Source organism: Pelmatolapia mariae, linkage group LG4 (genome assembly GCF_036321145.2).
Source record: "Pelmatolapia mariae isolate MD_Pm_ZW linkage group LG4, Pm_UMD_F_2, whole genome shotgun sequence".
Lineage (NCBI taxonomy): Eukaryota > Metazoa > Chordata > Actinopteri > Cichliformes > Cichlidae > Pelmatolapia > Pelmatolapia mariae.
The window spans coordinates 3,844,364-3,916,452 of NC_086230.1; the positions used below are offsets into that span (position 1 = coordinate 3,844,364).

Consider the following 72,089-nt stretch of genomic DNA (forward strand, 5'->3'; position numbering starts at 1 on the left):
AATTTCCCTTGTCACTGCAGTTTACCTGCAGTACCTTTGCAGCCTGGGAATCATAGAGGTTGCTTTTGGATTTGAAAGTAAAAACCCTTAAAACACTTAGAAACTCTTTATAATGGTGAGCTGTGTTGTAAATTGGCATAAACATTAGATTACCTCTGTACAGAAGTCTCTGTTCAAAGGCTCCAAGTCTCTGATCCTTGGGGTATAACCACAATAGGTTAACAGAAACTGATTTAAGCCAGTGATGGGGGGATTCGCCCAGCACTCACTACTAAATGCCCTCAGTCTGCTAGATGATGGGGACAGACAGATAGTCACATAGCCCTGCTTACAGGACTTTTTGAGTAGATTCACTCACTGAATTCCATCATTATACTCCTTTTGTACTGTCTAAGTGCTGGAAATCAGCCATGATAGCTTGTGTAATATTTGGTTATTTCTTGATGAATTCAGGTGGCTAAATCCGCAAAGAACAACAGCAGAGGCCAGATAATTACAGTCTCTACTGGAGATCACAGAAAATATCACAACTTATTTCTAGGTATTTCTTTAACTGCTCTTAACACTCTGACTACGCTCGTATTCTTGTTTAGGTGTGAAGTTAGGTGAAAAATCATACTGACCCAACTGTGTCTACCCTGGGCTGGATTACCAGTCCAATCCAGACCTCTGATGATTCTTCATAACATGATTCTTCATTCTTCATAACAAATTTCCCACGTGTGGGACTAATAAAGGTCATCTTATCTTATATTATCTCAACAAGCTGTTTTACCTGCTTCTGCTGCCCCCAAGAGGCCAGAAGAAAAAAAAAGCAAAGATATACATGTAGCCTCATAAATCGTCAGTTTTAACAATTTGTGATATTCTTTTTCTTTCTTTCTTTTTTTTTTTTTTTTTTTTAGAAATATGTGCATCTGAGTTTAAATTAATTTCTGTTGTCCCATCATGTCGATTACAATGTAATATCCTTGAGTTCTTTGCTTAATTATATTTATGAAATGTAATTAAAGTCTTAATGTAACAGATTGACGTTTTTAAACAGAGAACACGCACAGACGAGCACATTGTTGTGTCAGTGATCTGTTCTAATTCATTATGATTCAATAACAAATGGTGAATGATATAAAATGATAATTAATTTTAACCACAGGATTTTTCAAACCAAAAATGTATTCATAAAGCACAACAATAATTACAACAGTGTCACTTCTTAGCAGTCCAAACAAATGATTGTATAACTGCATTTCTATCCAAGACCGTTAAAATTATTTTTCAACCCTTTCCCAAGACAGGGTAAATTGCAGGTAAATTGTTTAGGTAAACAAGTAAATAATTTGATTCAAATAATAATAATGATAATAATAATAATAATAATAATTATAATAACTAATTAAAAACTGGACTTACAAAAGAAGAAACACTGGGAAACTAAGGTAAACGGTGTTTTTAAAACACGCGAGACTAATAAGTATAACATCACTTTGTGATTCAATTCTATCGTAGACACAACGTAAACACCAAATGTGTTTGGTGAATTTTCCCGACTGTCCTTGAACGCAGCGCGTCTCGTCACCCTGACCCGGAGGAACTTCTGTTCAGCTTTATTACCCACAATTCCTTTCTCCGCCTTCCTCTTTCCGTGCTGCAGCAATGTCTAAGAGAGGTATGAGACTTGCTTTATAAAATCCACCTCCATCTGCTCTTTATAAGACGAGCTACAGCTTATATAGTTGCTTATGTGTGATAGAGAAGCTGAATCAATGTTTTTGTGGGACTAGTTTTGAAATTATGACAAAAGTTAGCGATTTTATAAAGATCGCGGTTGAGATGGGAATTGAAGGAAGCCATGTTTTTCGTTCAGCGCCATGTATTACTGAAGCGAGAAATGCTAGAGGCGGAAAATGTGTACGTGCTAGTCGCATTTTCTTCCACACACTTTAGCCTTCTGTGTGGTGATAAGGTCTTTGTTTTTAAGTGAGTTACAACGATGCTTCCTGACCTGAAAGTGTACCAATGAAGTTAATTTATTTGTGGTGATCAGGGCTAGCCGGGAAAGCTAAGCAGAGCCGGTACACACCAAGCGTGAATTATGGATAAACTGGAGCTGCCACATTTGAAACAAACTTATTGAGTAAAAGGGAAAATGCATGGGGTACAATGTAGTTTTAGCTCTTGGTTACTACTTGTCATTACTCTTAACCCAGTGAATGGAAAATAGGTTTACAGTGTTCACGTGTTTTGTAGCTCCGAAATTAAACAGAATTGTAAAAAGTGTATTTGTCGTGTGGCTTGTGCTAAATTGGTTAAAACGAGCTTAAGCTACTTGTGACTGTGAAAACCAGTGTCGATGACTGCATACATGCAATATCCTTAAGGTTAGAAGTTCCTTTAGATCGGGCTTCTCTGAATTTTAACCATCATTGTGTCCTGATCAAAGGTCATATTCATGCTGCGTTATAAGCTTCAGTAAAGCATGCTGTAGCTTGCTGCTTATGTATTGCAGTGGGTGTGTAGATTTCTCAAATGTGGCATTCGCTCCTAAAATGGACCTATGTGATGATTAAAGCCTTATCTGAGTCAGGGATTTCAGTGTCACTAAGTACACAAGGGCACTCAGGGTAAATACTTACATTTGAAATATCTTTCCTCTGAGTTTAAATCACAAATGCCCAATTTGTCAGGTAGAAATGATTCTTACTCGGGCATGTTTCTTTTCCTGCAGGACGTGGTGGTTCCTCTGGAGCCAAGTTCCGCATCTCCCTGGGTCTCCCAGTAGGAGCAGTTATCAACTGCGCGGACAACACAGGTAGGTCTGTGGTAACTCGTTGCTGTGTCAGGTTGACTCCTGTTGACTTTTCCTTTTGCTTCTCTTGTTCACCCTTTCTATACAAAAAGGCCTTAAACTCTTAAGTGATTGAAGGGAATTTAAGATCCAGCCTAAAACTTACTGTTTTTGATGTTGAGCTGTTATCTTTTCACTAAGACCGACCACACCATTCTTCCCTGTATGTGAACTAGTTTATTTGGTGCGCTCCTTCTAGTGTTTGTGATTTTGTTGTTGTAAATAGTTCAAGTTAAAAGTATCACAAAAGGACAAAGTTAATAAATCTCAGGGGGGGTTTTTTTGGGGTTTTTTTTTTTCAAATTTTGGAAGTTATGTGAAACTGCTTAATTTTTAACTTGGCTATGGAGCATCATGTGCTGCTCAATGATGAATGTACTGGAAACCTGGATTAATTTCTCTTACTCCTTGGAATGGCGAGAAACCTCCCACTTCCTTGGTATTGCCCTGTCTAGAGAAGAAACCCCTTACTCGTTATTCCCTGTAACTTCATAGTGGTTTTTTTTTTTTTTTTTCTTAAAGCAGTTGTTTGCAGAGTAATGATCACCAAAGGCTAATAAAACACATTAGCAAATATAATCATTGTAGCTTTTCTGTAGATATTGTTTTAATCCTTGTTGCTTATACCTGCTGATGTTTGCACTGAATAAGTCTGCATTTTGTTGTCCTGGAAGCAGCTTTATCATTAAATATAAGTGACGACTTGGAAAACATGGGTACATGGTATCTACCATACTGACTAATGCACATAAATGGATTATTTGAGATTTTTTATTTAACCTCTGTGTGAAAATTAACATGTAAAGCATCAGTTTGTCAGTTCTAAGGAGAGAGGTTTTCTGAAAACTAAGATCTCACCCAACATGGTTCTTTTGTTTCCACTTTTTCTAGACAGAATACTTTTGACCACAAGTTTGATTGTACCTGAAGGCTCACCTGACTTAAAATCTATACTCAAAAACATGTTGTTGAAGTTGAACTTGGATTAATATGTAGATTAATGGGCACAATTGGTAGCAGTGTCTAATTAATTTACCTTGGGGGGGTAAAGTAATTAGACACTGAAGGTATGTTGTTTTTCTAGAACCACTTTAAAAAGTACTTAGCAGAAAAAGAAACTGTTTCAGAACTTTGAGTACCTGCATCTCACATTATGTGAACCTGGGCATAAACATAGCACTGTTGTTTAAAAGTGAAACTACAGTGACAGGTAGGGCTTTGCGATATGACCAAAATCTCATATCCCGATATAAGACATCTATCGTCCTGATAACGATACAAATCACAAAAATTTTACATTTTCTGTAAATTCTGTGAATCTCGGGCAGCTCGACTTGTGTTGAAGTGTTTCCAGCTGGGCGTCGTGTACCTGGAGTCGAGTGTTTTAACCGATGCATGAAACGATACATTTTTAGACATAAGTTGTAACGGCCGCCCTTTTTCTTTGTGAGTATTTATTACACGGCGTGCTGCGGGGAAAAGCCTGTTCTAACGTTTGAGTCTAAGGTTTATTTTTTTAGCACCTGACGGCTCTTTTTTGCTTCTCATCTGTAAATACTCTGCATACTCTTTCACGTGATTCAGTTTATTGTGAAAAGTCTCAACAGGATCTTGAGTTTTATTGTGAAAGGTTTATGTAGAAAATAAACAAGCGGACACGCGATAGTTTTACCGTCGTTGTTGCTAACGACAACGCATAAAAACAGGCGCTTGTCTGTCTGTAGTGTGGTTATATTAAATATAAGAGAAAGAGAGAACTTTAAGAAATTAATATAGCCACTACAGCGACCATCAAAACGATGAAAAAATACTGCCGTAAACAGTTTATTTTGCGATGCCACAAAACAAACGATAGCGTAAAATGAAACAATAGGTGTTTTTATATCGTCATCCGATATATATCGTTATATCGAACAGCCCTAGTGACAGGATTGAAGCACTGGGACAATGGCTACTAGTTGGTTTCTTCTGTCCGCCCCTTCCAAAAGCACTTGCTTTGTCTGCTCAGTGGCTCGGTGAGTTGTCGTAGAAGGGAATATTGATTTCATCACTGTGGGTGAGACGGCAGCGACCCCACTGTGGCTGACTGATCTCAATCAGGGATGAGACAAGCTGACAAAGTGAATTTATCATAAACCGGAGTATGTCTTATTTTCTTCCACCGTGTCCTCTGTTCTCATTATGGTGTTTCTTACTGTGTTTTTCAGGTGCCAAGAACCTGTACATCATCTCTGTGAAAGGCATCAAGGGGCGTCTGAACCGTCTTCCTGCTGCTGGAGTTGGTGACATGGTCATGGCCACAGTCAAGAAAGGCAAGCCAGAGCTCAGGAAGAAGGGTAAGTGGGAAACTGGTTGTCATACAGTCTTCACCAGGCATGTAGGTTCTGTTTGCAGCGTTGCACACACTTTCATAAACTAATTATTAAATCTCATTTAAGCTGCTTTCCTGCAGATACTGTCATTTCTCAATGATAGATAACTAAACAATAAGGAGCGGTGGATCCATTAACAATGAAGCTGGTGACTGTATTCCTCTTTGCCTGTTTAGCGAAACGTGTTTACAGGTTCTAGTTGGAGTAGCCTTCCAGCTGGAATATCCCTAGAGCAGAGCAGGAACTACAGTCGCCATCTGCAGTCTTTAAATGTCTAAATATAAGTTGCCAGTCTCAGTTGCAGAAAGGTGTTTAAATACGGTTTTTAGTTTTACATTTTGAGCTCAAATGAACCTTGTTCCCCTCTCCACAGTGCATCCTGCGGTGGTGATACGGCAGCGGAAGTCGTATAGACGAAAAGATGGCGTGTTTCTCTATTTTGAAGACAACGCGGGTGTCATAGTAAACAACAAAGGAGAAATGAAAGGTGGGTTTTTGAAACGTGGTGTGGCATTCATCCTGCGCGCTGTACAGGGAGGTGATTGGTGTGTGGTCATGACAGGAGCATATTTGCCCTTCCAAAAGCACTTGCTTTGTCTGCTCAGTGGCTCGGTGAGTTGTCGTAGAAGGGAATATTGATTTCATCACTGTGGGTGAGACGGCAGCGACCCCACTGTGGCTGACTGAGCTCAATCAGGGATGAGACAATTTATAAATACTGAGTACAACTTTTTCTTTTAATGTATTGGTTAATGTGATGTTTGACCCACATGATGTGCTCCCAGTAACGAAAGTAACACCACCTTATAAATTTGCCTAACTTTCATGCCTCTCCATTGTAAAATCAGTTTATTTTTTAAGCTTTTAAAATAACACAAGTATCGGGACTTACGTACCTTCGTGTGTGTGTCTACAGGTTCTGCCATCACAGGCCCAGTGGCCAAAGAGTGTGCTGACCTGTGGCCCAGGATTGCCTCCAATGCTGGCAGCATAGCCTGAGCTGGACCCTGCACCTGTTCGTTTTCAATAAAAACTTGTTATTGAGATGTCTTGGTTGTTTCATTTACCTTTCGGTCCAAAATATTAAGACTATTACAGAAAAGGCTCTTATTGTTTTGATTTAATATTCATAAAGAGTCGAGTATATGCTCAGAACTTGTTTGGTAATATGAAGTTTATTTTTTATATTCAGTATGTACATGACTGAGAGCTGGTACTCCTTGCCGTTCACATTAGATACACTAGGGCCAACAAAGATATTGTTAACAAAAATGTCAAGACTACAGCTGGGGGAAAAAGTCAAAACTTTGAACCTGACTGGAGAACTTAAAACAAACTCGTGAGGGGTGATTTTTACAGCAGACATGAAGATGGGATAGAAACCACACAAAATAAAGAGGATTACACTTCAAAATGTGTTTTTACAGTGTAGCTGTCACCACCTAACTGAATGAAATCTTCCCCTAGTGGACTTCTTTATAGTAGTGTGGCATTAATAGAGTTTTGAATGTACAGTGGATGTGACCTGTGAATTGGCGTGTATGTGTACACCATCCTTTTCCAGTTACTGTATAAATGTGCTTTCCTGCTCGGCCATTTTCAGTTCTGTCTGCTGTACTTGGACATCCCTGGCACCTCACTGCTTGGCAGATGGAAGCCACACTACCATCTGCATAGAGCATGTTTCCTCTGTCATAGATCCCTTCATCATGCCCATGTTACAAAGTCAATCAGTCTGAGGTACAAAGAAAAGAAAAACATTGCATTTTCCTGCACTTCACTGTGACAACATGCCTGCATATAGTTTCAGTTGTCAAAAAGTGGCGCTTAACAAGGGTACAGACAATACTGTGTATGTGTAGGTGCACCTTCAGCTGTGGTCATGTAGCCTGTGTACCTGCAGGTTTAGTAAAAGAACTTGAAGTGTTAATGCAAGAGGTTAGTGACACAATGGACATAAAATGCGTGATGAATAAGCAGACAGTGCAAAGCTATCAAGCTGTAGAATGCACAGTTGTGGTCAGAAGTTTACATACACTTGATATTTTGAGCCTTAATAATTTCTTTGAATTGTTCTTTTCCCCTGGTATAATGATTGCAGGGCATACATCTTTAATGTTTTAAAAAATATTTAGTACACAACTTTGAATTTATTTTGTTTTTTTCTCTTATCCACACGGGGTCAAAATTATATATACAGGCTAAAATATATACACACATTCACTTTTATCTTTCAACTTCAAGGGCTATTCTCATTATCGATCATAATTGACTTTCTCTTTGCCAGCATAGAGGGAGTTATATGACAACAATCATTGAATTGACAAATATGCAGAACAACTGGAAAGTCTAAGAAAGGAGAATTACAGAGTTACACAACTTGGGAAGGTGTCTTGGAGCCATTTATAAACATCTGCAGGTTCAGTTTGAACAATTTTGTGTAGGTACAAGTTGATTGGATGTGTCATCACTGCCAAGTTCTAGAAGAAGACCCTAACCTGCACTCAGGTGAAGAAATTGGTTAGGATATTCAGGAACAACCAAGGCTCAAGTCTGCCTGAGTCTTGGAAACTGCTAGAATGTCAGTGTCACTGTACAGTAGGACAAGTTTTGGATCACTGTGGAGTTTGGAGGCTTTTAAACCTCTGAAAATATACCGACTATCGAGCATGGTGGTGGCAGTATGCTCTCAGGCTGTTTTGCTGGATACAACAGAATGTTCCAACAGGAGAGTAATGCTAAACATGGATCAAAACTGGTTTTGGACTGGATAAAGCAGACATAGCTTCTAGAATGGCTTTTCCAAAGCCACTGAAATTTTGGAACACCAGGTCAATACCAGGAAACCAAACAATTTAAATGAACTCCACCAATTCTGCCAAGAAGAGTGATCAAATATCACTAAATATGTTTTTGTTAACTGGTCTGTGTTCGAAAGTCCTAAAAATTGCTTTTGTGACCACCAGTTGTGTAGTATTGAGGTAGAATGGACATACATTACAGCAAAAGGCTTTATTTGCATGCAGTAGTATGTAGTAATCCATTAACATTTAACTAATAAACAACAATTCATCATTACTTTAAGATATGAAAGTCATTCAGTTTGGGAAACCTGAACTTTAAGAGATTCTTTCTGCTGCAAGGATGGGTTAGAGGAACCACAGCTCATCAAACAGCATTGCTCTGGAAATGCCCCTTTACGTCTAAATTAGTTTAAAATTGGGAGGTAGAACTTTTTTTGATCGTTATAAAGCCTTCAATTAAACCAATTAAACTATCAGCTACTTTAAGTTTACCTACTGGTTTATAAAATGGTTTTGATTGGATACTCATATGTCTTCTTTTTTTTTTTTAGGTAAAGGGCTTCTTAAGAGTTTTGTTCCCACATACTAGGGCAACACATAGGTTAGTACTGCTGCCACAGAGGTGTAGAAATAAGAAAAGTGTATTTTAATTTTTTTTATCCAATCTAATGTAAAAGGAAATTTCAATGCTATTTTTTCTTTTTCATAAACAACCAAATCTCAGCATACTTAAAATGTGTGGCACAGTCGGTCTACTCTGGACTGGTTTAGGATGGTGTCATTCTAGTACTACTACTGTGTGTCAGAAATGCTGTGTCATCCATGGCAACTCAAGTTTTTTTCAAGATATTTTCAGTGTCTTTTCAAGTTTTGCTAGATGGACATTATTCTCCATTAACACAGCACACAGTCTGCTCTGAACTTCCTGGACAATCATCTATTTTTCAAGAGAATGGCCCGTGCATCTGAGATGGCTTGAAATGAGTAGGAGCACAGAGTTTAAGAGAACGCAGCCACCAAAAGCATTTGTGGGAACTACTTAAAGATATTTGTAAAATCTGTAGGTCTTCATGACTTCTTAATAGTGAAATTTAACAGTTTGATGTCTTCAGCAGTGTTCAACAATACAGTAAGACAAGAAAATCCATTAAATGAGCATGTGTTTACAGTAGAATTTCTTTGGCTGTGCTGTAGATGTTCAAATAGGGCATGCGGTATCTCTAAAAAATTCCTGGTCTTTACATCTGAAAAAAAAAGCTTACATTTACTGTATTTGATCAAAAGGCTAGCGTGTCAATTCTTCAGTCATTTTATATGACTGCAGTTCAGTTTTGAATAAAGTAATGGACTGAGTAAGATAGGATATTAACCACTTCCTTGGGCATTTGTTTCAAGCTGTCTCAGAGTTGTGTATTCTATTCTCTTGTTTGGGTTTCTACTGTCAATATAACTTCTTTCCCAATAGTCTTGCCAACCAGCTCCATTTCCACACTTGACACTAAACATCTCTTTGATTATTTTACAGTTTCACTTTTATTCCACCAATACCAAACAGAGGGTTTTTTTGTTTTTAAATATACAGTAGAGCTTACTCAATGCTGTAGTGGAAAAAGAGTTTAAATTTCCAGGGAGCCACCTTCACTACAAGTCAGAATTTTGGCCAAGCTATGTGAAGTTCCCATTGTGTGGACTTAAAATGTGCCATTTCCCAGAAAGAAATGGGAACCAATTTTTTTTATTTCCCAACAAGTTAACTTTAGATCTTGAATTCAGGTAGAAGAACCGAAGCTGTTCTATTTGGATAATTAAGCTAGACTCTGAACAATACATTTTATGTGGTGCTCTAAAAGTTGAAGTTTAGTAGACTCATGAGTTGATTTGTACCTCAAGAGTGACTCTGCCTCTGATAAATTTATCTAACAAATTAAAATTCAAGGTATTACGTCCAGTCTGGGAATAAATGGCCTCCCTCCCTTCCCTTTACTGTCCTTGTCGCTGGGGGCCTCAGTGCGGGTGCTCTGTGTTGGGCTGGGCTGTGGGCGCTGTTCACAGGTGGCATAGGGGTGGGTGTGCCATGTCCCATCCCGGTAGGTGCAGTAGCATACTGTTCGCTCGTCAATGTTCACACGCTCCCCTGCTGGGATCACCCTGTTCCCAGCAAAACAGTTGGGACCTATAACGACAGTTAACATTTTATTCTGTCAGAGTCGATTCCGTCATCAAACAGTGAATGAGTTCATAGAAGAGCGTATCCTTCCTCTGTAATCGAGGTTATCGCTTGTGAAACATGCCGGCTGTCTTTCTAATGGGACCGCACCTTTAGTCTCATTGTTTTCAAGTAGGGTTTACTTTTAAAAAAAATCATAAACCTAAAGAATAAATAACTTCATTCTTGCATATTTTAAGTCTCAGATCTGTAATTACAGACAAATCTGGCTGTAGGTTAGGGCTTTAACCCCAATTTGATATGGGGGTCCAGTCCCAAGCTACAACCCACCAACCACCCACCTCAGCACTGTCAGTATTAGCTGTATGCTTGATGCTTTGTGAATTATTCAGTTAAAAAAATATTATCATGGCTTGCTAGTGTGCTCAAAACAAACAAGCACACACTGCACTTTTAAACCCAGTGAAATGTTTTTTTTCATTGCACCACAGGTCTAAATATAGTTGTTCTTTTACATAACAATGAAATTGTGAAAACAGAATAGATAAATAGAAACTTCCTGATTAGAAAGCCAACAATATGATACCAACTATAAAGCCTGTAGTTTCAATACAACATCACCTGAGCTCAAAACACCTTGACTGAACTGAAGTCTATTTGACACTTCTATGTGTTAAATAAAAACAAAGTTATTGTTGACACATTATTTATCTCTGCATTTTTCCAGCCACTTATTCATCTAGCCTATACTGAATAAGAATCTGTTTACACTGGACTTCCATAATCTGTTGAAATATTACCTGTTAAAATATTAATATTATTGTTTTTCCTGGTTCGTATAAATTATGTCAATTTTCTTGCATACGGCAGTTTTATTGTTGATTTACTATTTTAGTTTAAGAAGTCTCTCTTCCCAAAAGATACATGAATCTTGCCCTCTAACATCTCTCAGGTCTATATGATATTAAAGCAACAACAAAAACGCAGTTACAAATTGTGTGGGATAGTAGTTACTGGCTAAATAATGCAAACAGCCTGCCTTTGATTTGCATTCCTCATTCACAGATGGGGTTCCTTTATTTGGCGGCTACCTGAGAAACAATTACCAACCCCAACCAGCAGGAGCCCAGGAAGTACAGTTCATCTAATGCCAGATCTGATGGCATCCAATAAAGCACAGCTGACATAAGGGAATTTGGCACTAGTAAGGAAAAAAATAAATAAATTAAAAAAAACAGTGACGCAACAAACCGAACCATCTGTCCCGCTGTCTGTGCAGAACTGAAGCAGTAAAAATAGAAGGTTCAACTTAACTGCAACTGCCTTTAGACACCGAGAGCAAGGCAACAGCAAAGCATGTTTATGTGCATGTTCCTGTTGGGGTTTTTTACCTTTTAACTGCTTTCCATGTCCAAATTATTCTATAATTAAGGCAACATATAAAAGCAAAGTTAATATACCCGCTGCTACAAAAGAGCTCAAACTCTCTCTCTCTCACACACACACACACAGAGATGCACCAGTGTTTCAAAGCCACTTTAATGCCAGTAGCAATGAAAGTCTGAGTGACATAACAGGAGTGACTGTATAAGCTGCAGGGTTTGTGAGGTGACATAACCAGTGCAGCTTCTGAGAGCTCCAGGGTGAACACACTGACTGTCACAATGACCGCTCTTACTATAGTGCACACTGGGATCAACAGCTTAAGTGTGTGTGTGTGTGTGTGTGTGTGTGTGTGTGTGTGTGTGTGTGTGTGTGTGTGTGTGAATGAGGATAAAGTCAGTGAGATGGGATATAACAGCACAGAGGAGAGTGGATGTACACAAAGATGAAACAAATGACAGCTGGGAATGGGGAAAACATTCAGACAGCAACATTTTAAACAGAACTGTTATGAAAAAATGTCTTTCCAAAAACACTGATAAGCTGTATAAAAGCATGCACTGAGTCATTTAATGTCCATTTTTAATTAGAACTTCAATTCAATTTTATTTATATAGCGCCAAATCACAACAACAGTTGCCTCAAGGCGCTTTATATTGTAAGGTAGACCCTACAATAATACATACAGAGAAAAACCCAAGAAACTTGCAACTGTTCTTGCATTACCCAACCTCACCCCAACCCAGGGGATGATGATACCTCCACCCGACCTGATGTCCTGGGTCCCTCTTGCTGTAGCATTTATGTTGTACGTCATGAGTCTTGTGATAGTTGTGGTAGCAGTTGCTTCTTCCAGATGTTGGACTACTGAATACTGACTGGACTACTGTTGGACTAGTTGTTTCGATGTTAGTCTAGTTGTTGGGTGTAAAAGAATCCATATTTCTCGTCATGTAACTCCTTCTGCTGCTATTGCAGCATAGTGTAGTAGCATGCCAACAGCTCCCTATTCTCAATCCTCGTCTTCTTATGCTTTGTTGTTTCAGTAGCCCACTTCTCATCAGTGTGCCCTAGTTCCTCAACATCTGATACAGACTTTGTTAATGATTGTCTCTGGATCTTTGCACAGTCTGCGCCTGGGAACTTGCCTTGTGTGATAGACCCCACCCTCTATGGCTTTGTCCAGCCACTGGTAAGGTTTCTTGATGCGAGTCACTTCTTCTGTAGTAATCCTACAAGTACTAGGGTACAAGATCAAGGATATATGTAGATATAGATCCTTGTGGACAAGAAGGCTGGAAGCCAAAATCAGGATAACACAGAAGGATTTTTGTTTTTTAAACTGAGACATGATCCATGGCTACCTCTGAAGAAGCTAACAGCACTCCACAGATGATAGGAAGCACAAAGGAGGCGGCTAACAGCAGGTACTCATTTAGACTGGCCAACAAAGGGTAGAACAATCCTGATCATGAAGGATCCTCACAAGGGCACGCCATCATGAAATTACTGGCCAATTACCTGCCTCTCCCACACATGGCAGCTCCTCTCGACATTGTAGCTACCAAGCTGAGTAGGTGCATTAGTCAGTATGTAACCACAGTTCAGAAAGGCATTGGAAAAAACACCAGAGGGCCAAAGAACCAACTTCTTATTAATAGAGCAGTAGACCAGGACTCTAAGACCAGGCAGACAACCTGAGCAACCTGGATTGACTACAAGAACGCCTGAAACGAGGTCATTATGGACCATGCTTGCACACTGATATGCAGTCATGTTGGAACTATTCCTACATAGTTGGGAGCTTGAAACTGTCAAATACATCTTGGTATGATGAAGCATTAAAAGTTCCTTTTAATGGAAATAAGTAGTTGAGCCCAATTCCATAATACCCCTCCACCAAACTTTACACTTAGAATAATGCAGTCAGACAAGTACCATTCCCCTGGCAAAATCTCTACTCATCCATCAGCTTGCCAGTTGGAGACATGACAAATTTGAATGCAATAATAAATCAGGCAAATATCTGGCAAACCTACTTAAGCAAAATAAAGAAAAAGCAACAATTACAGTTATCAAAGACTTAGCAGGGAAACCATTTCATAATCTTAAAGATATAAATAATGTTTTTAGCACGTTTGACATGAATCTGTACACTTCTGACCATGACTGATATGAAAGATATTCAGAAATTTCTTAGCGCTATAGATCTGGCTCATTTAACACAAGACCAAGTTAGGATGTTGGATAAACCTATAGCTCTAGAAGAACTATTCTGTACTCTTAATCAAATCCCCAATAATAAGGCACCTGGCCCAGATGGATTCCCTGCTGGGTTCTACAAACATTTCTGGCCAGCCTTGTTCCCACTATTTATAAGAATGACAGATAAATTTATGATTACCTCTAGAATTCCTCCTACCATGAATACTGCAGTGATTACACTATTGTTAAAACCAAATAAAGATCTCACTCAGTCAACTAGTTATACACCACTTTCTCTGGTAAATAAAGACATTACAAATATAGGCAAGGTCCTAGCATCCTGCTTTGAGAAAGTAATTCCAGCACTTATCCATCCTGACCAGACAGGTTTCATCAAAGGCATTCATCTATAAACACTCATAAACTATTTAACTTAATGCTTTCACAGTGTCAAAAAAGTAACACTCTAATTGTATCACTCGATACAGAAAAAGTATTTGACAAAGTCAACTGTAAATTCCTGTTTGCAATATTTGAGAAATTTGGATTCAGAGAATCATTTCTCAATAGGATAAGAGCATTTTACACCTTGGTTGAATCCCTCTGATCAGGTCTGGGGGCAGCCCAGAACTCCATGGTCCCAACTCCAAAATGCTTCCGCAAAGGAAGGGCAGGGGTTCGGGATGTAGAGGGGGTCATCCAATAGCCGGACGTACCAATCATTCAAGACCCACCTTGCTTCTAGTCCCCCCAATACTTGTGTATGAATGTGAGCAGGTGGTCTGAGAATAATAATGACTTGAAAAGTGCCATTAAAAAAAAAGAGGAGAAGAAAGGAAGAAGGAAGATGGAAGGAGCGAAAGAAGAAGGGGGATGGATGACTATGAGTTATTTCTTATTCTGAATTCATCAATTTGGATGAGTGAGTGAATAGTTTTACTGACTCCTCACTCCATTGAGGGTCATTGATGCTCAGACTGGGGATTGGGGCACACCCCAGCTGTGTCATGGAGATCAGGCTCAAATTTTCAGATAATTTCCAGTCTGGAAAGTTTCCCATCCAGATGATGTGCAGTAATTGAGTTTTTCTTCTTTAAAATGAACAATAGAAAGTTCCTACCAGCTATTTGATACTATATAATACTGATATACGCTTTATGGGCAACAATATCTCAATAAATAATGCCATTTATTAAACCTGCTTGGCAGAATTGGGTACTTTTTAGTGTTAGGTCCCGTGGAATACCGAAATATATTACAACAGTACTAATCAAAGGAGAACATCATTACGAACAAAATGAATGACAAAGTCATAAAAATGTGGAATGATTAAAAAACCCCACCTATGATAAATGACAGCAAATATCCCTCTGGGGTCTGCATGGACCCAAGTCAGTAGGATGAGGGTTAAGAGAAGATCCTGTAACTGCAGTTTGAGGGGAAAATGTAAAGTTTAATAATTTATTTTATGAAATTTAAAAAGCATTAGCATTAAAAAAAAAGTTTAGTTTGTTTATATATGCTGTCAATTTCAGTTCTTTTAAGAAAAAAACCACTGGTCAATCGGCTAAGAAAACTGCAATCTATAACTGAGAACTCAGAGCATTAGAAATGGCTTTATACAACTCTTGCTATCGTTCATTCCTTAATAAAATTTTAGCTTAGTTTTAATGATTACATTTACTACAGAGAGTAAAAGAAGCAATCTGAAAAGTTTTGGTAAGTACTAGGGGAGCACCAATCCAATATTTGGATCAGATATCGACCTGATCCTGGCTCAAAAAAGTAAATCAGCTGTTGGTGACAATGGGCCAATCAATGGGGCTGTCTATTTGCACCAGCATCAGTGCTCTGGTTGGTATTGGGAGACCTAATGGAGGAAGCTTACAGCAAATTATCAGTTTTTGGATATCTGAAGATATTTCATAATCATTACACCAACAGCTTCTCTTTGTATTTACAAAGGTTTTCAATTTAACTGCAAACTGTGGTCAAGCTCAGATTACTCTTACCATTATGTTTGGTAAGAGAGATATTATATAAGGTAGAAGGCCAAAGGCTGCTGATTTTGTGTAACACTCGATGGGAAGCTTAAATTGCACTTATGGTAACATAACATTATGAACAAAATCTGCCCACTGAAACTAGTGTCTTTAAGAAAAACAACTGTGAAACTTGTGAATGCATTTTAGTATACGATCAATCACTTGCCAAACAGGAAGTCTTAGTGTGTTTTCTAAAGACTTTTTGAGTTACGAATAAATCCATATTTGTTTCTTTTTGATTGCAAGAAGGGGATTTAAATTTTCATGATATTCTCCCAGTTTACATGATTATGCAACATAATGTATGCAAAGCTGATACTGAAGTAGATCTTTGTAAGGCAAAGAGAAAGAAACACTTTGAACCTGAGTGACTCTCACCGGTCTTACATATGGGGCAGCAGTGGTTGGGTTCGTAGGTGGGGTTAACGCAGTGTGGGGCTGGGCACTCTGAAATGCTGCAGTACACCTCTCTGTTAGGCTCACAGCGACATCGCTCACACCTTGACAGCTGAAACACACAGGTAACGTGAACATCATTATTACATGTTAACATTTGGATAGTCTGCATGGTCTCAAGATAAAGATGCGTAACAATGGTAGGGTTAGAGTTGCTTTTTCTTTAACATTCTGGTGCCTTCAGAATGTTAAAGAAAGGCATCCTTTTTTTAAAGTGGTAGTGCTCTGGGCAACAAACCCATCCTGGACCCATCCTGCCCTCTATCAACAGTTTAATGCTTCTGTAATAGGGTGGTGTGTTAGTACGGGGGATCATTTCTTTGCACACTTTGGATTTCCCAGTACCAGCCCAGTATTATTTAAATGCCAGCACCTATCTGAATATTGTTCCTGACCAATGTCCATCACCTTGAGACTACAGTCTACACATCTCCCTACACATTACATGTCACAAAGCTCACACCACTCAAATGGTTTCTTGAACATTAAAAAAGGTTCAGTGTACTCAAATGGCTTCCACATTCACCAGCGCTCTGTCCAATAAAGCACATTTGTGGTGTGGTGGAACAGGAGATTGGCATCATGGATGTGCAGCTTTTAAATCTAGAGTAACAGTCTGATGTTATCATGTCAGTCTAGACCAAAACCTCTGAGGAATGTCACCTTGTTGAGTCAATGCCAAAAGTAGTTAAGGCAGCTCTGAAGGCCAAAGGGGATCAAACCCAATATTAGCAAGTAGTAACAATTGAGTGTATATCTAAAACGTGTTTATGGAATTTATTGTAGGTTACTTCATTAGCTTATTCGTGTAAGCCTCCAAACAATCATAAATTGGGCCAAACAACCTGCAACAGCAGGAAGGGTCTGGGTTTGAATTTGGTTATCTGAGGAGTTTACAGAAGTTAGAGATAATGAATCACTGCAACAAGGAAAATCTTTTTTCTAGACATTTACTCAATGACCTGAAAGTTAAGAATTTAACATTTCACCTTTCATCCCAAAGTTATTCAAGCATGTTGCAAACTTGCTGTTTTTTGTTTTGTTTTTTTCCCCTCTGGTTTTAGATGAGTTGGTAATTTCACATTACATGATTATGTATTACCAATGAAAAATGTATCAGTGAGATGACGACATACAGAATTACTGCATGCATTAAAACTATTCTGGCAAAAACAGCTGTGTTCTGTAAAATAAGGCAAATAACGGCTGTGTATCTAAAGTAGGCACATTCTGAACTAGTCTGAATAAGTGTTGTGAGACAACAAAACAAAACCAAAAATCCCCCCCAAACCCTGTAAACCTTTATTTTTTTCCTGTAAACGTGTTGCTTATTTCTTTGGAACACTTTTAGAAAACATCACAGTGACACAGCGAGGATGCTTTACAAAACATTCTATGCTTTACATGTGTCATGCAGCTGCAAGAAGACGAGAAAATACAATAGTTTACTGAGCGGCAAAAAAGCAAACAATAATTTATGATGTTTATTATAAGTAGGTGATGGAAAAACATCTGGATTGAGAGAGGATCCCTACTAGCATGGAACACATCAACAGGGTTGTAATATTATGAACTTGTGGCTGGGACATGGATTGGAGGAGTTATTCGGAAGTTTGGCTCTTTCTCACCCTGAACTCCTCCAGCAGTCTGTATGTTTTGCCCCCGTAGACACAGACTCTGGCCATAGCCTCGCACACCGGGCAGCACGCTTTATACCTGATCCGCGTGCACCGGGGGTGGATGCGAGGACACTTGGGTCGGACGCATACTGGGCCGTCGATGGTGCATGTGCACGGACACGACGTAGGGCTCGGGTAGTAAACCTCTCCGATGCTGTACACGAAGCCGTGGTCGTCGATGCACCACTTCCCCCTGTAGTCGCCGAACTCGTAGTCCAAGTCGGTTTTGGAGTATTCCGCAGCAACCGCCACGCACGCCGGACCGTGCGGCAGCGGAAGGAGTAGCAGGATCAGCACAAGCAGGACGGAGAGGTAGCGGTTTGCCATGGCGAACAGGTTACCTGACACTAAACCGTGTGTGCGATTACTGACGGGCTTCTCTAACTGAACTTCTCCTCCTACTATCAGGAGCGCCTGTGACGCTCATACATGCGCGTCAGCCTGGAGCGTCACTGAAATTACCCGAGGACAGCAGGCGGCTCCCCGAGCCTTTAATTTCTGCCAAATCCGGAGGTAACGTTAGGATATTAAAGCGCAGGGAAGGGCAAATATTTGATCATAGCTTAGTTTTATAATTACACATTTTTAGGGTCAAAATGTGATAAGAAAACAGGGAAAAAGGGAGGAAAGAGCAAAGCTGAACAAAAGTTATAGATGTGTGCAAGGTGTTATCTAGGGAAAAGTCAAGGGGGCGAGGTTGTTTTAATATTTTATGTTGTTTTTATTCATGTTTAAAGAATAATGAATGATTTTCAACTAAACAAAGTTGGAATTTAAACATATTACCTCTACATTTACATAAAAATGTTATTCTCTTTTTCTTTAAATTCATTATTTATACAACAGCCATAGTTTCATGTTTGCTCATTTGCTCTTGTCACCAAATAAGATTAAATGTCATTTTAACTTCCTAGGATTGCTTTTTACATTGCTCCAGAGATTCCAACTTTTACATGTCAGACAAATAAATGAATAATTAAATACTACTGGAATTTCTGAAAAGAAATCCTTCATTTTGTAACAGACAGCGGATGAAAATCATGAACAGAAACAGCTTTTGTATATGATAACAAAATCGTATTCCATCGCATTAACATCATTATTATTGTACGGCATTGAATGTAAATCTTTTATTTCAGTCCTTTGTTTATTTTTTCGGAATGAAATATTGCATAAAATGTGTAGATGTGAAACTGTTTTTAAGCTAAGTAATGTCATGGATTGTGCTGCTTTCATTACCTTTAGATGTAATGTCTGTTTAACATGTTACATTTAACCCAAAACTATGTGAAAAAGTACTCTTTGTGCCTGTCCCTAACCAAGTATAATCGGGATTACTCAAATCAAACGTTTAGTTGTTTATTTATTTTTTTGCTAAACTTAGTTTTTGTAACTTGTCTTAGCAAAATAGTTTCCATGCTTTAATAAAAACACAACAGCCAGCGATGTGTGGTGTCTGTGTTGCACTCAGCAGTGACGTAAGGTTGTCCGAGAGTGCTACCTGGTGGGGGAACCCATTGAGTGATTCTTAGGACAATCTGTCATCTCCCATGATCCACTCCACAGAAGATTTTCCACTGGACCATTTGATGGTCTAAAGATGCAAAGTCTGGGAATGGTTGTATAGCAAGGACATTTCCAAACAAACTGAAGTCAGTTATTCTACAGTGAGAAAGGTTATTCAGAAGTGGGAAAAAAAGTTGCCATTCTTCACAGGAGTGGACATTCCTGCAAAATCACTTCACAGTCCAACTGTGCAATGAACAGATAAAATGAAGAAGAAGAGAAGAAGAACTTTTATTGTGATTGTAGTTATACAACGAAATTTGTTTGGTAGCTCACAGAGGCCAGCAGCACTAAAACAAGAAGCAGCATAGTAATAAATAACCGTAGTAGAAGTATAAGATATAAAGTAAAAGGAAGGCGCTTATCACAGTAAATAACAAAGAAAATATAATAGTATTTACAATATGAGTTTGAGCGCAAACAGTATAAGATAATATAACAGTATTTACAATGTGGTAGTTGAGTGCAAACATGAATGTCCCATAAAGTGTCTAAGATAACAAGTGTAACAGTATTTACAGTGTGGTAATTTAGTGCAAACATTAAACATTAATGCCCAATAAATGACTTTGTACATTAGCAGCAGACATGATATGGGGTAAAGGAGAGATAGGGAGAGTTAGCTATTGTGTGTTGGGGGAGGAGTGACACAGGCTACAGCTCTGGGGAAAAAGCTGTTCTTTAGTCTGTTTGTGCGGGTTCTGATTGCCCTATATCTCTTCCCCGATGGGAGGGGTACAAAAAGTCTGAGACCCGGATGGGTTGGGTCCTTGATGATGCAGCTAGCTCGCTTCTGTAAACGGCTAGCATAAACGGTGTCAAGATTCGGGAGTTTGGTTCCAATGATCCCCTGGGCAGTTTTGACGGTCGGGGTCAGAGCTCGACGGTTTTCTGCAGTGCAGCTGAAGTACCACACTGTGATGCAGTGACAGAGGATGCTCTCTATTGTGCTCCTGTAAAAGTTTACTAAGAGCTGGGTTGGCACATTTGCATTTTTAAGTTTTCTTAGGAAGAAGAGTCTCTGTTGTGCTTTCTTCACTAAGTGGGATGTGTTAATAGTCCATGTGAGATCTTTTGTTATGTGTAGGCCCAGGAATTTAATGTCAGTCACCCTCTCAACTTCCTCACCGTTTATGTGGAGGGTTAGTAATGTTGTTTTCTTGGCTCTCCTGTGGTCTACAACGATCTCCTTTGTTTTGGCAGTGTTCAGAACCAGGTTGTTGTTTCCACACCATCTGATTGGATGTTGGACGTCCTCCCTGTAGTGAGACTCGTTGTTGTCTGAAATCCTTCCCACTATTGTAGTGTCATCAGCAAACTTCACTATGGTGTTAGAAGAGGAGTGGATGGGTTTGCAGTCGTGTGTGAATAGGGTGAAAAGAGCTGGACTAACGCAGCCCTGCGGTACTCCTGTGTTAGTGGTGATAGCAGATTATGTAAGGTTGCCCACCCTGACCTTCTGTGGCCTGTTTGTGAGGAAATCCAAAATCCATGAGCAAAGTGTGGTGGTTAGTCCCAGGTCAATCAGCTTGTTTACAAGTTTGTATGGCACAATGGTGTTAAACGCCGAGCTGAAGTCTACAAATAGCATCCTAACATATGTATTGGGATGCTCCAGATGAGTAAGGCTGGTGTGAAGTGTGATTGAGACTGCATCCTCTGTTGATCTGTTCCTGCAGTAAGCAAACTGTAGGCTGTCCAGGTGAGCAGGGATGTTGGCTTTGATGTGTGAAAGAACGAGTCTCTCAAAACACTTCATGATAATTGGTGCCAGAGCGACCGGGCGATAGTCATTCAGACATTTTACTGACTGTCTTTTGGGCACAGGAATGATGGTAGTTGATTTGAGGCATGTTGGGACTGCAGCCTGCTGCAGAGACAGATTGAAGATGTTGGTAAACACCCCCGCCAGTTGGTCGGCACATGACTTCAGCGTGCGTCCTGGAACCTTGTCTGGTCCTGCTGCTTTGTTGACATGCAAAATAAAATAACAAAAAACAAACAAAAACAGCTTCATCTTTAACTCTACAGGCCTCAGTCAGCATTTTAAATGTTAAGGTTCATGACAGTACATTTGGAAAATAACTAAACAAGTATTACTTGTTTAGAAAGGCTGCCAAACAAGTCTTTCTCTCTAGAAAGATGAAATGAAAGCTCAGCTTATGGTTAATGCAGGTTAAAAGCTCTCGAAAATCAACACATCATACCAAGATCTAAAATATCTCAAGAACAGATGAAAAACAAAATTCACTGACATCTATCAGTCTGGAAATGGTTACAAAGTCATTCCTAAAGCTTTGAGACTACAGCAAACCACAGTGAGAGCAATTATTCACAAATGGATAAAACCTTGGATTAGTGGTGAAGCCTCCCAGGTTTGGCCCACCTACCACAATTACTCCAGGAGCACACTGATGACTCATCCAGGAGGTCACAAAAATCCAGAACAATATCTGAACAACTGCAGGCCTCGCTCGCCCCAACTGAGCTCAGTAATGATTCAACATGGTTCAACAAACAGCTTAAAAAAATGCTGAATTGAGACAATTTTGCACTGAAACATTCCAGCACAGAGATGAGAATGAGTAATTGCAGTTCTTGCTGTCATGAGAAAGACTCATGACAGCAACACTATTACAGGAATGGTGGCAAGGCCACTGGACAGTTACGTTTTCATATAACGAATGTTTAGATAGCTTCAATAGATGGATAAGTCATATAGAAAATTATTACTTCAAGTTATTGCTACTATAAATCAACACTTCGTGAGCGAAGTGGAACCATAGTTTAGTGTATATTATTTATTTCTGGACTGTAGTTGCCATCAAATGAAATACTTGTAAATACTTCAGTTCATTAAATCACTCTGTTAATATGATGCAACATTAACTTTTCCAATCACACAATCTTGGTTTGGTTTCAGACTTTTTATGAAGGAGCATCCAACTGTTCCTATTGCACCCAGCTCTAGTTCTTCTGTGCTAGAAAAGTAATATTCCACATCTTTAGAACAGAATTCCAGAAGTTAAAATGCTCAGGTTCCTGCCTTTGACTTTGCTGCTACATAACAGTAACACCAAATGCATGCCCTTTTCAGTCATGAGACCATAGGGTGATGAACCCATCTATTCTTTTGGACTGTACCTGACCAAGACCCATGCTTGCTAGGTATGGCCTCAATAGTGGGCCCTCACAGGTATGGCCCCACTAGGGGGCCCTGATTACCCACTTTAAGACACAAAGTATCTAAGATTTATTGGCAGGGGTGCACATAAGTGGTCCGCAGGTGCGCATTCGCTGTCAAAATAAAAGACGCGCTCCAGATAAGAAGTTGCAACGCGCGTTTGCGTACATAAGATTTTCTGGAGGAGGACAGACATTTGTTTAGAACTCTTAAAGATGTCGAAGAAGCAAGCTCCTTTAAGCAATTACTTTGGTGTTCCTCCACCTCCGAAGAAATGTCAGAAGGAGTCCGAACAGCAAAAGAAGCGCGTATTCTCGGAAAAGTGGTTGCAGGAGGTGAGCTGGCTTCAAACAAATGATGATCGAACAAAGATGTGGTGCAGAATATGCCGTGAAAATCCCACTCTAGCGGACTGAAACAGTGCATTTTATATGTACGCAAACGCGCGTTGCAACTTCGTGTCTGGTGCGCGTCTTTTATTTTGACAGTGAATGCGCACCTGCGGACCACTTATGTGCACCCCTGTTTATTGGGAAGTTTTTGAATTATGATTATTCTGGCCTCTTCCAGGAGATCAGTTTGCTTTGGAAGACCCTGCCAGGGCCTATTTCCATGAACATCACAGCTAAAATAAACTTATAGATGTACAAACTAAACCAAATTGAGGCAGCAATATTTTGAACATAAGCCTCACTAGAAGATAAGGGATCTGACAAGCTGAATAAGAAGTCCTATTGCTTGTCCTATAGCTTGGTTGGCCGACAGTTCTATGGAAATGATATTTGTGGATATAGAAACAATGTTTACCTTTTCAAAGGCCTAATATTTCAGAGCACATCTTTATATCTCAACAACAGAAAAACACTAAAACATAATATCACAAATCACTTTACACTAAACTACACATTCATTCACTTGCCACCTTCTTTCAACTTTACCTGTCCTACAGGATGTCGTGGCTCTGATTCTACTTGTCATGGTCCGCTGTCCTCACCAGTTGACCTGCCATGTCTATGTTGTGCTTTGTTGTTGTTCTCTCCTGGTCCCTCATTTCCTTCTTTGCTTGTTGGTGTGCGTGTGTCTGGGTTTTGCTGTGACACCAGGCCTGGAGAGCTTTTCCCGCCGTGGGGCCAGCCACACCTGAGAAGTAATCAGACTCACCTGCAGCTGATCAGCCTCATCGAGAAAGCTACTTAACAGAGTAGCTGAGCGTCAGTTGACACTGAATTGTTGTGAGAAACTCCGTGAGTCCCCGGCTAGTGAAGTGAAAGTGTTTTGTGTTTGTCGCTCGTGTGGGTTGTACTGATGACTGCCTTTGTTGTTTCCAGGAGAATTGAAGAAACGAGTGGAGAGAGTGGAACATGTTGTATATCGACACCAAGGGAGCAGAAATACTCACCACGGACACTGGGAGAAGTCACAGCATGGAACAAGCACCCTAAGAGAGCACGCACTGGGGCTTATTTGCATTTTGTCATTTGTTCACTGTAAGTAAACGCACTGTATTCTACACAGGAAGTACTCATTTGGCTCCTCCCTTTGCCAGCCTGACCTCCCTTTTGCCTCTCTTCCATAGTTCATTTGATTGGTACACAGTGCATGTTTGTTGGGTTAAAAGTCAAAGGAGATGAGCAAAATTTGTATCACAGTTGAATAAAACTGCCAGAATCTTAGGAATCACTTCAGTGATTTTAATGCAGCAAGTTTGGTTCAACTGCACCAGCAGAGACTGTATGGGGAGTTGACAACGACGGCTGTAGGTGAATGAACATAACAGACAATTTACATAATGGTTTACTTGTTACAGCCACAGGATAAGCATGTGCAACCTACTGGATACAATATAGCTATGCTCCTAAGCAGAAGGACAACATAGAACTACCACCTATGAATTTATATTGCCATATGAACATGTGTTCCTAAATATAACTCAAAGGGATAAAGTAAGTTCATGAAATCCAAAAAAGAAAAGGCATCTTAGGCAACATCTGAGTCTACTCTCCTGACTGTCAGTAAATATGAAAGACATTCTAAGTCCTTTGGATGCAGAGCTATCTATGTATTCTAACTTATTCTCACACATCAATAATAACCAGCAGCTGGATTATAATTTCTGTCTTTAAGTCATCAGCATTACAGCATAAGCAGAATATGAAAGACTAACAAAATTTAAGATGGTCAAATTGTTATGCATCCACAACACCACTTTTATTCCTTCTGTAGGGCCAGGTGTTAAATCCTGTATTTGGTTGTGTGCATCATCCTTGACAGCTCACAAACAGTTTCCTAAAATATTTTCTGGTTAAAAACAAATGTACTTGGCTGCTTATATTTATTTTCATCAACACATCTTTATTTCAAAAAGGTGTTGAAGCAGATTTTCAGTGTCTTTTCTCTCTGTCCTTATTCTCCTCCATTTTTCTCCTTCTGTTAATTCTCTTCCTAACTTCTCTTTCCTTCTCCTTTCTCTTTCCCATTCCCTGGTCCTGTCTGTTCTGATTGTAATAACTTAAAATAATAATAATAATGATGATGATAATAATAATAATAACAATTTTAAAAAATCCTAGTAAACTGACAATCAAGTGGACCAGTATAGCAAAAGGTCCACATGGGAAAATAAATCTGTTGGGCATTTTTCTTCAGACAATAATTCTGATTGCTGCAGTGTCAGACAGGACAGGTAAAAAAACAGAAAATAGGATTTAGGACACGGCCCCCTGGAGTCTAGATGGTGGTGGTGAAGGTGAAGACTGAGGTTTGAATAGAGCTCTGTCTGATGTGTCTGAAGTGGAGATGGGGAGGAGGCAGGCTGCACGAAAAACAGTCTAAAAGAAAGAATGATGGAGAGCAGAGATTTAAAGCATGTGAAGCAGAGGCTGATTGGCTCAAAGCAAAAGGGTGAAAAGATGGTTGGACTAAAGTAATGATGTCAGTATTGAGATTGACAGCGTGAGAAAGCGGTAGACAGAAAAGCAGCTGAACACCCAAGAAAGCAGGCAGATGAGTGATGACTGATCTTACTTATTGAATTTACACATAAGCTTCATTGCTAAAGTAAAAACTTATACCTTAGTGTAAGAATATTAACCTAACCAATTAAACATATGTCCTGAATAGGAGAATTCAAGAATCAGGTATGGATAATGAAATGTTTTCTTTGACCCCGCAGTTTGCCTCTTTCTCTTTCACTTCCTCCTCCTTTTCAAAGTGCTTCTTTCCATCAGGCTGCTTCACCCATCGCAGTTTGAAGTCTCCACTCAGGCCATGCTCTTTCAGTCTCTGACTGAACTGTGAAACATAAATGCCTCATTAATATCCTGTTGAATCTTTAAATATCTCTGATTAATGAGACTTGTCTGTGGGAAAACGTTTTAATAGAAACATTTACCTACAAGTAAAGAAAGGGCTTCATCACTTGCTGAACATGTAATCATAATGATGACATTTAAATACCACTTTGCACACATTAAGAAAACAGTTCTTGAAGGCTACAGGTGAAAAAACTTATTTTAGAACAATCATCCTCTGGAAAATACTGTATTTAACACAGTATTTTAAGAACATTTTCAGAAAATAATGTTTGTTCTTCAATGTTTTGGTTGGCTTCTATAAAAAGATTATTATTAAATATGCATTCACTTTTCTATTTTTAGCAGTATGATTTCACTTTTCAAATACGGGACTTTTCAAATTAACTTTATTGTGCAGTTTACCCACATCTATGAGTAAAAAATGTGACGAAATGAAGAAAATGTGTAAAAAAAAATATGTTGCCTTCCTCAACTCACACCACAACTGGAGGCAAATCAGCTGTGCAGTGCATAGGTGTGGTTTCCTCTGCAGGGGTTCACGAACGGTTTCCACCTCTATTCTGATCTTTTTTTATGGTGAGGTGTTAATCGGTATCTATTTCCAACTCACTATTCATATCTCTATGCTCAGTCAAAATAAGCCAGTCTTCCACGTCTACGTTTGGTGTTCCAAAAGTGGTGGTGCAAACTGAGTACTGGAGTAATGTTTATGTATTCTGTGTGAGTTGGTGTCAAGTACATGCACTCTCATCCTAAAGTCTCAAGAAGACTTTAAGACTTAGACGTTGAAGACTGCAATGCAGTATGCACTGAACTGTCTCTGGTCCTTGTTGCCACTTGCAATACAGGAAGTTGCCCCAGATTTCAGTTTTTGGGCACACATTGTGGCATCTGCTAACTGTTTGTGTTGAATTGAAAAATGCTGAGGCACCTGATAACATTTTGAATTATCATTTTTATTACTATATTCATCTATTTAAAAAAGATTCATTTCATGTCAGTTGTGCTGTCAGTCTTAATTTTAACATCCCATACATGTTATAAAGACTTTCTTTGAGTAAAACGCTTTTTTGGGTTTTTTTTTTTCATAATAGGTAAATATTATTGGAAACTCAGATATGACCTTTTCCAAGATTTTCTCCTTCAGGTCCTCCATTTCCACAGAGGGGTCAGTTTTCTTCAGCTTAATCTTCAGCACCTTCCTCTCCCTGAGTGCTGGATTTATGAAAAAGAATGAGGGGAAAAAAATGCTGTGATGCAACGATCTTCTAAAACTAAAGAAAATATCAAAATATATTAAAACAAACAAACATCTATATAGTAAAATCAGAACTCACCAGTATAACAGACAAAGTACCAGTGTCCACCACAACCATAGTTGACCCACTTGCCTTGAAATATAGTCCCACATGCATCTGTGGGTATCTTGGATGGTTTATCAGGAGCCCAGTTGTTTAATAACTGTGCAGTTCCATCCAACCACTTCCAGGAATTCCTGTATAGTCCAATCCACGTGTAGGAACTCACTGTTATCTTTTTCAGCTCTTCATTCTCAGATTGGTTTCTCACACTGGCCAAGTCAGTGTGGTTCTTTCTGCAGTAGCTCTGAGCATCCTCCCAGGTCTTTCTCATACTCACAAATATGAAGCGTGATGTGTCTGAAAACATTTGAGCAAAGAAACATAAGTAAAGGTCTAACATCACTGCTCAGCCAAAGAATGCAAATGAGCTATACATCTGTGTTACTTATTCATCAGTCATGATAATAATCAGGACACTGATATACAGTATGCATATTGTATTTAATTACTTTTGTTGTAGCAGAAGAATGGGAGTTGGTTGTTGCATTCTACATCTGCCCATTTCCCATTTTTAAGCATTGCTGCACAAACTTTATGGTGTCCTGAACCATTGGGTTCACCGTCATTCCACATCCTGAACTCAGCCTCCCCTTCACCATAGTAATGCTGGTTTTCCAGAGACCACTTCCATGCTTCAGTGTCAGGTATAAGTCCAATCCACACATTAGGAAGCCCTTCTGTGAGTTTTCTCAGTTTGGCCAAGTCTTGCTCATTATGTACAGTGGCCAGGTCAGTATACATCGTCCTGCAGTATTCCTGAGCTCCAGCCCAGTTTTTTGTATGTTCAACAAGGTTGTAACGACGAGGAAAATAGCCAGGTAAGTAAAACAGTCCTGTGGAAATGATATGTGTACATATATATATAATTCTGTTTTGTTTTTTTTACTTTGGTGCCTTTAGTAGCAAAAACAGCTAAAATGGGTGACATGTCAGAGTGCAACCAAGTCAAATCACTGACTACAAACGTAGGCATTTAAAAACAAACTCAATTTATAGTTTGTGGTCAACAAATCACAGACAAATGCACACATTTTGTTTTCTTTGTTCAATTAAAACAATGAAAATAAATGAACGGGAAATAAATAATTCAAACTGACCTGACAGGACCATCATCATAACTGTAGTCTCTTTCATGATGCAGTGTTAGACACTTCACCTTAAATTGATGTGTTCTGGTGTGTTATTTTCTGTGGTGGAAGTAAAAATATATACTGTAACAGTACTGCACTGAAACTCATAGCTTAGTAAAGGGTGTACTATGTATTGTAGATAGATCCAAAACTTGATTTGTGAACTAACAAATATAGCTGGGAAATAATAAAGAAAGCAAAACATTTGTCCAGATTGTACTGCCAGGAAATGAAAAACGAAGTACTTCAGAGAATGTATTTTGTCAGTGACAAATGTGAACATGACAACAGACTAAGATATATGAGAACGATGTGATGAAAGCAGAACAGGAACCATAAAATTCAACATTCAGGACCTGGCCTTGGCACAGAAATCAGTGTAAATGTGTTGTGAATATGGTAATGGTAAAAACCTTTGTGAATTTGTTCATCTCTACTCTTTTGTCGTTCCACTTATACAACCCCGATCAAAAGTTTAAGACCATTTGAAAAATGGCAAAAAAAAATAAAAAAAAATCCTATTTTGCATGGTTGGATCTTGACAAGGTTCCAAGTAGAGCTTCAACAAGCAACAAGAAGAAATGGGAGTGAGACAAGACGTTTTTTTGAACATGCAATTTCTTGAAAACAACACTTAAACTGAAACAGACTGTTTTACAGCTCATCAAAAGTTTAGAACCACACGTCCAAAAAACCCTGTAAAGCCCCCAAAACAGAAATCAAAGTTCCAAACATGAACTCTGTAATGAGTAGCTCCACCATTATTGTTGATCACTTTAAAGATTTGTTGCGGCATGCTTGATGCAAACATTTCCCATTTTATCTTGTTGGATGTGGAAGCTCTACTTGGAACCTTGTTAAGATCCAACCATGCCAAATATGATTTTTTTTTTTTGCCATTTTTCAAGTGGTCTTAAACTTTTAATCAGAACTGTACCTTCAGCAGTAAGTGAGCCCAAGACTTTTAATAACAATACTGTGTAAAAGTCTTTTTTTTCTTTGATCCTGTCCTGTCTGGCAGCTTTTGCAATTAGAATTATGATCTGAATGCACTGTTTGCCAAACACAATTTGCTTCTCCAAGATCAGCTCTATACATTCTCTATAGCTTATACAGAATTTATAGAGCTTGTTGTTTTTGTTTCTTTTATCTGTTTCTTTATTCATTTCTATTTGTGTTATTTCAGTTCTATATTATATGTGGCATATAGTATGACAATGTCTGAGGCACGACAGGCAGAGGAAAGAGGGAAAAAAGTTAAGGGGGGAGTAAATAGGGGAAAAATATAATAAAAGGATATAGCACAAATAGAAATGCAATGTATCACCAACTGCTGCCCCTGTAAGAAAAACAAACATACAGCACCTGGAACAGAAAAATATGAAATCAAATCAACAATTTTCTTGTGGTGTGTGTGTGTTTGTATCTGTGTGTGTTTGTATCTTTGTCAAAAAAAATACTTTAAAATGAGAGTGGGAAGCCGCAATTACTCCCCCCAGGAGTCAGAGACAAACAGATGATTCTAGGAGATCCGGGCCATCTGCAGCCCCCAAGAGTACTGAAGATCTAAGGCCACACATCTCAGCGTCATTTGCGCATCCATCCCAGCAAGAGAAGGAGGGAGGCCTGTGGTGGGGCGTGGTCTGCGGCACAGTGCGGGGAGGGCGGATGCACCTGCACGGCATCCTTAATCACGCCCGCCGAGTTAAAAAGACGGGGACTCAGGAGTTGGTATGTTGTGGTGTGATGCAAGTCAATAACATGGCTCAAAACTATGATCCCTGGACCCGCCATGTCTCATTCACACCACACTGGTGCCGAAACCCAGGAGGCGGCACGGCAGGTCCTTACCGGAGCCAGGGAAGGGAGGAGCTGGCCCAGAGGGTGGCCGAAATGGCGTCCGCCCAGCGGGAGCAGGCGACGGAGGTGCGTCGCCAGCAGGAAGAGCTGCGGGACCAGACCGAGCGCCACCTGGAAAGGATTGAGGAGCTGGCGGCACTGCTCTGGGCCTGGGCGCCACCCCCACAGGTGTGTCCCGAAGGCGGTGAAGCGGTGGGGAAGCCGTGTGAGGCACCTCAGCAGCCGGAGGTGGCAGACGAGGCGCGCGAGGATCTGCGCCTGCCGGAGGAAGAGCAGCCGTGCGAGGGGCTGTTCGAGCCGGGAGCGGCGGCGGTGACAGTGGAGCCGCGCGAGGGGGTGCTCGAGCTGGGAGCAGCGAGAGGGTCTGATCGAGCCGGGAGCGGCGGTGACGGAGGAGCCATGAGATGGGCTGCTCCAGCCGGGAGCAGCAGCGGCGGCGCGAGGAGACAGAGGTCCCCGTGCCAGGGGAACCTGCTTGATTGGAGGTGGGGAGCTTGAGATCGGCGTGCTCGCCAGACCGGCCTCACCGCCACAAGAGGCCGGTGCACGCCAGACATCTGCCCAGCCGCCTGTGAGCCGGGGCTCATGACTGTGCCGGCCACACCGCGTCCACTTGCCACGCCGCCGACCTCCGAACCAGCTTTGCGGGTGGCCACCTGAACTCACACCTCCCCGTCGCTTGGCCAGGGCCCAGGGGCGCCGACGGTCCGGGCTGATTCCCTCTCCTACTCGCCGTGGGGGAGTAGGTTCGTCCGGATGGCTCCCCGGCCTCAATCGGGCGATGGGGGTATGTGGTGGGGTGTGGTCTGCAGCGCAGTGCAGGGAGGGCGGACGCACCTGCACGGCATCCTTAATCAAGCCCACCATGTTAAAACACGGGGACTGAGAGTTTGGTGTGTTGTGGTGTGATGCAAGTCAATAAAATGGCTCAAAACTATGATCCCTGGACCCGCCGTGTCTCATGCACACCACAAGGCCCAAGATGGGGCGCCCATGACTAAAGGTTAAGAGTCCCTGAGGACCAGAGGTAATGGCCAGCCAGTGGTGGGAGGGGCAGCAGCGTCCAGAGTGGGAACCCTCAAACCAGGTCCCACAGGGGCCAAGTCTCATCAACCCCCTGACCCATAGCTGGACTGGCCATTGGGCATACCGGGCATTCGCCCAGTGGGCCGATGGTGATTTTTCGTTTTTATGGGCCGATTATTTATTTATTTATTTTTTAGTAACGGTATAAACAATGAAAGGTGGTGGATTGTCCAGATGCTGGCCGGTGTGTAAAAATAACTCAGTTGTTTGGTGGTTGCTGTGGCGGAGCTTCCACTGAGGCCAGCAGGTGGATGAGGGAAAGGGGAGGCAGGAGGAGCAGAGACCCGAGGCGGCTGTCGGTCCGAGTGTCAGGTGAACTGAACTTCAGTTAAGAAGTTATGACCTGCAGTCTATTTGGGTCAGATATAAACCAAGTTTAGGTGTAGTTTATTTTCGTTGTGCTGACTTTTTACAGTCAGTTACAAATAACTCGTACTGCGTACTAGCTAGCATGACGGAGTTTCTATACAGCTGGGTGGGTGCTATGATGTTACTGATGGTGAGCTTTATTTTATCCGTAAGGGTAGTTAGTAGAGTTGCCCACCATACAGTAAAAAATGGAATGGTCCCATATTCAGAGAAAATATTACGCATTTCGTGTTGAGCTGAAAAGGAACACAGTTTGTCCCGGACTTCAGCTAGAATGGTAAAAGACACAAAGCTGGAGTTATTCTGTGTCTTTACGCTGTCAGCTGTTTCTTCTTCTCTCATTCTCTCCCCTCCCTCTCCTGTTGCTACTTCAATCATGAAACCGATCAATGATCAGCTGATCGGCTTTTCTCTCTTGTTTGTTTATCGCCCACTTTGCGCCAGAAAGAGGAAACCAGCGGATGTCGCGCTAAACAACAGCAGCACGTTTAAGCTTGATCAGCTGTTGTTAAATTTATTTAATATTAATTTCTAGTATCAGCTGATGTTTGCTGGAGCCACAGCTGAAAAAGCTGCTGCTCATGATGTCGGTTTGGATATGTGGTGAGAGGGAAACATGCAGATGAAACCAGGAGATGTCCTTACTGAATCATCAGAGCTGAACAGGTGATGGAGGAACAGGTTTACCTTTTAGGTGACATGAATGAGTTGAAGGGAAGTTATGAACTGTTTCTGAGAGACAAATAACACCAGGATCCTTTTCTAAGTAGCTGACAGCTGGTAACTGTGCAGGGGTGGGTCTAGCAAAGTTTTGCCAGGGGGGCTTGTAGGGCATTAACTGAGAGATGGGGGCACAAAGAAATACTTTTCTTTCTTATTCTCATTTAAAATGTCTAGCTTTAATAAATAATTATCTGAATCTTACAACCAAAGTTTTTATCTGATGTAACATGTATAGAAATCATACATATACCAACAAGACTGTACATCACTGTCACAACAGTGTTTGTTTTCATTCAAAGGCTCTATGGCAGGGGTCCCCAATCCCAGTCCATGAGGGCCGGTGTCCTGCAGGTTTTAGATCTCACCTTGGGTCAACACACCTGAATCACATGATTAGTTCATTACTAGGCCTCTGGAGAACTTCAAGACATGTTTAGAAGTTAATTTATCCATTCAAATCAGCTGTGATGACTCAAGGACACATCTAAAACCTGCAGGGACACCGGCCCTTGTGGACTGGGATTGGGGACCCCTGCTCTATGGCTTTAATACCTGGTGGGCCGGTCTCTAGTCAAAATGCCCGGGCCGATTTTTTTGTCCCAGTCCAGCCCTGCCCAGACCCAAGCCCAGTCATGCGCATACACCCCCCTCCGAGGTGACATCAAGTAGACGCCTCTCCGAACCAGCAGAGAACTAGCGATGCAGCCAGAAAATAAAAACCTAGTCAGTCACTTCAGGCATTTAGTCATAAAGTAGATACATGAAGACATATAAACAGAACCACATTAGTGTTCAAACGAGCATAGATGAGAGAACGTTTACTCAAGTAAATTTACGGCAACACCAGGTAAGATTTTCATAAATAAATTATGTTTCAAATTGTATCAGAACAGAAGAGTTATACGGAACATCTTTTGAGCAAGCAGTAAGGGATTCATTATGATTTGTTCTGAATAAGAAAATGTATTTTATTTTTATTGTTTTTTGATTTTTATAATCTCAGATTCTTTTATTTTAGTTTAAAAGCAAACCCATTTATACTATTTTCTGCCCAGAAAATTAAATTAATTTCAGTTCAATTCAATTTTATTTATCACAACATCAGTCGCCTCAAGGTGCTTTATATTGTAAGGTAGACCCTACAATAATACATACAGAAAAAATCCAACAGTCATATGACCCCCTATGAGCAAGCACTTTGGTGACAGTGGGAAGGAAAAACTCCCTTTTAACAGGAAGAAACCTCCAGCAGAACCAGGCTCAGGGAGGGGCGGGGCCATCTGCCACAGGTCTCATTTTGTTTATTAATTTGAATACCCTGTCATTTTATGACTTAGTTGAATATAAAATGGAACAGATAATGTATAAAGCACAAAATATCTTGCTTTGCTCAGAAGCAGTTTGAAGTCAAATTGAGTCAATATGACTTGAGGGGAACATATTTTGAATTAAAAACTAAGATAAGAACAAACATAAAGCAGAGATGTGTTTCTGTTAGAGGTGTTAACTTTTGGAATAATTATTACAGTGACTTAAAAAGGTGTCATTCATTGTCCTCGTTTAAGAACATGTTTAAAACTAGAGTATTGGAACAATATATAAATCAAGAATGAAAAAGAGCAATAATGACAATACTGAAAGTCTTGGTTGTTTTGCTTGGATTATTTTTATGAACTTTAATTTAATGTATTTACTTATCTAAGATAGAAATTTTTTTTTATTGTTTATTTAGTTTTGCCTTATGTAAATGACCTGCTTGCTGAATGATCTTTTGTTAAAAGGATTGGCATTATAAGCATGTGCCTCATGTGCTTATCTGATGCTTTCTTGCTTTGTGGTAAATCTTAATTTCTTTATTCATTGAGAGATTTGAATGCTAATCAAAAAAACCAAAAACAAAAAGAGATTGACAGATGGAGTGGTGCTGCACCTACAGTGATGCGGACGCTGTACCAGTCCGTCATGGTAAAGAGAGAGCTGAGCACAAAAGCGAAACTCTTGATTTACTGGTTGATCTACGTCCCCATCCTCACCTATAGACACAAGCTTTGGGTACTGACTGAAAGAATGAGAACGCGGATACAAGTGGCAGGAATGAGCTTTCTCCAAAGGGTGGCTGGCCTTTCCGTTAGAGATAGGGTGAGGCGTTTAGGAGGGGAAGATGGATGGATGGATTTCTCCTTTTCTTCTTTGGCTCTTTATTGAATCCAGAATCAAATTTAAAATCAAATCCTTTTCCTAACATACAAGGTCTTAAATAATCAAGCCCCATCTTATCTTGGTAATACTACTTAGCACCATATCACCCTAATAGATACTTGTGATCCCTATGGTATTTAAACATATAACTGGAAGCAGAGCTGCAAATTATATGCAAATTCAGGACGCAGAGGAACTTGAGGATGTTATACATTAAACCAAGTCTAAATTTAACATTGAGCACTATGTAACACTGTACTATTCATTGGATTGTAATTATTTGCATACCATAGTCAAACAATGGTTTTGGTGTCAGAGAAAGAGGAAGCCAAGTGAATGAAGACATGAAATCATGTAGAACTGAGGAAGGCTGAAACACAATCGGCTAACTGTAGCAGTGATCTCAATGTTGCACTCGTAGTATGGCACTATAGTTGGCAATGCCATTTAAAAAGTGGGGGTTAGCTCAGCTGACGGCAGGACAGGAACACTTTCCAGGATTTATGCATTCAAAACTCACTTATCACAAATCCAAAAGAACGAATCATGAATCCATAAAACACAAAGCCACAGGTCAACAACGCAGGGAGTATGTTAAAAACTGTAAACACTGCCACTGATGTCACTTGTGGGATGATCAATGGTGTCAAAAGCTGAAGATAAATCTAGTAGGACTATATTTATCCAAAATGCATAAGAATATCATTAGTGAGTTTTATTAATGCTGTTTCAGTGCTGTGGTTTCATTGGAAACCAGCTTGGAATTTGTCCAAGATATTATTTACCACTTGATTATTGTTATTAATTATTAATCAAACCAGGCTGAGTGTGGTTAGCAATTCCTTCATGTGAAGGTAGTGAACCTGGGAATTTGTGTCTCCATGGTAATGGATGGGATAGGATCACTGATTCAGGGGTTTGGGTTGACAGCTGGGGGTAATCAGGCTTTTAAAAGTTCTACTCCATTGAGAATTCATGAGCATAAACTATTAAACCAATTAACCAAGATGTCCAAAAAAGTAGGTGTGGCGATGTGGACGTGAGAAAGGAGAGCTGAAAACCTGGCTGTCAGGTGCTCATTAAAAATGTCAGACTAAATGGTTTTCTTCTGGGAAGAAAATACTGGCTGTATCAAAAATTACACACTTGTGGTCAGAACAAACTCCTTTCATATGAATCAGACATTTGCAGGGAGTTTATAGACTGGCCAAGATTAAAAACCAGATCCTGGATATGTCCACCTTTATTTCCAGGGTCATTAACATGATGCACTTATTTAAATGACTTGGCAGTACAGTTAGAAGGATGGCCAGTATGTAAAGAACACTACCAAAATTATGTTGAATTTAACAGCAATATCTGAGAGCAGATTGAATTTATTACATGATTTAAGTAGAGTCATCATGCGCTAGAATTTTAGATTCAATATCAATACCCAGGAAAATACCATCAATACCACAGCGAAGATCTCATCCTCCAACAGCTGAATGTGAGACTGGGAAGCTTGACAGATAGGTGGTATAACAGGTAAATGGTTAATTAGCAGTAAATGTAAGAAAACAGCTGTATGGAGTGTGAACTGAAAGATTTCTGGAGCATCGTTCCATACATGCATGTCTTGCAAGATTAAGGCTATTTTAGTGAGCCTCATTTACTAACAGTGCATACACATAAATCTGTAATTTATCAATATTTTACTACTTTAGGAATACATTTATAATTCCTTCTTATGAACAAATGACAAAAATGACTTTGACCATCACTTGCAGTATAATTCCTTGGAAACTTTGGCAGTGGGTTTCTCACCTGAGGCTGACAGCTCCTTGTCCTCCACCTGTTTTCTTCTTGTTTCTTGTAATCTGATTTTTATTTTTTTTTTCACATCAGACTTTTTGATTCCAGGCTTTTAAAATGTTCGTCACTTCACGGAAACTCTTTGGAAAGTTGAGCCTCAACAGTCAGACTTCCTCCTTATTTCCTGTGGTGGAGCTGCAGGCTTTGCTCTTATAAGTCTGTCCCCAGTTTCTGTGCTTCAGCTGGAGATATTATATAATGTTTATTTATATAGCGAAATGGGGGCGGGTCAGCATGCAGATAGTATAGTTATAAACCATGCAATAGGAGACTGCCTTGTGCAGGGTGGTGAGGACAAAGTATGCTGGCATGTTTCAGAAGTCCGACAGTAATTTTTCATGCAAACTTTTTTTTTTTTTCACGCAGAGCACAGACGAGTTTAGAGCCTTTGGGCGATGTGCGCAATCACCATCAATCTTATTTGCCAACTCGTCTACTGCAGACAGGAGAGAGTGAAAACTGTCCAGTGTTGTTGCTCATGATGTTACAGTCTCTCACACAGAGGCTGGTTTGTCATTAGTCGCCTAAATGACAGTTTCTTTGGTGCAGCAGAAAGGAGTTGCTGAGGTCATTTAATGACACAAATCAGTGATGCTTTAACTGAAAAACAGCAAAAGTTCAAACTTGTCTGGGGACGTTGTTGTGACTTATAAAGTCTGCTTATTTTTATTTGTTCTCTAAAATCAGTGTTAGCTAAACAGAGAAACTCATTTTTGCTTTCTGGGCCACAAGCGTGCTGGCATATCACCAAAATGAGCCGCTTTATTATTTGAGTTTGTTAAAGATTTCTGTTCCTGTTCTGGGCTCCAGATTCACGTGTGAACAAGTCAAAAGGATGTTAGCTGTCTATGGTCAGCAGCAGCAGCCTGTTTGAATATTATAGATCGACTCGCATCAGCTTGTGCCTTTTATTGGTTTGTAGATTCTGTTTCACTGTAACGTTTAACTTTTAGGTGACAGCACAAAGTCTAAGAGAGGAGGACAGAGAGGCAGAGCGCAAAAAGAAGCAGGTGAGTGGTCACAGTCAGGAAAAAGTTCTAAAACTGCAGCTTCTGTTTGGCCCACATTTAATGATGATGATTTCACATACGCAGTGTTATACTGATATCAAAAAACGGATCCTCAACCTGCTCTAATTATAATTATCATGTTGTAATATTGTTTTATTTTGCAGTGGAATGACAGAGTGAGGAGGATGGAGAGAGAGGACACAGCGTGTGACGGTGAAGTTTGATGGAAAATTAATAGCTTTTACCCAGTATGTTCACATGCATTTTAATTAAAATATCAGTGTATGTAGTAAAGAACATATTCATTGATGTAAATATTAGGATTTAACAGGAGTCATAGCTCTCTAAACATGGCGTAAACAGGATAACTGTAACTACACTGATGTCATTGCAAATGTATTCTCCACTCTAGGATTTGGGATACGTGGTGATGGTCACATTTGAAAGAAGTATATTCCATTAATATTAATTATAAGCCACTGTATACATGACATTATGACTGAAGGCTGAGCCCCTCTGAACCTCGATTCAACCCTGGCACAGGGCAAGGACAAAGATGTTTCCATGCAGTTTGAGTAAATGAGGCCCAGTTTTCTAATCTCAGATTAAAGCACTGATGCCCCCCCACCACGCTCCAAAGTAGGGGTCATGGTTGTAGCGGGGCAGTTTTGCTGGTGTTGTGGCAAAAAGTGATTTCAAACTTTCTGGCACAACAGTGGCAGACAGCCAGGACTGCGTTTGGTTTCAGTGGTAAAAGCAACAGAGCTGCATGGGCGTCAATCCAAAATTCAGTAATAAATTCTGCTGTCCCATCTCTCTGCTGCTACCTTGGACCTAAACTAGCAGCAAACAAGGATATCAGAGTCTACCCTGCACTACTTTAACACAGTTCAACTCTGTATGGTTCACACAATAACACTGCAAACTAACCCGCTCAGCTTGCATTTACTGTCCAGTTCAGACTTTTAAGAACATAAATATTCAGCTCAGCGACACATCCTCCAAATCCAACAGGTACGACTCCTCATCTTAGCAAAAAAACACTGGCTCACTCTTAACATCTTATCCAGTCTTCCTTTCAGGAGACAAAAAAAAAAACAAAAAACCCCAGCAGGTGTAGCAGAAAGACAAATCATCTTTATTTGGGTCGACAAGTTCAGACAGTAGAAAAAAAAAAAAAAAAGGAATAAAGACAGAGGCATACTACCAAAAACAGTCCAAGTAAGAAAACAGTCCTTTGAATGCATAAGTGAGGTTACCTGTGCATTTCTCTGGTGAAGTTAGATGCATGTAGTGCCAGCAGGAATCTGTGGTCTAAACAACAAAAGCCTCGCCTCACAGAGAAGCTTTTACAGGTTAAATGAGCAAAAATGACATTAACTGAGTACAAGTGTCAATTCTTTCTACTTAGACTTCATCAATACAGGGGAACAAACATCCATGTTAATGTTTTACACTCAAAGCAAGACATGTTATTCAGATTTTTTTAAAAATACCCTGGAGATGATCCCATCATTATTTATTTGCTGGGATCTTCATGCGTTTTGTATTGAACTTTAATTTTCCTCATCTCCAGCTATACAAGACCTGCACTCAGATTCATACATGGGTAAGGTTAGTACATAGCCAAACATGCAGAATATGGAAAAATCAGTTGATGCTGACTTTACAAGAGTGTGTGTTAAAATGGCATCTGATTCAAGAGTACAAATTACCAAGGTTGACCTGGATTACACTCATTTAATAAGGTTCACTAAATCTCAAAAGAAGAAAAAGTAACAGTAGTAGTTCTGCAAATGAAATGTATCAAACTAGAAAATTGAGGTTTTTCCATAAGTGAGAGCTGAAAATATTGAGGTCCTTTTGTCAGAGCTGGCCCTTTAACATATGTCAGGTTTCTCAAAATGAATTACAGAATAAAACTCTGAATTTGTTAGCAGTGGTCCAAAGAATAAACACACAAACATGGAGCCTAACAGCCACAACACTGAAACCTCTCATGATCATCACAGTTGTGCTGAGAAAACTTGGCTACTAGCCTTCACATGGTTGTTGCAATTCACCTAATCGCTGCAGCAGCACAACATCATAGCTGCACTCACACTGCAGTAATGAGGTGGACAACAGCAGGGAGGTGGTTTCAATGTTGTGACTGGTTGTTAATGTGCTTAATGCATGTAGATGTGTGCGTTTCAACCACATCCTGTCTATACAGTAAGCCTTATCTGACGTGCTTATTTGAACTATGAGGATAAGGGACACGTGGCTGCTTTTTCTCGTTCATCTAAAGCTGTTTCACTCTGAAGTCAGTCATGATTCAGGTTTTTTTTTTTTGGAAACCTTTTTCTAGTCTAAAAAAAGAAAACAGTCTCACTAATATATGGATTCACTTCTGACCTCAGTGCTGTGGATACAAACCCTGATGATAAAAGTAAATGGACTTTCAGAGTCAGTGGTGCGGTTTGTGCTGAGCAGTTGTTTCACAGCCCTGTGTTATCCTATTCTATGTGTGTATCTGCTTACTTTAAAGTTTAAAAAAATAACATCAAGTGACATGATTAGAAAAGAGGAAATGCTCTCACAGTGCCTGGAGCACAAACTCAAAGAGGGCCAGGTGTTGTACTCTTTGGTGACATTTCATTTAAGTCAGATTATCAGACCAGGCATGCTGAGGAAAGTTACAGGAAGCATACAGAGCTTTAAAGGAAATCCTACTTTCCCTGCGTTTGGTGCAGCTACATGAAGCTGGATGATGAAAACCTACGTCACTCTCGCACTATTTTTTTGTATTGACTTTACTTTTACACCTCTCAACCAATCAGTATTTGTCAGCTGTTACAGAGCCACTTCTTCTGCATCACTACAACACTGCTGCTCCATCCAGAGAGGGAGAGCTGCAGCACCAGGAGGACATCTACACCCAGCACTACTACATATCGAACTGCTGGCTGCTCTGACTGGGGGTCAGTAGTAGTGGTGGTGGTGGTGGAGAGGTTGCTTCTTCTGAGGGAGGAGCTGGTGCTGCGGCCTCATTAGGATTAGCTGTACTGAGGTTGGCTTCTTGGCCTACAGGTGGGTCTGGGAATGCTCCTGATGATGATGCTGCTACTGCAGGTGGGATGTCTGAGGGTGGAGGAGGCATGCTGTTGCTGCTGCCCCCATCATCACTGGGGGCACTGCTGTTGGGAGTACTGCTCTCCCTGGGGAGCTCAGGGGGAGGTGTTGCTTTATCAGAGGAAGAAGATGAAGTATCAGATGGTGGTGGTGGAGCCACCTGGGGGTCTGAAAGCGGCTCTGCAGGTGCGGCCTCATCTAAAGAAAGGAATGGATGCAGATTTGGTATAAACACATCTGATTTAAAAATAAGCCGTCTTTAAGGACACATGTCATTGACATTTAAAACATGATTAATGAAGAATAGAATTAACTGTTAAACCACTCTTAAATGTGCAATATTTGTATAAATGATGTTTAATGCTGTGTCCACTAAACTCTGCTCAGTTTTGATGGTTTTAGCAACATCAAGTAAAACTAAAGTAATAGTAGCTGTACCTGACGTTTACAGCAGTTTCAGTCCAATCCAGTTTTATCAAATCGAAAACAACAGTCACCTCAAAGCGCTGTACAAGCACTAAAGCACTTTGAGAGGTCAGTAGAAGTATTGTTTCAACAACATCTAAGTACTAAACAGTTTTCATAAATGTTAACCTATCATGCAGCACATTAGCTAGCTGTTTAACTATTAGTAATAAGCTGACAGCCATGTTAGCCATTAGCAACATTTACAATTTGGAGTAATTAAAAAAAGCTTTTTCATTCATTCTGTTGGTCCCACGATGAAATCAATACAAATAATGAAGGAATTAACTTTATAGTATACATCAAAGGTGGGGAGTCATAACTGGGTAACGTCCCAGTAAATCTGAATTAAATGTTCATTGCTACTTGTGAGGTCTGCAAAATTAATAAAACAGTTAAAGAAAAAATTAACTCCACTGACCAAACCTATCTATATACAGTGAAACTGCTTTGAACGACTCCTCCATCAACCCAGTGGCTATCAGGTGGATTACGATTGTACTTAAATCCAAACAAGTTTTAAGATTTAAAGCATTTTATCCAACATGCCTCATTCACACAAGCACTTTCCTTCTATATTTAAATACTTTCTAACATTCCCACATATTCAACTTTTCGATGGATGCATCTTGGAGATTGTATTTTCCCAAGGATGTTTGGCTTGCAGAATCAAGCACCCAAGGATGGACTCACCAACGTTCCCATTAGTTAATGACCTGCTCTACCTCCTGAGCTACAGCCAACCTTCCCAGTGCATGTTGTCTGAGGAGTTTTTTTCTAGATATTTAATCAGTGACCTGAAAATGAGGAATTTAACGTTTCACTTTTTGTCCCAAAGTTATTCAAGCATGTTGCAAACTTGCTGTTTTTTGTTTGTTTTTTTTCCCCTCTGGTTTTAGATGAGTTGGTAATTTCACATTACATGATTATGTATTACCAATGAAAAATGTATCAGTGAGATGACGACATACAGAATTACTGCATGCATTAAAACTATTCTGGCAAAAACAGCTGTGTTCTGTAAAATAAGGCAAATAAGGGCTGTGTATCTAAAGTAGGCACATTCTGAACTAGTCTGAATAAGTGTTGTGAGACAACAAAACAAAACCAAAAATCCCCCCCAAACCCTGTAAACCTTTATTTTTTTTTCCTGTAAACGTGTTTCTTATTTCTTTGGAACACTTTTAGAAAACATCACAGTGACACAGCGAGGATGCTTTACAAAACATTCTATGCTTTACATGTGTCATGCAGCTGCAAGAAGACGAGAAAATACAATAGTTTACTGAGCGGCAAAAAAGCAAACAATAATTTATGATGTTTATTATAAGTAGGTGATGGAAAAACATCTGGATTGAGAGAGGATCCCTACTAGCATGGAACACATCAACAGGGTTGTAATATTATGAACTTGTGGCTGGGACATGGATTGGAGGAGTTATTCGGAAGTTTGGCTCTTTCTCACCCTGAACTCCTCCAGCAGTCTGTATGTTTTGCCCCCGTAGACACAGACTCTGGCCATAGCCTCGCACACCGGGCAGCACGCTTTATACCTGATCCGCGTGCACCGGGGGTGGATGCGAGGACACTTGGGTCGGACGCATACTGGGCCGTCGATGGTGCATGTGCACGGACACGACGTAGGGCTCGGGTAGTAAACCTCTCCGATGCTGTACACGAAGCCGTGGTCGTCGATGCACCACTTCCCCCTGTAGTCGCCGAACTCGTAGTCCAAGTCGGTTTTGGAGTATTCCGCAGCAACCGCCACGCACGCCGGACCGTGCGGCAGCGGCAGGAGTAGCAGGATCAGCACAAGCAGGACGGAGAGGTAGCGGTTTGCCATGGCGAACAGGTTACCTGACACTAAACCGTGTGTGCGATTACTGACGGGCTTCTCTAACTGAACTTCTCCTCCTACTATCAGGAGCGCCTGTGACGCCCATACATGCGCGTCAGCCTGGAGCGTCACTGAAATTACCCGAGGACAGCAGGCGGCTCCCCGAGCCTTTAATTTCTGCCAAATCCGGAGGTAACGTTAGGATATTAAAGCGCAGGGAAGGGCAAATATTTGATCATAGCTTAGTTTTATAATTACACATTTTTAGGGTCAAAATGTGATAAGAAAACAGGGAAAAAGGGAGGAAAGAGCAAAGCTGAACAAAAGTTATAGATGTGTGCAAGGTGTTATCTGGGGAAAAGTCAAGGGGGCGAGGTTGTTTTAATATTTTATGTTGTTTTTATTCATGTTTGAAGAATAATGAATGATTTTCAACTAAACAAAGTTGGAACCTAAACATATTACCACTACATTTACATAAAAATGTTATTCTCTTTTTCTTTAAATTCATTATTTATACAACAGCCATAGTTTCATGTTTGCTCATTTGCTCTTGTCACCAAATAAGATTAAATGTCATTTTAACTTCCTAGGATTGCTTTTTACATTGCTCCAGAGATTCCAACTTTTACATGTCAGACAAATAAATGAATAATTAAATACTACTGGAATTTCTGAAAAGAAATCCTTCATTTTGTAACAGACAGCGGATGAAAATCATGAACAGAAACAGCTTTTGTATATGATAACAAAATCGTATTCCATCGCATTAACATCATTATTATTGTACGGCATTGAATGTAAATCTTTTATTTCAGTCCTTTGTTTATTTTTTAGGAATGAAATATTGCATAAAATGTGTAGATGTGAAACTGTTTTTAAGCTAAGTAATGTCATGGATTGTGCTGCTTTCATTACCTTTAGATGTAATGTCTGTTTAACATGTTACATTTAACCCAAAACTATGTGAAAAAGTACTCTTTGTGCCTGTCCCTAACCAAGCATAATCGGGATTACTCAAATCAAACGTTTAGTTGTTTATTTGTTTTTTTGCTAAACTTAGTTTTTGTAACTTGACTTAGCAAAATAGTTTCCATGCTTTAATAAAAACACAACAGCCAGCGATGTGTGGTGTCTGTGTTGCACTCAGCAGTGACGTAAGGTTGTCCGAGAGTGCTACCTGGTGGGGGAACCCATCAGGCACGTGCAGAAACACAGACTGATGCGACAAAACCAGTAGGTAGGTGTACAGCGTACACTGTAGTATATAGCACACAGGAGTATTAGCTTATTATGTACACGTTGGTAAGTTGTCTTGTGACAACTGACGAACTGAAACAAATGAGCGTGCTGTGTGTGTAACAGCGCGACAAACATTACCTGTCCTTTTATTAACTGCACAAGTAGTGCTGGTCATAGCTGCTGGCTAACTGGGTAAGGCTGTCATGGGTCTGTAGCTCAGTCCACCGTTTTAGGGAACATATTTAGTTTTAAAGTAAGTTACAGGGCTTTTCCCACAGCCATTGCAACAGCGCTGGATATTGGACTTTCCAATTGGAGCTTCCTCTTCATCACCATTAGCCTGTATACCATGACCAAGTCCTCAGCAGTGCTTTTTATCCTGTTTTCACTAAAAACGATCTAATATGCATGTCCACATAATTATGGATTATTATAATTATAATATTTAAAAAACACGCTGTATTTTAAAGAACATACATTAAGAAACAGATTATATTAGATTTATATTTTAAATAAGAGAAAATGCTGATTTTACAGCAGCAAAATTATTGTATCTCTACAGTTTAAAAATGTAATAAGCTTTCTGCCCGCACAGAGTGGATAGTGAAACAAATTGAATCATCATAAATACATTATTTCATATTTATTACTTTTTTCCCTCATTGCTTTATTATTGTAGTTCTAGTAATAAATAATAAGGAAAGGATTCTGGATCAGCACCATGATGGAAACTTGTGCCCACAGTATATACAGTATTCTGAAGAAGGTCTAAAATGTCACTGTGTGTGCATGCATGTGTGTGTTTTATGTATATGGGTTTTTTAAATTATTACTCATGATATAACATTGTCCAGACATGGCTGGTAAGGACATGAGGAGGAAACAGTAGGAGCTGTGTGAGGCTACTAAAGGCAGTGAATCCCTCAGCAGCTGGATTACAAAGAGCACAGGTAACATTAACACATGTACCAGTTGTTGGAGAGGTATTCCAGTATAAAAATAATAATAAGCACAACTGAAATGTTTTGCTTCTATAACATTTTTCTGTCATCATTTTATTATAGATTAAGTGTAAGAGTTGTTAAGTGTGGATAATTAAATAATAGTTTATTGCAATAGCAAGTTGTGCCTTGTTCTCAGATGGACAGCAAGTGGAGAGTGATAGATGAGATGAGGAAATAGAAGGAGGAAGAGAGGCAAAGAGTGAATCACAGGCAGAGCCTTGTTTATTTCTCAGTTTTTTGTTGCCTTGTGGTTCCAAGCACTGTCACCAATCTTTGCATTTTGTTATTATCTCATGACACTTCTTTAGTCAGCCAGCATCTCTCCTATGGACTTTTTAATGTCTACAGTCTCAGATCAACACAGCCCTGCCCTCCAGCACTATCAGCAGCAGGAGCAGCAGCAACCCCTCAACACCAACATTGTACCCATCAGGTAAAACATAGGCTACGTTTGCTTTGCCTCACAACAGTGATATAGTATGATGCGATCCCATATTAGATTCTTGATGAATGTGTGTTGTTGTTATTCAGCCTGGTTCAATGTGCCCCTTTTTAGCTTTGAGCGCCCGCCCTTATAAACGTCTCTGCACGGCCCTGGAACCCATTAAGTGATTCTTAGGACAATCTGTCATCTCCCATGATCCACTTCACAGAAGATTTTCCACTGGATCATTTGATGGTCTAAAGATGCAAAGTCTGGGAATGGTTGTATAGCAAGGACATTTCCAAACAAACTGAAGTCAGTTATTCTACAGTGAGAAAGGTTATTCACAAGTGGGAAAAAAAAGTTGCCATTCTTCACAGGAGTGAACATTCCTCCAAAATCACTTCACAGTCCAACTGTGCAATGCTCAGATAAAATGAAGAAGAAGAGAAGAAGAAGAACTTTTATTGTGATTGTAGTTATACAACGCAATTTGTTTGGTAGCTCACAGAGGCCAGCAGCACTAAAACAAGAAGCAGCATAGTAATAAATAACCGTAGTAAAAGTATAAGATATAAAGTAAAAGGAAGGCGCTTATCACAGTAAATAACAAAGAAAATATAATAGTATTTACAATATGAGTTTGAGCGCAAACAGTATAAGATAATATAACAGTATTTACAATGTGGTAGTTGAGTGCAAACATGAATGTCCCATAAAGTGTCTAAGATAACAAGTGTAACAGTATTTACAGTGTGGTAATTTAGTGCAAACATTAAACATTAATGCCCAATAAATGACTTTGTACATTAGCAGCAGACATGATATGGGGTAAAGGAGAGATAGGGAGAGTTAGCTATTGTGTGTTGGGGGAGGAGTGACACAGGCTACAGCTCTGGGGAAAAAGCTGTTCTTTAGTCTGTTTGTGCGGGTTCTGATTGCCCTATATCTCTTCCCCGATGGGAGGGGTACAAAAAGTCTGAGACCCGGATGGGTTGGGTCCTTGATGATGCAGCTAGCTCGCTTCTGTAAACGGCTAGCATAAACGGTGTCAAGATTCGGGAGTTTGGTTCCAATGATCCCCTGGGCAGTTTTGACGGTCGGGGTCAGAGCTCGACGGTTTTCTGCAGTGCAGCTGAAGTACCACACTGTGATGCAGTGACAGAGGATGCTCTCTATTGTGCTCCTGTAAAAGTTTACTAAGAGCTGGGTTGGCACATTTGCATTTTTAAGTTTTCTTAGGAAGAAGAGTCTCTGTTGTGCTTTCTTCACTAAGTGGGATGTGTTAATAGTCCATGTGAGATCTTTTGTTATGTGTAGGCCCAGGAATTTAATGTCAGTCACCCTCTCAACTTCCTCACCGTTTATGTGGAGGGTTAGTAATGTTGTTTTCTTGGCTCTCCTGTGGTCTACAACGATCTCCTTTGTTTTGGCAGTGTTCAGAACCAGGTTGTTGTTTCCACACCATCTGATTGGATGTTGTACGTCCTCTCTGTAGTGAGACTCGTTGTTGTCTGAAATTCTTCCCACTATTGTAGTGTCATCAGCAAACTTCACTATGGTGTTAGAAGAGGAGTGGATGGGTTTGCAGTCGTGTGTGAATAGGGTGAAAAGAGCTGGACTAACGCAGCCCTGCGGTACTCCTGTGTTAGTGGTGATAGCAGATTATGTAAGGTTGCCCACCCTGACCTTCTGTGGCCTGTTTGTGAGGAAATCCAAAATCCATGAGCAAAGTGTGGTGGTTAGTCCCAGGTCAATCAGCTTGTATGGCACAATGGTGTTAAATGCCGAGCTGAAGTCTACAAATAGCATCCTAACATATGTATTGGGATGCTCCAGATGAGTAAGGCTGGTGTGAAGTGTGATTGAGACTGCATCCTCTGTTGATCTGTTCCTGCAGTAAGCAAACTGTAGGCTGTCCAGGTGAGCAGGGATGTTGGCTTTGATGTGTGAAAGAACGAGTCTCTCAAAACACTTCATGATAATTGGTGCCAGAGCGACCGGGCGATAGTCATTCAGACATTTTACTGACTGTCTTTTGGGCACAGGAATGATGGTAGTTGATTTGAGGCATGTTGGGACTGCAGCCTGCTGCAGAGACAGATTGAAGATGTTGGTAAACACCCCCGCCAGTTGGTCGGCACATGACTTCAGCGTGCGTCCTGGAACCTTGTCTGGTCCTGCTGCTTTGTTGACATGCAAAATAAAATAACAAAAAACAAACAAAAACAGCTTCATCTTTAACTCTACAGGCCTCAGTCAGCATTTTAAATGTTAAGGTTCATGACAGTACATTTGGAAAATAACTAAACAAGTATTACTTGTTTAGAAAGGCTGCCAAACAAGTCTTTCTCTCTAGAAAGATGAAATGAAAGCTCAGCTTATGGTTAATGCAGGTTAAAAGCTCTCGAAAATCAACACATCATACCAAGATCTAAAATATCTCAAGAACAGATGAAAAACAAAATTCACTGACATCTATCAGTCTGGAAATGGTTACAAAGTCATTCCTAAAGCTTTGAGACTACAGCAAACCACAGTGAGAGCAATTATTCACAAATGGATAAAACCTTGGATTAGTGGTGAAGCCTCCCAGGTTTGGCCCACCTACCACAATTACTCCAGGAGCACACTGATGACTCATCCAGGAGGTCACAAAAATCCAGAACAATATCTGAACAACTGCAGGCCTCGCTCGCCCCAACTGAGCTCAGTAATGATTCAACATGGTTCAACAAACAGCTTAAAAAAATGCTGAATTGAGACAATTTTGCACTGAAACATTCCAGCACAGAGATGAGAATGAGTAATTGCAGTTCTTGCTGTCATGAGAAAGACTCATGACAGCAACACTATTACAGGAATGGTGGCAAGGCCACTGGACAGTTACGTTTTCATATAACGAATGTTTAGATAGCTTCAATAGATGGATAAGTCATATAGAAAATTATTACTTCACGTTATTGCTACTATAAGTCAACACTTCGTGAGCGAAGTGGAACCATAGTTTAGTGTATATTATTTATTTCTGGACTGTAGTTGCCATCAAATGAAATACTTGTAAATACTTCAGTTCATTAAATCACTCTGTTAATATGATGCAACATTAACTTTTCCAATCACACAATCTTGGTTTGGTTTCAGACTTTTTATGAAGGAGCATCCAACTGTTCCTATTGCACCCAGCTCTAGTTCTTCTGTGCTAGAAAAGTAATATTCCACATCTTTAGAACAGAATTCCAGAAGTTAAAATGCTCAGGTTCCTGCCTTTGACTTTGCTGCTACATAACAGTAACACCAAATGCATGCCCTTTTCAGTCATGAGACCATAGGGTGATGATCCCATCTATTCTTTTGGACTGTACCTGACCAAGACCCATGCTTGCTAGGTATGGCCTCAATAGTGGGCCCTCACAGGTATGGCCCCACTAGGGGGCCCTGATTACCCACTTTAAGACACAAAGTATCTAAGATTTATTGGCAGGGGTGCACATAAGTGGTCCGCAGGTGCAGATTCGCTGTCAAAATAAAAGACGCGCTCCAGATAAGAAGCTGCAACGCGCGTTTGCGTACATAAGATTTTCTGGAGGAGGACAGACATTTGTTTAGAACTCTTAAAGATGTCGAAGAAGCAAGCTCCTTTAAGCAATTACTTTGGTGTTCCTCCACCTCCGAAGAAATGTCAGAAGGAGTCCGAACAGCAAAAGAAGCGCGTATTCTCGGAAAAGTGGTTGTAGGAGGTGAGCTGGCTTCAAACAAATGATGAACGAACAGAGATGTGGTGCAGAATATGCCGTGAAAATCCCACTCTAGCGGACAGAAACAGTGCATTTTATATGTACGCAAACGCGCGTTGCAACTTCTTATCTGGTGCGCGTCTTTTATTTTGACAGCGAATGCACACCTGCGGACCACTTATGTGCACCCCTGTTTATTGGGAAGTTTTTGAATTATGATTATTCTGGCCTCTTCCAGGAGATCAGTTTGCTTTGGAAGACCCTGCCAGGGCCTATTTCCATGAACATCACAGCTAAAATAAACTTATAGATGTACAAACTAAACCAAATTGAGGCAGCAATATTTTGAACATAAGCCTCACTAGAAGATAAGGGATCTGACAAGCTGAATAAGAAGTCCTATTGCTTGTCCTATAGCTTGGTTGGCCGACAGTTCTATGGAAACGATATTTGTGGATATAGAAACAATGTTTACCTTTTCAAAGGCCTAATATATCAGAGCACATCTTTATATCTCAACAACAGAAAAACACTAAAACATAATATCACAAATCACTTTACACTAAAGGCCACATTCATTCACTTGCCACCTTCTTTCAACTTTACCTGTCCTACAGGATGTCGTGGCTCTGATTCTACTTGTCATGGTCCGCTGTCCTCACCAGTTGACCTGCCATGTCTATGTTGTGCTTTGTTGTTGTTCTCTCCTGGTCCCTCATTTCCTTCTTTGCTTGTTGGTGTGCGTGTGTCTGGGTTTTGCTGTGACACCAGGCCTGGAGAGCTTTTCCCGCCGTGGGGCCAGCCACACCTGAGAAGTAATCAGACTCACCTGCAGCTGATCAGCCTCATCGAGAAAGCTACTTAACAGAGTAGCTGAGCGTCAGTTGACACTGAATTGTTGTGAGAAACTCCGTGAGTCCCCGGCTAGTGAAGTGAAAGTGTTTTGTGTTTGTCGCTCGTGTGGGTTGTACTGATGACTGCCTTTGTTGTTTCCAGGAGAATTGAAGAAACGAGTGGAGAGAGTGGAACTTGTTGTATATCGACACCAAGGGAGCAGAAATACTCACCACGGACACTGGGAGAAGTCACAGCATGGAACAAGCACCCTAAGAGAGCACGCACTGGGGCTTATTTGCATTTTGTCATTTGTTCACTGTAAGTAAACGCACTGTATTCTACACAGGAAGTACTCATTTGGTTCCTCCCTTTGCCAGCCTGACCTCCCTTTTGCCTCTCTTCCATAGTTCATTTGATTGGTACACAGTGCATGTTTGTTGGGTTAAAAGTCAAAGGAGATGAGCAAAATTTGTATCACAGTTGAATAAAAATGCCAGAGTCTTAGGAATCACTTCAGTGATTTTAATGCAGCAAGTTTGGTTCAACTGCACCAGCAGAGACAGTATGGGGAGTTGACAACGATGGCTGTAGGTAAATGAACATAACAGACAATTTACATAATGGTTTACTTGTTACAGCCACAGGATAAGCATGTGCAACCTACTGGATACAATATAGCTATGCTCCTAAGCAGAAGGACAACATAGAACTACCACCTATGAATTTATATTGCCATATGAACATGTGTTCCTAAATATAACTCAAAGGGATAAAGTAAGTTCATGAAATCCAAAAAAGAAAAGGCATCTTAGGCAACATCTGAGTCTACTCTCCTGACTGTCAGTAAATATGAAAGACATTCTAAGTCCTTTGGATGCAGAGCTATCTATGTATTCTAACTTATTCTCACACATCAATAATAACCAGCAGCTGGATTATAATTTCTGTCTTTAAGTCATCAGCATTACAGCATAAGCAGAATATGAAAGACTAACAAAATTTAAGATGGTCAAATTGTTATGCATCCACAACACCACTTTTATTCCTTCTGTAGGGCCAGGTGTTAAATCCTGTATTTGGTTGTGTGCATCATCCTTGACAGCTCACAAACAGTTTCCTAAAATATTTTCTGGTTAAAAACAAATGTACTTGGCTGCTTATATTTATTTTCATCAACACATCTTTATTTCAAAAAGGTGTTGAAGCAGATTTTCAGTGTCTTTTCTCTCTGTCCTTATTCTCCTCCATTTTTCTCCTTCTGTTAATTCTCTTCCCAACTTCTCTTTCCTTCTCCTTTCTCTTTCCCATTCCCTGGTCCTGTCTGTTCTGATTGTAATAACTTAAAATAATAATAATAATGATGATAATAATAATAATAATAACAATTTTAAAAAATCCTAGTAAACTGACAATCAAGTGGACCAGTATAGCAAAAGGTCCACATGGGAAAATAAATCTGTTGGACATTTTTCTTCAGACAATAATTCTGATTGCTGCAGTGTCAGACAGGACAGGTAAAAAAAACAGAAGATAGGATTTAGGACACGGCCCCCTGGAGTCTAGATGGTGGTGGTGAAGGTGAAGACTGAGGTTTGAATAGAGCTCTGTCTGATGTGTCTGAGGTGGAGATGGGGAGGAGGCAGGCTGCACGAAAAACAGTCTAAAAGAAAGAATGACGGCGAGTATAGATTTAAAGCATGCGAAGCAGAGGCTGATTGGCTCAAAGCAAAAGGGTGAAAAGATGGTTGGACTAAAGTAATGATGTCAGTATTGAGATTGACAGCATGGGAAAGCGGTAGACTTGTAAACAGAAAAGCAGCCAAACAACCAAGAAAGCAGGCAGATGAGTGATGACTGATCTTACTTATTGAATTTACACATAAGCTTCATTGCTAAAGTAAAAACTTGTACCTTAGTGTAAGAATCTTAACCTAACCAATTAAACATATGTCCTGAATAGGAGAATTCAAGAATCACGTATGGATAATGAAATGTTTTCTTTGACCCCGCAGTTTGCCTCTTTCTCTTTCACTTCCTCCTCCTTTTCAAAGTGCTTCTTTCCATCAGGCTGCTTCACCCATCGCAGTTTGAAGTCTCCACTCAGGCCATGCTCTGTCAGTCTCTGACTGAACTGTGAAACATAAATGCCTCATTAATATCCTGTTGAATCTTTAAATATCTCTGATTAATGAGACTTGTCTGTGGGAAAACGTTTTAATAGAAACATTTACCTACAAGTAAAGAAAGGGCTTCATCACTTGCTGAACATGTAATCATAATGATGACATTTAAATACCACTTTGCACACATTAAGAAAACAGTTTAAAGACTACAGGTGAAAAAACTTATTTTAGAACAATCATCCTCTGGAAAATACTGTATTTAACACAGTATTTTAAGAACATTTTCAGAAAATAATGTTTGTTCTTCAATGTTTTGGTTGGCTTCTATAAAAAGATTATTATTAAATATGCGTTCACTTTTCTATTTTTAGCAGTATGATTTTACTTTTCAAATACGGGACTTTTCAAATTAACTTTATTGTGCAGTTTACCCACATCTATGAGTAAAAAATGTGACGAAATGAAGAAAATGTGTAAAAAAAAATATGTTGCCTTCCTCAACTCACACCACAACTGGAGGCAAATCAGCTGTGCAGTGCATAGGTGTGGTTTCCTCTGCAGGGGTTCACGAACGGTTTCCACCTCTATTCTGATCTTTTTTTATGGTGAGGTGTTAATCGGTATCTATTTCCAACTCACTATTCATATCTCTATGCTCAGTCAAAATAAGCCAGTCTTCCACGTCTACGTTTGGTGTTCCAAAAGTGGTGGTGCAAACTGAGTACTGGAGTAATGTTTATGTATTCTGTGTGAGTTGGTGTCAAGTACATGCACTCTCATCCTAAAGTCTCAAGAAGACTTTAAGACTTAGACGTTGAAGACTGCAATGCAGTATGCACTGAACTGTCTCTGGTCCTTGTTGCCACTTGCAATACAGGAAGTTGCCCCAGATTTCAGTTTTTGGGCACACATTGTGGCATCTGCTAACTGTTTGTGTTGAATTGAAAAATGCTGAGGCACCTGATAACATTTTGAATTATCATTTTTATTACTATATTCATCTATTTAAAAAAGATTCATTTCATGTCAGTTGTGCTGTCAGTCTTAATTTTAACATCCCATACATGTTATAAAGACTTTCTTTGAGTAAAACATTTTTTGTTTTTGTTTTTTTCATAATAGGTAAATATTATTGGAAACTCAGGTATGACCTTTTCCAAGATTTTCTCCTTCAGGTCCTCCATTTCCACAGAGGGGTCAGTTTTCTTCAGCTTAATCTTCAGCACCTTCCTCTCCCTGAGTGCTGGATTTATGAAAAAGAATGAGGGGAAAAAATGCTGTGATGCAACGATCTTCTAAAACTAAAGAAAATATCAAAATATATTAAAACAAACATCTATATAGTAAAATCAGAACTCACCAGTATAACAGACAAAGTACCAGTGTCCACCACAACCATAGTTGACCCACTTGCCTTGAAATATAGTCCCACATGCATCTGTGGGTATCTTGGATGGTTTATCAGGAGCCCAGTTGTTTAATAACTGTGCAGTTCCATCCAACCACTTCCAGGAATTCCTGTATAGTCCAATCCACGTGTAGGAACTCACTGTTATCTTTTTTAGCTCTTCATTCTCAGATTGGTTTCTCACACTGACCAGGTCAGTGTGGTTCTTTCTGCAGTAGCTCTGAGCATCCTCCCAGGTCTTATTCATATTCACAAATATGAAGCGTGATGTGTCTGAAAATATTTGAGCAAGAAAACATAAGTAAGGGTCTAACTTCACTGCTCAGCCAAAGAATGCACATCTGTGTAGCTTATTCATCACCTCCATTTGAGATTACAATGATAGTCATGATAATAATCAGGACACTGATATACAGTATGCATATTGTATTTAATTACTTTTGTTGTAGCAGAAGAATGGGAGTTGGTTGTTGCATTGTACATCTGCCCATTTCCCATTTTCAAGCATTGCTGCACAAACTTTATGGTGTCCTGAACCGTTGGGTTCACTGTCATTCCACATCCTGAACTCAGCCTCCCCTTCACCATAGTAATGCTGGTTTTCCAGAGACCACTTCCATGCTTCAGTGTCAGGTATAAGTCCAATCCACACATTACGAAGCCCTTCTGTGATTTTTCTCAGTTTGGCCAAGTCTTGCTCATTATGTACAGTGGCCAGGTCAGTATACATCTTCCTGCAGTATTCCTGAGCTCCGGCCCAGTTTTTTCCATATTCAACAAGGTTGTAAAGACGAGGAAAATAGCCAGGTAAGTAAAAGAGTCCTGTGGAAATGATATGTGTACATATATATATATATATATAAAATTCTGTTTTGTTTTTTTTACTTTGGTGCATTTAGTAGCAAAAACAGCTAAAATGGGTGACATGTCAGAGTGCAACCAAGTCAAATCACTGACTACAAACGTAGGCATTTAAAAACAAACTCAATTTATAGTTTGTGGTCAACAAATCACAGACAAATGCACACATTTTGTTTTCTTTGTTCAATTAAAACAATGAAAATAAATGAACGGGAAATAAATAATTCAAACTGACCTGACAGGACCATCATCATAACTGTAGTCTCTTTCATGATGCAGTGTTAGACACTTCACCTTAAATTGATGTGTTCTGGTGTGTTATTTTCTGTGGTGGAAGTAAAAATATATACTGTAACAGTACTGCACTGAAACTCATAGCTTAGTAAAGGGTGTACTATGTATTGTAGATAGATCCAAAACTTGATTTGTGAACTAACAAATATAGCTGGGAAATAATAAAGAAAGCAAAACATTTGTCCAGATTGTACTGCCAGGAAATGAAAAACGAAGTACTTCAGAGAATGTATTTTGTCAGTGACAAATGTGAACATGACAACAGACTAAGATATATGAGAACGATGTGATGAAAGCAGAACAGGAACCATAAAATTCAACATTCAGGACCTGGCCTTGGCACAGAAATCAGTGTAAATGTGTTGTGAATATGGTAATGGTAAAAACCTTTGTGAATTTGTTCATCTCTGCTCTTTTTGGTTCCACTTATACAACCCCGATCAAAAGTTTAAGACCATTTGAAAAATGGCAAACAAACAAACAAACAAAAAAAAAAAATCCTATTTTGCATGGTTGGATCTTAACAAGGTTCCAAGTAGAGCTTCAACAAGCAACAAGAAGAAATGGGAGTGAGACAAGACGTTTTTTTGAACATGCAATTTCTTGAAAACAACACTTAAACTGAAACAGACTGTTTTACAGCTCATCAAAAGTTTAGAACCACACGTCCAAAAAACCCTGTAAAGCCCCCAAAACAGAAATCAAATTTCCAAACATGAACTCTGTAATGAGTAGCTCCACCATTATTGTTGATCACTTCAAAGATTTGTTGCGGCATGCTTGATGCAAACCAGTGATTCTTGAGATAAGGGACAAAACATGTCCGGCAGATAAAACCCAATTTTGTGGTTAAAAATATGCATACACATGTTAACCCAACTGCCTAAAAGACAAACCAAGGCAATTTTTATACAACAAAAGTATGATTTTGCATTTTTTTATACATATATATTTATTTTAAATGGTACAATACATTGCCAGTACCCTAAAAATCCATTGTCCAAAAGCAGGTGTGATAATATTAAAATACAGAAAAAAACATTAAAAGTAATGTAAAATTAAACATCATGGCTCTCGTCACTAAGTATTTAAGTCAATACCTTATATACTATCAAAATGTGCAATTGAAAATTTATTTTTACATATTTTTTAAGTGATTAAAATCGTGTCCAGAGTTTTTGTCAACACCATCAGATTTTTTTAAAAGTACAAAAAAATCAGGAATTATTGTGGATAGCTTACACTCTGAGGACCCCATTACCACTTCCTGTTTAATACACATGCCACAAGGTCACTGCTGTGATAATTGTTTTTATTTTTATTTCATTTATTGCATACCTTTCTGATAAAACTCTGTGTCACATCCATAGTGCGTCAACACCAAAGTCGATGTAATCCAAGATTTAATTTTTTATGTAAAAAGAGCTTAATTTAGGTAGATTGTAGAAGCCATAAGCAACTGATGAAAAACAAGATGGCTTCTGTCAGAAAAACATGTGTTATGAGAGAAAGCAGGGTATTTTGTCAACACCATCAGGATTTTTGTCTGACGGTGTTGACCCTTTTTCTAATGGTGTTGACAAATGCCACAAAAGTGTGCTATTCACCATTTATATTAAGTTATTTTTATTAATATTTTAGTCATATTACTTCCTGTGTATTTTACTGATATTTCTGCTTTACAGATGTGTCAAATATTATCAAATTTGCCTCATCTTGAATCTCATTGTTTATGTATACATTATTAATCCTGTAGGAAAATGCTTAGTTCTCTGCATTTAACCCATTCACTCAGTGATGCAGTGGGCAGATACAAATCCAGGATAGCCGCTGTTCGTTGGATTTGAATGCCCAACCTTCCGATCATGTGGCATCTACTGAGCTAGCTGTGCCCCCGAGAGCTGGTCTTTAACCTCTTAAGCCCCAAGCCTACCTGATCTCCTGCTTTTTGCCCCCGTATCAGGGGGCGTTGGGGCTTAAGAGGTTAAGTGATGATGTATGAATCCTGCTTCCGGGCCTAAACTACTCTGTGTTTATTAAGCCTGTTGTGCTGTTAAAATGTTTTAATGCTTTTTATCTTGTTCTATTACATCTAAACAAGCCCCTAAAAACAGTCAGTGATCACTGTCAGCCAAACCATCGGGAACCCTCACGTTAACTTTTATCAAGTGGTTACACCTGGTAGAGCAGCCACACTGATCATTTTATTAAAGATGAAAGAATTTAGACAGTTTGTAACTCTCAGTGATGCCGCAGAGTTCCTTTGACTTTGGGATCTGCAGCGGAGTTTGGACCTGGAAACAACTAATGACATCAGACTTAAAGACCGGATAGCATCTCTATTGCTTAATGCATAATTGTGTTGTGAATATTCATCCTTAATCTGTAAAAAAGCATCAGGTTCAGAAAAACTATAGTAATTACAAAATGGTACATTTCAGGCTAGAATAGCAAAGGGGAACCTGTCAGTAGAGGAACGAAAGAGAAGGAACAGGGAGGATCAAAAAAGAAGGAGAGAAAAAATTAACAGCTAGCCCGAGTTGAAGAAAGAGTTTCTCATAAAGGAAAGGGGAAGATGGAGAAATAGACTGAAAAAGAGAAAAATAAAGAACATCAGTGATCTGAAAGAAAGAGAAAAAAGGCAGAAGAGAAGGTTTTGGAAACAAGCACAGATAGACAAAAGGAGAGAAAGTCCAGCAGGGTCTAAACACACAACCACAGAGTACTTTAGGAATCAAGGAGTAGCAGGCAGCTACTTGCTGCTGAACTATTAAGATGTAGAACTTGACATGTGCAAAAACAGAATTGTTATGATGTGTCTTGTGATATTACAAAGGTTGTTAAGGTTTAATGGTCATTTTGAAAGAAATAATATCTTGTTTTCTATGGGCTCAAAATGTGGTCATAAATAATTTGTACTTGTAAATCAGTTTTGTACTTGTAAATCAGGATTTGTATGTGTAAAAAGAATTTGTGTGTGCGTAAAAAAGATTTGTATGTGTAAAAAGAATTTGTGTGTGCGTAAAAAAGATTTGTATGTGTAAAAGAATTTGTGTGTGCGTAAAAAAGATTTGTATGTGTAAAAAGAATTTGTGTGTGCGTAAAAAAGATTTGTATGTGTAAAAAGAATTTGTGTGTGCGTAAAAAAGATTTGTATGTGTAAAAAGAATTTGTGTGTGCGTAAAAAAGATTTGTATGTGTAAAAGAATTTGTGTGTGCGTAAAAAAGATTTGTATGTGTAAAAAAGATTTGTGTGTGGACTTAGCCAAAAAAACACCTGCAAGTTACAAGTACGAATTTTGACCCTATTTTTCTTCCTTTCATCTGATTGATCAATGTCATGTCAATCACAAATGTAATAATCCAATCAGAGAACAGATGGGTTTGCCTGTCGAAGGGGCACTTTTTTGAACTGCAGGTCCTTGAAGGGTAATACAGTTTGAAGCTGGAGGATCTCTATATAAATATCTGATAGCAGCTAGGTCCGCTAACTTTCAGCAGCTGTTGAAAGGATAAAGTTGTGGTATGTCAGTGGTTAGAAACACCATTATTACTTTAGGATTAGTTTAACACACAGTCAGGGCTGACCCGGGACCATGTCTGTGAGTCACAGTGCGCAGCATAAAGGTCCTTTCACATCGGACGCAGGATGTGCTGCTAATGCTAACTAAAAGCAAAGGATCCAGAATTTGTTGCGCTGGCTGCTGGGCTCTGTGGGTTTTTGCAGCAGCTCTACCTGTACTAGATGCACCTGCTCCTTGTCGTTTCTATCTCTGACTTTATGTCCTTTACAAGAGTTTCTTTTTTTTTGGTAGTTCTTCAAATGTTCAATAAAAACATGTATGCTAATTCATAACGGAGAAAGCTTTGTAATGAAGACTGTCATTTCCAAAACACTGCCCCCCGCAGTCCGCAGCGCTGTTGAAAAGGCTGTGGAAGTCCCTGTATTAAGCACGTAGACCTGTGACACAAAAATCACCAAACTCAGACGACCACAGACTGTTTTCCTCCGTGGTGATGATGAAGGAAAACGCTGGGTTGGCATGTAAAAGGGCATTTATTCCCTTCAAAGACCTGCAGTTCAAAAAAGTGCCCCTCCGACAGCCAAACCCATCTGTTCTCTGATTGGATTGTTACATTTGTGATTGACATGACATTGACCAATCAGATGAAAGGAAGAAAAATAGGGTCAAAATTCGTACTTGTAACTTGCAGGTGTTTTTTTTGGCTAAGTCCACACACAAATCTTTTTTACACATACAAATCTTTTTTAAGCACACACAAATTCTTTTTACACATACAAATCCTGATTTACAAGTACAAAATATTTATGACCACATTTTGAGCCCATAGTTTTCTACTAGTGTGTCAACACCGTCAAACTTGTGTCACCACCGTCAGCACCTTGTCAACTCCATAATATGGAGTTTTGGTTTATTTTTCTCTTTTGGAGAACCATATATTTTCCTCCCTCATGATCTTCCAATAAAAATACGTAATTTTCTCAATAAATGTGTAATTTGCATTCTGCTTAATATGATTGTTTCTTATAGAGATTAAATACAAGCTTCTGAAAATATGTATGACTGTAACTCTAATAATAAAAAGCCAAAACAATCTTACTTTTAAATGTGGTATAATTACTTTGAAAACATATGTGCATAAACAATAGAATAGAGAAGCTGCTAATAGTCAAAATAGCTGAAACAACTTAATTTAAAATATATATTTTTGCATTTCTTTGTGTCTGACGGTGCTGACAAAAACCTTGCACTTCTCCAGCAAAAACATAAATCACTTTGATTAGTTGAGTATCTGAGGCTGAGACCACGGGACTGTAAAACATGATAGTTGGGCTTCATTTCTGTACTGAACAGTCATTTCAAGATTAGTTAGTAAATAACAATCAGCTAATGTTGTTCATGAGACTAAAGTCATCTCACTGTGGTAATGTAAATATAATATGGCCAATATTATATGTATTGTCAGATTATTATGGTATATATATATATATATATATATATATATATATATATATAAAAATAAAAAAAGAACACCCAGCACGTCCCTGCGGGCGGTTTATCCTTCAAGCTCGGGTCCTCTACCAGAGGCCTGGGAGCTTGAGGGTCCTGCGCAGTATCTTAGCTGTTCCCAGGACTGCGCTCTTCTGGACAGAGATCTCCGATGTTGTTCCCGGGATCTGCTGGAGCCACTCGCCTAGCTTCGGAGTCACCGCACCTAGTGCTCCGATTACCACGGGGACCACCGTTACCTTCACCCTCCACATCCTCTCGAGATGTTGCTGTCATTCGGAACCACTACATCGATCACTACAGCCGTCTTCTCCTGCTTGTCTACCACCACTATGTCCGGTTGGTTAGCCACCACCATTTTGTCCGTCTGTATCTGGAAGTCCCACAGGATCTTAGCTCGGTCATTCTCCATCACCCTTGGGGGCATCTCCAATTTTGACCTCGGGACTTCCAGGTTATACTCGGCACAGATGTTCCTGTACACTATGCCGGCCACTTGGTTATGGCGTTCCATGTATGCCTTGCCTGCTAGCATCTTGCACCCTGCTGTTATGTGCTGGATTGTCTCTGGGGCATCTTTACACAGCCTGCACCTGGGGTCTTGCCTGGTGTGATAGACCCCAGCCTCTATGGATCTTGTACTCAGAGCTTGTTCTTGTGCTGCCATGATTAGTGCCTCTGTGCTGTCTTTCAGTCCAGCTTTGTCCAGCCACTGGTAGGATTTCTGGATATCAGCCACCTCCTCTATCTGCCGGTGGTACATACCGTGCAGGGACCTGTCCTTCCATGATGGTTCCTCGCCTTCCTCCTCTTTCTTGGGTTTCTGCTGCCTGAGGTACTCACTGAGCACGCTGTCAGTTGGGGCCATCTTCGTGATGTATTCGTGGATGTTTCTTGTCTCATCCTGGACTGTGGTGCTGACACTCACCAGTCCCCGGCCCCCTTCCTTCCGCTTAGCGTACAGCCTCAGGGTGCTGGACTTGGGGTGAAACCCTCCATGCATGGTCAGGAGCTTTCTTGTCTTTATGTCAGTGGCTTCTATCTCCTCCTTTGGCCAGCCTATTACCCCAGCAGGGTACCTGATCACGGGCAGGGCGTAGGTGTTGATGGCCTGGATCTTGTTCTTACCGTTCAGCTGACTCCTCAGGACTTGCCTGACCCTCTGCAGGTACTTGGTGGTTGCAGCTTTCCTAGCGGCCTCTTCATGGTTCCCATTTGCCTGCGGGATCCCCAGGTACTTGTAACTGTCCTCTATGTCTGCAATAGAGGACAGTTACAAGTACCGTTACAGTTACATCTCCTGGGTTTCGGCACCAGCAGCTGGTTAGACTACACGCCTTTGGAGCAGAGGATCGCAAGTTCGATTCCCGCCTGGGGCGTCTGTATCCAGTAAGGGTCCTAAGGCTAGACCCCCCTATGCTAAGCGAGTCTACCGCAGACATGAGCGAGACAGATAAATATGAAGGCATGCCGGCTTGGACGTCGCCCGGATCAACAAGGTCCGCGTCAGGTGTTGAGGAACCAGGACACCCTGACGACAAGTGGGCTACTAGAACAAGAAGGCATCGGTGGGCAAGATATATATATATATATACATTACAGGATATATTACAGCAGTGAGCTTGAACTCTGGGTCAAAGATTAAAGTTGCAGTTATTTATATTTCCTATCACCTTAAATCTTCACTCAAAGACAAGTATCTGTGACAGTGTATATATAGATGTTTTATATATAAGAGACAAATATTGTTCGTCTAATATGTTGGCATTATTACATTTGGCTCAATGCTTACATATATGTGTAAAAAGGAAAATGTACGAGCTGTGAAAACTGTTTCTGATACAATGAAGAGTAGACTGATATATTAAATATTCCTTTATTGGGTGAGAAAATCAGACCATGTCATAACTGCTTTAAGTCATACAGAATAGATATCAGAGCCTTAAACAGGCTGACTTCTGCTAAATGGGTCAAACTGGGCAGAAAGTAAACAAACACATAACATCCTTATAGAATATGATGTAACACTATAGATCAACTTACCTCAGAATATTATCAGAATATATAAAGCAGGTTTAATGCATCATATTGTGTTTGTTGCAATGTGATGCAACAAACACAGCAGTGCTACTAATCCAAAATACTCAAAGCTTCATAGAACTGAAACAAACATTTATTTTTAGCTCCATTCTGCTGCTGATACATACTGTAGGTTTCTGAACATTAAACTTGTTGCTGCCTTTCATAGTGTGTAACTTGAAGGCCCTGAGTACTTTCTCCCACACTGAAAACACTGGGATGATAACATTATTTGAACATTACCTAATAAGACTGATTCAGGACAGACAATTAGTTATGTTAAACTTTTCTAGCAGTCCTTCACAAACAGGGAACAGTCTGTCTATTCTCTCCATCTGTCAGCTGCTGCTGGCTCTTCCTCTGCCTCTTCCTCACACACTGCTGAGTTTGTCCTGGTGGATCATCAGGGGTGCAAAGCCTCACAGATGATGTGCAGCAGTGGGTCCCTCAGTCTGTCCTCACTCTGGACACTTGCAGTTGTCACACATGGAAATCAAATGTGTGATAAGCTGCAGGATTCAAACACAAGTGTAACTTATAAATACATGTTCATACTTTTATTCCACAATCAGAGAGAAAGAAAAAGAGAGAGAGTGCAGGACAGACAGACAGGTGACAGTCTCAGGTGTATACACTGCTACAAAACAGCACAAGAGAAGGAGGATTTAGTCTTTGTGTTATTACGAGTGCTAAACAAGAAGAGTTCCCAGATGGTACAGTGGACACATGTGTGACTCCTGTGATTAAAGCATCTTTCTTTCAGCTTAACGAGTGAACCGTCAGCTCGTTCAAACACACGTTAAAGTCCGTTTGGCTCGACACCACTGAACAGAGGCAGCAATATAACATAGCTAACATTAACAGTGCAGTGAATCCTGCTTGTGCCGTGATATTCAGGACTGCAAACCGAGCAGCATCACTGACTTTCAGCTTGTTGTGTTTGTGGATATATGACTGACTTTAATTATCCATAAAATCATCACATTCTCTGTAAGATTACGGTCGACTATATATATATATATATATATATATCAATCAATCAATCAATCTTTATTTATAAAGCACTTTTCATACAAACTGTAGCACAAAGTGCTTTACATGGTTAAAAGGAGCCCACCTCACCCTCCCACTCATTCCCCGCACTGTCATTAACAGAAGCGGTCATGATACACACATCCCCCCACCCCCCCACCCCCACACACACACGTACACACATACACACACACACACCTAAAGAGTAAAATTGGGCTGGGTACGTATTAGCCAAGTGAGGAAACACTATCACAGGGAGCTGTCTGCACCGGGAGCCGGTCACAGACCGCAGCCTCCAGGCTGGGCACACAGCAGGAGGGAGGCTAAGAAGCCCCCCGGCCAGGCTCAGAGGACCCACAGGGCCCCAGCAGCCACGGTCGATCACAGCCCCGGTGCAGAGAACCCCCTCCGAGGAAACACTGGAGATATGACCTAATAAGAATATAAACAGGATAAAACGATAAAATAAATAAGAGTGGGATATAATATAAATATAAGTATAAACAGAGTAAGAAGATAAAAAATGAATAAGAATAAAATCAGTAAATATTAGGTAAAACTAAATGAATAATATAAATAGAATAACAGGATAGAATAAATAAGCATAAAATAAATAACGTTAGTTAAAAGCTAAATTAAAAAGGTGGGTCTTGAGCCTGTTTTTAAAAACATGAACGTTCTCTGCGGCCCTGAGCTCCTCCGGCAGGCTGTTCCACAGTCGAGGACCATACGACTGAAAAGCTGCCTCTCCGTGAGTATGTGTCCTGACTTTAGGGACAATCAAAAGGCCAGTACCAGAGGACCTCAGGGTCCGTGAGGGTTCATATGGTAAAAGCAGATCTGAAAGATAAGAAGGCCCAAGACCATTAAGACATTTAAAAACCAATAAAAGAACTTTAAAATCGATCCTGAAACACACGGGGAGCCAATGCAGCGATTGTAAAACCGGTGTAATGTGGGCCCGCCCTCTGGTCTTCGTCAGCACACGAGCTGCAGAGTTTTGCAAAAGTTGCAAAGGTGAAATATTCTTTTTGGGGAGACCAGAGAGCAGGGCATTACAGTAATCAATGCGACTGGTAATAAAAGCATGCATCAGCATCTCCGTGTTGGCCCGAGAGAGAATAGGGCGGACTCTGGCTATATTTTTTAGATGATAAAATCCAATTTTGGTTACATGTTTAATATGTGGGATAAAACCAAGCTCAGAGTCAAAAATAACACCCAGGTTTTTCACTTGTAGTGAAGGGCATAGTGAAAATGCCTGTAATTTAGACAAGAGTTTCTCTCTCTGAGCCTCAGGACCGATGATTAAAACTTCAGTCTTGTCCTGGTTAAGCTGTAAAAAGTTTTCTGCCATCCAAGATTTTATATCTACAATACAGTTAAAAAGGGCATCCATTGGTCTGGTGTCATCAGGAGACACGGAGATATACAGCTGAGTATCATCAGCGTAACTGTGGAAGTTCACTCCATGCCTCCTGATGACGCCGCCAAGAGGGAGCATATATAAATTAAAAAGTACAGGGCCTAAAACCGACCCTTGAGGCACACCACATGTCATTTTATGGATCTTAGAGGAGCATGTATCCATACTCACCATAAAAGTTCTGTCTGAGAGATAGGAAGTGAACCAGTTGTGTACAGTACCAGAGAGGCCCACCATGTGTTTCAATCTGTTTAAAAGTATAGCGTGGTCTACTGTATCAAAAGCTGCGCTTAGATCCAGTAGCACCAGGACTGTGAGCTTTTGGGAGTCCCAGTTACATCTAATATCATTTAAAACCTTTAGGAGAGCGGTCTCTGTGCTGTGGTTCACCCGAAATCCAGACTGAAATATTTCTAGGATCTGTTTATCATTCAGAAAATCATTAATCTGAATAAAAACAAGTTTTTCTAAAATTTTACTTAAAAATGGTAAGTTGGATACAGGTCTGTAGTTATTAAAATTATTGCAATCCAAATTGCTCTTCTTCAGAAGGGGCCTCACCACCGCCGTTTTAAAGTCAGCAGGGAAGACACCCGACTGAAGAGAGCAATTCATCATGTATAAAAGCTCAGCTTCAAAAAATCCATAAAGTGTTTTAAAAAGTGGAGAGGGGATTGGATCTAAAAGACATGTGGTGGGTCTCACTGTGGAGAAAACTTTCTTAAGGTTCTCAGCATTAACCAGGACAAAGCTGTCCAGTGTCTCCTCAGGTACAATCGAGCCCTCAGATGTGTTTAAAATCATATCACGAGAAGATAAAATATCACATCTGATGGTGTTGATTTTTCCCCTGAAGTGGTCTGCAAACTGCTCACAGAGTGAGTCTGTGGGGCTTCTTTGGGAGCTGTTAAAATCAGGGTTAAATAAGTGATCTATGGTGGAGAAGAGGACCTTGGGATTATTTTTGTTATTACTGATTATTTTGGCGAAGTATGAATTTCTTGAATTCCTTAGTGTATTATTGTAAATTTTAAGTTGCTCGCAAAGTATTTGATAGTTGATTTCATTTTTATTTTTCCTCCATCTCCTTTCTGCTGCCCTGCAATTTCTTTTGAGTTTTTTGACTTCTTCGTTTCTCCAGGGTGATACACGTTTTACGTTAATCTTTTTGGTGGTGAGTGGAGCAACGGAGTCAAGGCTTTTCTTCAGTTTTAGGTTAAAATGATTAAAAATAAAATCACAGGGTGCAGGTAGAATCACAGGGGGGCATTCGTCTAAAACCCTGGTAAAATTTGCAGCCACTTCAGGGGTTAGATAGCGCCTCCTCACAGTTCGCACCGAGGTCTCCCGCTGAATAAAACCGGTGATGTTAAAAAACACACAGTAGTGGTCAGAGACAGCTAAGTCAACAACAGAGGACACACTGGTGGACAGCCCATGGGTGATGACCAGGTCCAGAGTGTGTCCTCTGTTGTGAGTCGGCTGCGTGACGTGCTGGGTAAAATCCATACAATGAAGAATGTTTAAGAATTCTTTTGATGTAGGGTCAGAAGGATTATCTATGTGCAGGTTAAAATCACCGGTTAGAATTATCATTTTATATTTTGAATGTATGTTTGTTAAAAATTCTGAGAATTCCTTGATAAAAGCAGCACTGTCTTTAGGTGGTCTATAAATTGTGACAGATAAAACTGGAGGGCTGCTGAAAACAATAGCATGGAATTCGAAAGTGGTAAAATGATCAAATAAAATTTGTTTGGTGGTGAGTGTGTTGTTGGTTAAAGATGCAGTCCCACCACCTCTCTTACCACTTCTAAAGGAAAAAGAGAAATTAAAATTTGGTGGGGAGGCCTCAGTGAGAACAACTGGTGCATCCGAACCCAGCCATGTTTCAGTTAAAAATAAACAATCAAGTTTATTATCTAAAATTAAATCATTAATAATAAAAGACTTGTTCAACAGAGAGCGAACATTTAAAAGTGCCATACTAATTGAGACTGGTGGATTTTTGACAGTAGAGTTCAATGAATGCTGAGATTTTTGAAGAGGCCGGAGGTTATTAATGTTTTTGGAGTTACTGGATTTATGATAATTGTGTTGCTCTCTGTTTGTGATTATTACGGGTATTGTGTTGACTGTGGGAGAGAGAGGTCCGAGTCCAGGGTTTTGTGTATTACTGTTAAAAGTGGAACAAATATAGGAGCTGGGACCAGGGGGACATCAGTCAGTGGAGGACAGATCAGCGGGTAGTGTCGGTTTGGGGTAATGACAGGGCCGTGTGCGGGAGTGCTGTACGCCAAATACCAAATTGGCGGACAGCAAACGGCGTCCCCAGGCGTTGAGGTGGAGTCCGTCTGCCCCAAAAAGATGTCTCCTCTCCCAGAAGGCATCAAAATTGTTAATAAAACCCACGCCGTGGGAGACACAGGCGGAGGAGAGCCAGGTGTTAAGGCTGAGCAGCCGGCTGAAACGGCCTATTCCTCTGCCGCAGGTGGGGGTGGGGCCGGAGATAAAAGCACTCACCTGCAACTGACCAAGGAGGCTGAAGAGTTGGAGGAAGTCCAGCTTCAGCAGCTCAGATTGCCGTTTGGGGATGTCATTGGTGCCGATGTGGATGATGAGCCGGTTGGCCTGTGGGTGGGACGCCAGGATGTTGGGAATTCTGTCCACTATGTCGACAACGGTGGCTCCCGGGAACGACAGCGTGAGCGCCCCCCTCATCCGCACGTTCCTGACGATGGAATCTCCGAGGACCAGCGTGGAGAGAGGAGATGCCACCGGGGACTGCTGGCCATCTGAGACGCCTGCGCCACGGCACCGGGGGTGTTCAGATGGAGATGCACCAGCCGGACCGCGTGCGTGACTCCCAGGTAGCTGCGCCGTGGGTCCTCTTCTCCGAGGAGCCGGGGTGAAGAACAGTTCTCCACGGCGAGTTTGCGCCACAGCGCCGGGCTGCCCGCCACGGCTCCGGGGACGTAGTGGTGGAGATGGTGCAGACTTCAGCGACACAGCGGGGTGGCGAGGGCTAGCGGCCAGAGGAGGAAAGTCCACAGGATCCAGGATACTGAATTTATTCTTCAGCACTACCGCACCGGAGGGGTGAGGGTGCGAGAGACGGATCCTCCTGGCCCCTCTGCAGCCACCGCGCGTCCCAATCATGGTCCATGGCGCTGGTTGGAGTGGAGTGGAGCTGACCAGAGCCTTGGGTCTGGCCCCTAGTTGAAACCAGCAGTTCTCGTCCGTGGCAGAAACACCAGCGACACAAGTTTGGAGCCTGGGTTCACCGTTGGCGGGATCTTGGGACACAACAGCTGAGTGGTGCACTGTGTCGGCTAGCTCAGCGCTAGTAGCGGTGGTTTGAGCTTTGCCAAGGAGGATCGTGTCAAGATCGCGTTCAGCCCCCTGGATTTGGTATAGCGTGGATATCCTTTGCTCCAGCTCGATCACTTCTAAAAGCCTTTACTTTTAGAAGTAAAGGCTTTAAAACCAAGTTTACGCTGAAAGTACAAACATCACTAATGTCACACAACTTTGCCGACATGTGGCCAACAGGAATGTTTTAATGTTCTTCATTATTAAACATTCGCACATAAATAAGTGACATAATATTCAGTACTTACTTTTGACAGTTCACTCTTCGGCCGCTCTGCTTCTGCCATATTTTGCAGCAAAATTATCCACACCCACCGCTGCGCTATGAATTGTGGGATATATGGGACCACGAAGCGTGCACCGGACCACGCTTGATATTTGGGGAAATCGACAGCGCATTTGGAGTATGCATTATAAGTACACTTTGAATTGGGACAGCCGTCGTCGCGTGGCGGTGACGTATTCGCACTTGAAATGCGTACTTCAAGCGTGCAGACCCTGAATTGGGACACAGCCGAGGTGTGCGGGGATCTGCGCCTGCTGGAGGGCCGGGGGGGAAACAGCTGGGTGAAGGGCTGCTCCTGCCGGTAGCGGTAGAGGAGCCGCTCCAACCGGAGGCAGCGGACGAGGCGCTCGAGGGTCTGCGCCGGCCGGAGGAAAAGGAGCCGCGCGAGGGGTTGTTCAAGCCAGGAGCAGCGCGAGGGTCTGATCGAGCCGGGAGCGGCGGCGGTGACGGAGGAGCCATGCGATGGGCTGCTCCAGCCGGGAGCAGCGGCGGCGGCGCGAGGAGACAGAGGTCCCCGTGCCAGGGGAACCTGCTTGATTGGAGGTGGGGAGCGAGGCATGCGCCATGCTTGAGATCGGCGTGCTCGCCAGACCGGCCTCATCGCCACCAGAGGCCGGTGCACGCCGGACATCTGCCCAGCCACCTGTGAGCCGGGGCTCATGACACGACTGTGCCGGTGTTGTGCCAAAAAGTGATTGCTTGTATTTAAACTGCTATAAATAACTTGTTGGTGTATAATATGTGAAACATATGTCACATGTATCCCTCATGAATGATATCACGTCATCTTGCACAACAAACAACATTCCTGTAACAAGGTAGAAGCCGCAATCAGTTTTTGGCAGTGACTTTTATGTATCCTTTATGTATGCAGTTAAAAAAAATTGTTGACTTTAAAAATGTCTCTTTTAAGAGTAATCTGGCCAAGAAGACTGCAGAAATTGCAACAAATGCGAAAATAGTTCTGTAAATATATTTTAAGTGGACAAAAGGGAGCTGATTGATTATAATGTAAGTGCAATAACACAGTCACAAAGATACTTGAGAAACAGGTAATTTTTAAATTTTATATATAACCCCTTTGTAATACCTGTTCACCAAAGTCTATTTAGCAACATATGTAACGATAAAAAAAACACACGCAAACATTGGAAATCAGTTTTTGGCAGGCAATCACTTTTTGGCACAACACCCGGCCACACCGCGTCCACCTGCCACGCGGCCGACCTCCGAACCAGCTTCACGGGCGGCCAACGGAACTCACACCTCCCCGTCGTTTGGCCGGGGCCCGGGGGCGCCGACGGTCCGGGCTGATTCCCTCTCCCTCTCTCACTCGGATGGCTCCCCGGCCTCAATCGGGCGATGGGGGTATGTGGTGGGGCGTGGTCTGCGGCGCAGTGCAGGGAGGGCAGACGCACCTGCACGGCATCCTTAATCAAGCCCACCATGTTAAAACACGGGGACTGAGAGTTTGGTGTGTTGTGGTGTGATGCAAGTCAATAAAATGGCTCAAAACTATGATCCCTGGACCCGCCGTGTCTCATGCACACCACAAGGCCCAAGATGGGGCGCCCATGACTAAAGGTTGAGAGTCCCTGAGGACCAGAGGTAATGGCCAGCCAGTGGGGGAAGGGGCAGCCGCGTCCAGTGGGGAGTGGTACAGAGTGGGAACCCCCAAACCAGGTCCCACAGGGGCCAAGTCTCATCAACCCCCTGCCGGTATGCCTGATGGGCATACCGGGAATTTTCCCGGTGGGCCAATGGTGATTTTTCGTTTTTATGGGCCGATTATTATTATTATTTTTTTTTAGTAACGGTATAAACAATGGAAGGTGGTGGATTGTCCAGATGCTGGCCGGTGTGTAAAAATAACTCAGTTGTTTGGTGGTTGCTGTGGCGGAGCTTCCACTGAGGCCAGCGGGTGGATGAGGGAAGGGGAGGCAGGAGGAGAGACCCGAGGCGGCTGCCAGTCCGAGTGTCAGGTGAACTGAACTTCAGTTAAGAAGTTATGACCTGCAGTCTATCTGGGTCAGATATAAACCAAGTTTAGGTGTAGTTTATTTTTGTTGTGCTGACTTTTTACAGTCAGTTACAATAACTCGTACTGCGTACTAGCTAGCATGACGGAGTTTCTATACAGCTGGGTGGGTGCTATGATGTTACTGATAGTGAACTTTATTTTATTCATAAGGTTAGTTAGTAGAGTTGCCAACCGTACAGTAAAAAACGGAATCGTCTCGCATTCAGAGAAAATATTACGCGTTTCGTATTGAGCTGAAAAGGAACACAGTTTGTCCCGTACTTCAGCTAGAATGGTAAAAGACACAAAGCTGGAGTTATTCTGTGTCTTTACGCTGTCAGCTGTTTCTTCTTCTCTCATTCTCTCCCCTCCCTCTCCTGTTGCTACTTCAATCATGAAACTGATCAATGATGAGCTGATCGGCTTTCCTCTCTTGTTTGTTTATCGCCCACTTTGCGCCAGAAAGAGGAAACCAGCGGATGTCGCGCTAAACAACAGCAGCATGTTTAAGCTTGGTCAGCTGTTGTTAAATTTATTTAATATTAATTTCTAGTATCAGCTGATGTTTGCTGGAGCCACAGCTGTAAAAGCTGCTGGTCATGATATCGGTTTGGATATGTGGTGAGAGGGAAACATGAAGATGAAACCAGGAGATGTCCTTACTGAATCATAAGAGCTGAACAGGTGATGTAGAAACAGGTTTACTTTTAAGGTGGCATGAATGAGTTGAAGGGAAGTTCTGAACTGTTTCTGAGAGACAAATAACACCAGGATCCTTTTCTACGTAGCTGACAGCTGGTAACTGTGCAGGAGTGGGTCTAGCAAAGTTTTGCCAGGGGGCCAGGTAGGGCATTAACAGGGAAAGGGGGGCACAAAGAAATACTTTTCTTTCTTATTCTCATTTAAAATGTCTAGCTTTTAATAAATAATTATCTGAATCTTACAACCAAAGTTTTTATCTGATGTAACATGTATAGAAATCATACATATACCAACAAGACTGTACATCACTGTCACAACAGTGTTTGTTTTCATTCAAAGGCTCTATGGCTTTAATACCTGGTGGGCCGGTCTCTAGTCAAAATGCCCGGGCCGATTTTTTTTTTGTCCCAGTCCAGCCCTGCCCAGACCCAAGCCCAGTCATGCGCACACACACACAATGACACCCCCCTCCGAGGTGCCATCAAGTAGACGCCTCTCCGAACCAGCAGAGAACTAGCGATGCAGCCAAAAAATAAAAACCTAGTCAGTCACTTCAGGCATTTAGTCATAAAGTAGATACATGAAGACATATAAACAGAACCACATTAGTGTTCAAACGAGCATAGATGAGAGAACGTTTACTCAAGTAAATTTACGGCAACACCAGGTAAGATTTTCATAAATAAATTATGTTTCAAATTGTATCAGAACAGAAGAGTTATACGGAACATCTTTTGAGCAAGCAGTAAGGGATTCATTATGATTTGTTCTGAATAAGAAAATGTATTGTCGCCTCAAGATGCTTTATATTGTAAGGTAGACCCTACAATAATACATACAGAAAAAATCCAACAGTCATATGACCCCCTATGAGCAAGCACTTTGGTGACAGTGGGAAGGAAAAATTCCCTTTTAATAGGAAGAAACCGCCGGCAGAACCAGGCTCAGGGAGGGGCGGGGCCATCTGCCACAGGTCTCATTTTGTTTATTAATTTGAATACCCTGTCATTTTATGACTTAGTTGAATATAAAATGGAACAGATAATGTATAAAGCACAAAATATCTTGCTTTGCTCAGAAGCAGTTTGAAGTCAAATTGAGTCAATATGACTTGAGGGGAACATATTTTGAATTAAAAACTAAGATAAGAACAAACATAAAGCAGAGATGTGTTTCTGTTA

At 40.7% G+C, this 72,089-nt stretch overlaps 3 protein-coding genes and 1 long non-coding RNA gene across 5 annotated transcripts; 2 read left to right on the forward strand and 2 right to left on the reverse strand.

Moving 5' to 3' along the window:
• The first annotated feature begins 1,603 nt into the window (after positions 1-1,603).
• On the forward strand, positions 1,604-6,263 carry rpl23 (ribosomal protein L23). The gene is made up of 5 exons (XM_063471098.1): positions 1,604-1,666; positions 2,726-2,809; positions 5,053-5,181; positions 5,591-5,704; positions 6,134-6,263. The coding sequence occupies exons 1-5, from the start codon at positions 1,654-1,656 to the stop codon at positions 6,214-6,216; spliced, it is 423 nt and encodes a 140-aa protein (XP_063327168.1). The 5' UTR covers positions 1,604-1,653; the 3' UTR covers positions 6,217-6,263.
• Positions 6,264-6,380: 117 nt separating this feature from the next.
• On the reverse strand, positions 6,381-18,573 carry LOC134625799 (von Willebrand factor C domain-containing protein 2-like). 2 transcript variants are annotated; one of them, XM_063471097.1, is made up of 3 exons: positions 17,906-18,573; positions 16,209-16,329; positions 6,381-10,194 (listed from the first exon to the last, which is right to left on the reverse strand). In XM_063471097.1, the coding sequence occupies exons 1-3, from the start codon at positions 18,281-18,283 to the stop codon at positions 9,953-9,955; spliced, it is 741 nt and encodes a 246-aa protein (XP_063327167.1). In that variant the 5' UTR covers positions 18,284-18,573; the 3' UTR covers positions 6,381-9,952. The 2 variants fall into 2 exon arrangements, with proteins under 2 accessions (XP_063327167.1, XP_063327166.1); XM_063471096.1 differs by having other exon boundaries at positions 16,200-16,329; positions 17,906-18,569.
• Positions 18,574-23,817: 5,244 nt separating this feature from the next.
• Positions 23,818-37,806, forward strand: LOC134625801 (uncharacterized). Its single transcript, XR_010093758.1, has 4 exons — positions 23,818-23,950; positions 24,035-24,193; positions 37,556-37,612; positions 37,777-37,806. It is a non-coding gene; the product is annotated as an uncharacterized LOC134625801 (long non-coding RNA).
• A 923-nt stretch (positions 37,807-38,729) lies between these two features.
• Positions 38,730-43,142, reverse strand: LOC134625802 (von Willebrand factor C domain-containing protein 2-like). The gene is made up of 2 exons (XM_063471099.2): positions 42,657-43,142; positions 38,730-40,924 (listed from the first exon to the last, which is right to left on the reverse strand). Exons 1-2 carry the CDS (start codon positions 43,032-43,034, stop codon positions 40,718-40,720), a joined length of 585 nt encoding a protein of 194 aa, XP_063327169.1. The 5' UTR covers positions 43,035-43,142; the 3' UTR covers positions 38,730-40,717.
• Positions 43,143-72,089: the final 28,947 nt, after the last annotated feature.

Excerpts from the sequence above, each read along its gene's own strand:
- rpl23 (XM_063471098.1), top strand. Across the intron at positions 2,810-5,052 it reads CAACTGCGCGGACAACACAG|GTGCCAAGAACCTGTACATC; the intron begins GTAGGTCTGTGG and ends TGTGTTTTTCAG. Across the intron at positions 5,182-5,590 it reads GCCAGAGCTCAGGAAGAAGG|TGCATCCTGCGGTGGTGATA; the intron begins GTAAGTGGGAAA and ends CCCTCTCCACAG.
- LOC134625802 (XM_063471099.2), bottom strand. The coding sequence starts at position 43,034 with ATGGCAAACCGCTACCTCTCCGTCCTGCTTGTGCTGATCCTGCTACTC. Across the intron at positions 40,925-42,656 it reads GACTGCTGGAGGAGTTCAGG|ATGAGGCCGCACCTGCAGAG; the intron begins GTGAGAAAGAGC and ends TCCTTTCTTTAG.
- LOC134625799 (XM_063471096.1), bottom strand. The coding sequence starts at position 18,283 with ATGGCAAACCGCTACCTCTCCGTCCTGCTTGTGCTGATCCTGCTACTC. Across the intron at positions 16,330-17,905 it reads GACTGCTGGAGGAGTTCAGG|CTGTCAAGGTGTGAGCGATG; the intron begins GTGAGAAAGAGC and ends TGTGTGTTTCAG. Across the intron at positions 10,195-16,199 it reads CTGCCCCATATGTAAGACCG|GTCCCAACTGTTTTGCTGGG; the intron begins GTGAGAGTCACT and ends CTGTCGTTATAG.